At 42.8% G+C, this 72089-nt stretch overlaps 2 protein-coding genes across 2 annotated transcripts; both read left to right on the top strand.

Annotated features, from left to right (window-relative positions):
* Positions 1-40765: 40765 nt before the first annotated feature.
* Positions 40766-42695, top strand: LOC115685611 (protein FEZ-like). The gene is made up of 3 exons (XM_030610694.2): positions 40766-41266; positions 41924-42130; positions 42582-42695. Exons 1-3 carry the CDS (start codon positions 40766-40768, stop codon positions 42693-42695), a joined length of 822 nt encoding a protein of 273 aa, XP_030466554.2.
* Positions 42696-56123: 13428 nt separating this feature from the next.
* Positions 56124-58016, top strand: LOC130138174 (NAC transcription factor 29-like). Its single transcript, XM_056311390.1, has 3 exons — positions 56124-56624; positions 57305-57511; positions 57963-58016. Exons 1-3 carry the CDS (start codon positions 56124-56126, stop codon positions 58014-58016), a joined length of 762 nt encoding a protein of 253 aa, XP_056167365.1.
* The last annotated feature ends 14073 nt before the right edge of the window (positions 58017-72089 follow it).

Raw genomic sequence — 72089 nt, 5'->3', positions numbered from 1 at the left:
ATTTAGAGGCCCGTATTGTGCTGTGAGTCGGCTGGGCATAGGTGCCTTAATTTGGGCGAAAATGTGAATTTGGCGGGTGCAAATTGAGGACCGAGTAGAGGCCGCTAGGGGCTGATTTTTGTGGCCCGTTTGGTGACCGAGAATGATGATTTAATTGAGGTTTAGTGGACTATAGTGTGCTGTGATGTGGCGAGGCATAGGTGCCGTGATTTGGACGGAATTGTGGATTTAGCGGGTGAAATTGGGAGACCGAATGGTGGCTGTCTTGGTGGCTATTTTACGGGCTTAGTGCGACAATTTAGTTGAGATTTAGTGACCCGCGAGGTGCCGTGAGATGGCTGGACAGATTGGTTCGGAGCGGTCCAAGTTTGGAGTAAGTTCGGGCTTTAAATATGGGTTTTAGTGCGCGCCTCATTTGGTCTTCATGGTGGCTGATTTGAGTGATATTTTGGGGAGTCAAATGGAATGTTTTGAGAACATTTGTTGGCCTAGGACGATTTGTTTGGTGGCTGTCCATACCGGGTTTGGATTGGTCTATGAGCGATCAATTTGGAGGTTAATTGTGTGATTATCGGGAATGTTTAGGTTGGCGGGCTAAGTGGCTGATTTGTACTGGGTTGTGATCAATTTTGTGGTGCCGTGTCACGTGCCTAGTGTGACTAAGAATGGAGTCTCTTGCCGGGCCTCGAGTGCGTGAATTGATGTTGACTCAATTGTGTAATTTATGTGCCGTGCAAGAGTGCTTTGAATTGCTTTCATGGTCATGCTAATATGTTGATTGGGCATGTTGATTTATGAAATTGAATATGCGTGGTGCAAATGCGCATGATTGCATCATGATTTGAGTAAGTGGTGCGGTGCAAGTGAATGCCCGAGTGTGAAGTTTATGGCCATGAGTTTGCATCACGAGCATTGGCACGGCATGTGCATTTACAAGTGTGCTCGAGTGACATGTGCATTGTGATCACCTAAAATGCCCTGATGCGTTTAACGCGGGGTTCAGATGAAAATTTGGTGCTTGTGAATGTGTGATCACAATAAACCCTGATGCGTTTTACGCGGGGTAGTGAACCCGTCCTGAGGCGTTTAACGCGGGACGATGCCCGGATTGCCGGAAGACGGCCAACCTGATGCGTTTACGCGGGTTCGGTCCGTATATGGAGATCGGTGTTGCGCCTGATGCGTTTACGCGGGCTAGAGACACTGGGCCTGATGCGTTTACGCGGGTCAGGAAGTGTTGGATAGTGATAGACCTGATGCGTTTAACGCGGGTCGGACCTGATGCGTTTAACGCGGGTCGGAGGAGAAATTGATAAATGGCAAGTATGCTAGAGTGCAAGCGTGCGAAAATGCATTGATGAGGCGTGAGCATGCGTATGAGCACGAGCATAAGCATGACATGCGTTGTGATCAAATGATGTGTACGTGTGCTGCGATTGGGTCCTATATTTTATGCTTGAACTGTAAGTGCCTAACCTGCAGGGCAAGGGGAGTGTTGGATTTGGGCCCGAGGGCCTAAGTCAATTATTATTTGCTTGGTGTGTTGATTTAGTACTCGTCAGGAGGTGCACTTTAGCCTAATTTAGGTTTAGGGAATTACTCGCTGAGATTTATTCTCACTGTTGTTGAAACCCAATTTTTCAGACCCCCAGCATTTAGATGTCCGAGATTCCGGTTCGTTTTGGGATTCCGCTCCTAGTAGAGCGGACGAAGACGATACACCCCGTAGGGAACGGGGAATCGTATGTTAGGTATCATTCTATTGTTTGGGTGGAGGTGGGAGCGACGCATTACCAGACCCACGAGTACGTGGCATGGTGCTTCAGGGACGGCTTCGGAGAGTATGGTCCTCTCCGGACTTTTGATGTCCCGTTCACCGGGATGGGCACGAGATATCCCCGATGCCCCGATGGCGAGGTGACGGACCCTGGTTCCTCATCTGAGGAAGGTATGAGTTCCGACGGAGTTCCAGTAGAGTACGAGATGGATGAGTTCGAGCCGGTGGACATGGACGTGGATGACGGAGAGCCGGAGCCGATCGAGGAGGATCCTGTTCTGGAGGCCGAGCCGGAGGATATGGTCTTAGAGGAAGAGGCTGCTGAGGTCGAGTCAGAGTCGGACTCATCAGGGTCCGAGGAAGAGATGCCTGACAGCTCTTCATCCTCGGAGTCTTCTGATTCCGACCCAGATTTGGGCACCGTAGGGCTTAGTGTCCGTCTTAGATGGGGTAGGGCTAGTACCTTTTTGACCAGCGCCCCACCATTAGTAGTAGACTGACCCCCCGAGCCACTTACCCCCCTTTTGTCAGTAGTGGCCTTGACCCGCTTTTGATTTTTGATGATCGGGTTGTATATGAATATTGTATATGATTTCCAGTATTAGTGCAATCGTTGTTGTTGGTTTCTATGGCTATCCTTGGTTAGGTGTATTTTAATGTACGGGTGGTTTTAATTACTTCCGCATGTGCTTTAAATCTCTGTGTTGGGTGTTGGGTCGGCGACGCGTCCTGGGACGTCGCACACGAATCGACCTTTGCGAGGGATGTGGCGCGCCGAGGAGTGCGGAGCGTGACACCTACCACATAATCCATGTACTAATCACATTCTAACCAACTAATCCATTCCCTAACTTAGTCACTAAACCAATTCTAATTGACCCCTAAACAAATCTAAAAATACCCATTAGACTAAATAGAGATTAGGAAGTCACTTACTAGGTTTTGGCCCGGGAAAAATCCACTCGAGCTCAAAATGGCTCGGGTGAACAGTGCTGGCATCGGCACTGGCGAGGGTGCGACGGGCGCGGGGCTCGGCCACAGCTAGGCACACGGGCAAAATGCTTGGTTGCGGTAGGGCACGGCGACGGGCACGACGGGTGACGAGCCATGGCCGGGCGAGCTAGTTGGCTGTCCGGCCAAGGCGGGGCACGCTCGGCCGGCGAGCTGGGCTGGCCAGCTGGCTGGGACGGCGAGCAAGTGTGACGGTAGCGGCGGCGAGCTCGGCGACTATCTCGGTCGGAGCAGGGGGGCATCATTGTCGTCGTTGAGCAGTAGGGACGACGGCGGCGCGGCGGCGAGCTGGTCCTGGCGACGTGGCGCCGAAGGGGAGGGGAAGGTTAGCTGGGTCGGGGGTGACGAGAGGGGAAGACCTGAAGCTGAGGGAGGGGGCGAACCGGCGACGGTCGGGGAGACACGGCACGGCGTCTGGCGGGGTAACGGCGCCAGGCAAGCGATCGGACGAGCTGGCCGACGGCTCGACGGAGCCTGGCTGTGGCGGACACAAAGGTGAGCTGCTGTTGCGCAGAGTAGAGGGAGAGAATAGTCGGGTCGGAGGCGGATGCCGGCGGACGGTGCGGCGCGGCGGTCGAGCTGGCTAGCGACGGTAGCGGCGCGCGGCGGTCGGCGGTGACTGTTCGGGCGGCGAGCAGCAAGCAGGAAGCCAAAGCAGAAGAAGCAGGAGTCGGGGGCAGAAGGGAGACATGGCCACAGGCCAGTTTTGGCCCGGAGCCGGCCCGGGTCAAACCCGGGACCGGCCCGTTGCCCGGGCCCGCGGTTCGGAACCGAAATCGGCCCGTGGCCTACGAGCTCGGTTCCAAAAAAAATAAAAAACTTGAGTCATCTTCTTCCCAGATCTAAACTATATGCACAGAAAAAACAGATTTCACTCTGCAACTGCAAGTTCGCTTCGCGTGCGAAAGTGATGAAGGAGCTGAGAGAGTAGCCATGGCGGCCATGGCTTCTGTTTCTCTTCCCATCTACGGGCTTCCTGGCTCCCGCCTCTGGCCTCGTCACGTCGAATGCAGCTCCGGAGGCCCGCCTCCGCCGCGCTTCGCCGGAGCATGCCCCGTCCGACACCCGTCCGATGCCACCACCTCGGCCGGGCGGCGAGCCCCGAGCGCCCGTTTCGTCACTTGCTCCACCTCTAACAAGCCCTCCCCCTCCCCCTTTCTCATCCGCCCGCCCTCCGTCTTCCCAGATCTGACTCCCGCCGCCATCGCCGCCGTCGCCGCCGTCGCCCCCGCCCATGGCCGCAGCCGCCGATGCCCCCTCCTCGTTCCCCCTCGCTACCCTGCGCCTCCTCCCATTTTCTCCTCCTCCCCCTTCAAATCGGAACCGGCCGGAACCGGAACCGGCCCGGAACCGTGGCCATGACTAGAAGGGACGAAGAAGAAGAGGAAGAGAAGAGGAAGAAAAGAAAAAGAAAAGAAAAGAAAGGAAGAGAGAGAGGGAGGAGACGTGAGCGGGAAAAAGGGGAGGGGACGTCTGCATGCATGGACAGACGTGCGCAGACGCGACAGAGCGAGGAGAGAGAGAGAGAGAGAGGACAAAAGTCATAATTTGTCCTGGAGTGCGATCCAACGGTCATGGTTCAAACCCAAAAATGATCTAACGGTCCATGAAAATCCTAATTAAATATTAGGAAAAAGGGCCAGAAGATATTAAATAAAATACACTATGAGGGAGGTCTACTAGTCCAAATTCGCAACCTGTCAAAATTTCACTTTTCGCATATCTCAGGCAATATCGAGGCTGGCCACAATAATATCGACACCGTCCAATTAAATTCGTCCTAGAACTCCAAGAAATTCGACACCAAAGTTTGGGCTCTAAATAACGGCCAAATTCGATCGAGTGCGATTATAGCAAAATCTCTAATTTAAAAATAATAATCCAAGAGTGATCAGTTCCGGGCGAGATTTTATTATAAGCGTACTGACGAATTACACGTTTTATAAATCCCAAAAATGGGCCGAAATTCGAAATGTCACACGCACACACGCACGATCAGCAAATGCTAGAGTGATTGCACGTACTAGAGTGATCATCAACAGTTGCCAAATATGAGTGCAAGTGATTGTGTAATATGAGTGCATGAAAGTTAAAGAGTTTTTTCTCTCTTCTGATGTCGTGACTGAAATATCGAGAGTGTGAAGAATTGTCATCACAAGATTGCTAGCACAATATAGCGGTGATGACCCACAAGTTCTTTCTTTCGCGAGACGTACGATTGGTTGTGGGGCTCGAACTAAAGAACATACGAACCAAGTTGTTTTGGGCACGCTAGACAATTGTGGTGCTCCACCAAAGAATATCTGAACCAAATCGTTTTGGGCACGCTACGAGTGGTAATCCGTTTAACCCTCTAGATCTTCCGATCTTTGATTAAAACGCACGAACAACGCCTTTTGAAATACATGTGTGGTTATATTTTTCCGCTGCATTTATATTTCAATTTAACTATGAATGTTTCATAGAAAACCAACAATTGTAGTACGTCCCTATAACAAGGAGTCAGTAAAGTGCTCCCATGACTCCGATAGAGATGCCAACAACATCATGCCTTGTTTTTCATCATCTAAAATATTGCCGATATTCTTCAAATCCATCATGAGTTTATTAAACTTATCTAAGTGGGATCTGATGGACATACTTTTATGGTCTCAGAACTGAAACATCCTCTTTAGCATATATATGCGATTGTTCAAACCCTTCGTTACATAAAGGACCTCAAGTTTTGCCTGCATCCTTCTCCTCAGCCACCTCTATTAACACCACATCCAATAGGTTCAATAGGACTATGCTCCTAGCCTTCCTCCACTACAAAAAAACATGATTATTGCGACGGAAATTTGCGACGGATTATTTTCGTCGCTAATTTGCAACAAACTTTGTGACGGATTTATTTTCCGTCGCGACGGCAGCAGCGACGAATATTTTATCCGTCGCAATTTTGCGATGGATTTTGCGACGAAAAAGGGTTCGTCGCTAATTTGTGACGGAAAATTAATTTTTTGATATGCACCCCACCCCACCCGTCAATTTCTCTCTCTCTCTCTCTCTCTCTCAGTAGTGATTCGTCAGGTCGCCCGCTTTTCTCTCACCTTCTCCTTCTATCATTTCTCTCAATAATCCGTGCGTCGAGAAATCAATCTCGGTGAAGCTTTTCCACCAGTAAGTATCGTAGCTAATTTCGTGACTAAACATGCAACTAATATGGTCCTGTCCTTCTGATTCATCGTTGGATGCGAATTTTTTTTATTGACATTTTTTTCTGTTTTTGTTGTACCGGCGACCAGCCACCAATTTGCGACGGACCTAGACCGTCCGTTGCAAATTTTCGACGGACACACCTGGGCGAGGTGCCGGTCAACCTCGCCGCCATGGCGGCCTCGCCCAGATCTGGCGGAGGCCGACCGGCCTCGCCATGGCCGCCGGTCGACCTCGCCATCGCCCGGATCCGGGGCGATGGCGAGGTCGACCGGCGGCCATGGCGAGCCGCGCGCCTCCCCGTGATCCCGGGCGAGGCCGCGCAGAGTGGCCATGGCGGCGGGCGACCTTGCCGTCGCCCACCGGGCGATGGTGAGGTCGACCCGCGGCCCCGGCGAGGCCGCTCGGCCTCCCCCGAGATCTGGGCGAGTCCGAGCGGCCTCGCCGGGCCCCGGCCGACTCGCCGTCGCCCAGCTAGACGACGGCGAGGTCGACCGACGGCCATGGCCAGGCCGCTCAGCCTCCCCCAGATCTGGGCGAGGTCGACCGACGGTCATGGCCAGGCCGCTCGGCCTCCCCCAGATCTTGGCGAGGTCGACCGACGGCCATGGCCAGGCCGCTCGGCCTCGCCCAGATCAGCCGGACCGGTGGCCATGGCGAGGCTGAGCGGCCTCGCCGGCGTCAGCCGGTCGCCGGACCGGCGACCGGAGAAAATTGTAAGAAAATTTTCTTTTTAAAAAAATTCGGAAAAAATAAAAAAATTATTTAAATTTCTTAAATAATTTTGTTGCGTGAAAAACAAAATTATTTAAATTTCAATTTTTTAAATTTCATAGTAATTGTTGCGTGAAAAACAAAATTTTAATTTTCATAATTATATGGTTTTAATTAACAACAGTAGATATGATATTTTAAATATTTTACGAGATTTTTTTATTTTAATACAGACACAATGTAAAGAGACAAGGCTTGGATGTATAATAAGAACTTACCTGGACGTCGAGGATTGAACGATGAGTTTCGTACTGGGTTGGAACTATTTTTAGACTTTGCTAGTAGTAAATATGAGTTCATGGATGGAAATAAGTTAAGGTGTCCATGTAGAAAGTACAGTAATGGTAAATTTCATGTGTGTGATACAGTTAGAGAACATCTTTATAGATTTGGGTTTACTCCGAATTATTATAATTGGACTTGCCATGGTGAACCATTTATATCTGATGAAGGATATCGAAGAAGTGACCAATTTTTAGTTAGGGAAGAATGTAGCTATTATGACCAATTGAACCCATACGAGAGGATGGTGATTAATGCAGTTGGTCAGAATTTTGTTTCATATTCGAACCATGCAAGTACTAGTTTTACTCCTACACATGAACAAGTGGGTACTAGTCATGCATTACAAATGGAAGAGATAGGAGTAACGGGTTTTGATGAGAATGTGTGTAATGGAGCTTTTTCATCTAATCAGTTCTGGGAAGTGTTGAAAGCAGCAGAAGAACCTTTATGGCCAGGTTGTGACAACTATACTAAGTTATCAGTGACAGCAAGATTGTTAAATATTAAGGCAGAGCATAATGTGTCGTAAGATTGCTTCAACTCTTTTGTTGAAGTAATGCGGGAAACAATGCCTCGTGATAACAGCATGCCAAGTGATTGTTACGATATGAAAAAGCTAGTGGATAACTTAGGTCTTCCGGTTGTAAGGATTGATGTATGTAGTAGGGGTTGTATGTTATATTGGAGAGATGATGAAAATGCAGAATCTTGCAAATTCTGTAGCCAACCTAGGTACAAGATTAACAGGAGGCAGGGTCGTAATCAGAAGCGTAGACCATGCAAGCAAATGTTTTATCTGCCCTTAATCCCCAGATTGCAAAGGCTTTATGCGTCTCAAGCCACAGCTGAACACATGACTTGGCACGCAAATCATGAAACAGAAGAGGATCTAATGTGTCATCCTTCAGATGCAGAGGCATGGAAGCATTTTGATAGAACGTACCCTGAGTTTGCGATAGAGCCTCGAAACATCAGGTTAGGTCTCTGTGCTGATGGATTTGCCCCATTTGGGAAATCAGGAAAAAGTTATTCATGTTGGTAAGTTATCTTAATGCCGAACAATCTTCCACCTGGTATGTGCATGAAGACACCTTATATGTTTTTGACATTGATCGTGCCTGGCCCACAAAATCCAAAAGTTAATAGACATTTATATGTAACCATTGATTGAAGAGTTACAACGGCTATGGGAGGAAGGTGTCCTTACATATGATGTTTCTACCGATCAAACATTTGTAATGAAGGCTGCTCTTCTTTGGACGATAAATGACTTTCTAGCTTACGGAATATTATCTAGATGGAGTACAGCTGGGATCTTAGGATGTCCGATATGTTTGGAGAGATCAAAGTCATTTAGATTAAAACATGGAAAGAAGCCCAGCTATTTTGACTGTCACAGACAATTTTTATCGATAAATCATACATTCAGAAGGAATAAAAAAGAGTTCATGAAGAATAGGACTGAAAGAACACGTCCACCATTGAGGTTGACCGGCGATCAAATTTGGGAGCGGGTGCAGGACTTTCCAACTGTTGTTCAGAACCCTCATGACACGACTTTTGCGTACGGAAGCACACATAAGTGGACAAAACGCAGTATATTTTGGGATCTACCATATTAGAAGGCCCATCTTATTCATCATAATCTTGACGTCATGCACATAGAAAGAATGTTTTCGACAATGTCATAAATACTGTGATGGATGTCACCGGAAAAACAAAAGACAACTTGAACGCAAGAAAAGATATGAGAGATATTTGTGATCGACCAACACTAGATGTGGATGCAAGCAGCAGGAGACTAAAACCAAAAGTAGTTTATACATTGGATAAGGAGCAGAGGCGAGTTGTTTGTCAATGATTGAAATATGTGCGGTTTCCTGATGGATATGCTTCGAACCTCGGAAGATGTGTTGATTTGAATGAATGCAAGTTGACAAGTTTGAAGAGTCATGATTGTCACATATTGATGGAAAGACTAATTCCAATAGCTTTCAAGGAAGTTCTACCGAATTTTGTTTGGGGCTCCATTACAGAGTTAAGCAATTTCCTGCATGATATTTGCTCGACAGTGTTAAAAGCATCGCACATGGACAAACTAGAGAAAGATATTCCAATTATTCTTTGCAACTTAGAAAGGATATTTCCTCCATCATTTTTTGATTCGATGGAGCATCTCTTAGTTCACTTGCCTTATGAGGCCAAAGTTGCAGGTCCCGTACAATTTCGATGGATGTATCCATTTGAGAGGTAATTTTTTTTAAATAAAGTTCAAATTACTTTATTATATATTATGTTCCGATAAACTTCTTTCTATTGCAACTAGATTCTTATATCATTTGAAGAAAAAAGTGAAGAATAAGGCACGTGTTGAAGCTTCAATTTGTAATGCATATATTGTTGAAGAAGTGACAACATTTGCATCATACTATTTTGAGCCGCACGTGCAGTGCAAGAGGCGGAGAGCAGGCAGAAATGATGAGGGCCCCATTGATCCCAATTGCAAAGCATTCTCTATTTTCAATTATCTGGGTCGACCAAGCGGCGCATGTCAGTCTCGTTACCTAACAGGCGAAGAATTGCATGCAGCCCATACATATATTTTACTGAACTGCCCAGAAGTCGAGCCATACTTCGAGTAAGTGTAAATTTGCAAATATATGTATTGTGTGTCAAATATTTGCTAATATATAAATGGTATTTATTACTAGGATTTTTCAAACTTCAATGTATGGACTACCACAAAATGAGTTTGACCGTATGTGCGACGAACAATTTGCAGCATGGTTCAAAACATATGTAAGTTGCCTATGGACCGTTCACTTGCCTTATTAAAATTTTATACATCATTTATTGAAATATATATTATTGACTTTACGTGTGTAAGCTTAGGTTCACAATAATCATGATGAACTTGGAGAACAAGGATTGCTATATTATCTGTCATGGGGTCCACAGTTAAGAGTGCGGAGTTGGCCAGCATATTTCATAAATGGATATAATTTTCACACTCAAGAATATGGAATGGGAAAAGCCACAATAAATAGTGGTGTGTCTGTTCGGTCATCCAATGGTGGCAGTTCAAAAGATGATTTTTATGGATTGTTGGATGAAATCATAGAGATAGAATACCCTGGACCATTAATGATGCGGGTTGTGTTATTTAAGTGCAAGTGGTTCGACCCCGTCAAAGGAATGAAGGTGCATACGAAGTTTAATTTGGTTGAAATAAATCACAAGAAAATGTATATGAAATATGAACCATTTGTCTTGGCACAACAAGCAATTCAAGTATGTTATGCATCATATCCTAGTTTGAAACATGATAAAGCTTATTGGTGGGCTGTATGTAAAATCAAAGCACGGAGAAAAATCGAGGAACACTAGAAGGATAGAGCCTATCAACAAGAGGAAGTTTGTAACACGGTTGAAACTGAGGAATATAACATTCCAACTTTACAAGATCCATGTGGAGCTATGATAGATGTGGATCCAATAGAAATTTGCGAATTAAATGTACAAGACTGTTCAGAATCTGATTTTGAGACAGATGATGAAGACGAAGAGCAAGACGAAGACGAATTGGAAGATGAAGATGAAGACGAAGACGAAGACGCAGACGAAGACGAAGACGAAGACGAAAATTAAAATTTTTGTGACAAAACACTAATAATGTGTAATTATTATTGCGACAAGTGTTATTTTGGTTGTCATAATTATTATTATTGTTCTTGTTATTATTGTTATTGTTATTAACATTATTGTTGTTGTTATTACTGTTGTTGTCGCTTATTCTTCTTAATTTAATTGATCGTCGGAAAATTTGTCGCTAAATGACGACAAGTCAAATATTATTCGTGCGATGACATTTGCGTTATTATATTTTCCATTGGTTTTGGATCGTCGCTAATTTCGTCGCTCATTTTACGACAACAACTTATTCGTGGTTACTGTACATCGAAGAATTATTGACGGATCAAAAAATTCACGGCAATTGTTCGAATCCGTCGCAAAATTTGCGATGGATTTGAAAATGTCCTTTATTTTTGGAATCCGAAATAAATCCGTCGGAAATTTGCGACCAAAAAATATTGTCTGTCGCAAAATTGTGGATGGGAAAAAAATACGTTGCAAATTTGCGACGGACAAATACTATCCGTCGCAAATTTGCGACGGACATAAAAATCCGTCGCAAATTTGCGACGGACCAACATAATGTCCGTCGCAAATTTGCGAAGGACACAACAAAGTCCGTCGCAAATTTGCGAAGGACCAAAAAAGTCCATCGCAAATTTGGGACGGGAAAAAAAAATTCCCTCGCAAATTTGCGACGGACAATAAAAGTCCGTCGCAAAAAAAGTCCGTCGTAAATTTGGGACAGGAAAAGATTCCCTCCCAAATTTGCGAGGGACAGAAAAGTCCGTCGCAAATTTGCGACGGAGAAAAATGTCCGTCGCAAAATAGTCCGTCACAAATTTGTGACGGAAAAAAGGTCCGTCACAAATTTGGGAAGGGAAAAAAATTCCCTTCCAAATTTGCGACGGACTGTTTTGTGACAACAAAAATTCCCTCCCAAATTCCCTACCAAAATTCTCAACCGTCGCCGCCCAGCAGCAGCTCAGCCTCACCAAGCTCCCTGTCGCCGCCCAGCCGCCGTCCAACCGTCGCCGCCCAGCAGCCGCCCAGCCTCGCAGAGCTTGCCGTCCTCGCCCAACCGCCGCCTAGTCCATCGCCGCCCAGCAGCCGCCCAGCCTCGCCGAGCTCGCGTCCACCGCCAGCCCGCCGTCGTCCAGCCGCCGCCCGGCGCCCGCCGCCCTGCCGCCGCCACCCGCCGCCGCCCGCCGACGCCCGTGCCGAGCCCGCCACTATTAACCAGGCCAAAATCTAATTATTGTTGGGTTTTTCTTGGCCTTAAACCAAGTAAGCAACTCTCTAAATCCTACCTACTATAATGAGTATTAATCGGACTTGTTTACGGATTGTTTAGTGTCTGATTGGTTGGCTAAGTTAGGGGTCGATTTCAGGATTGCATATGGCTTTGATCGATGTTCGACTGGTTAATTTGTCCATTATATCGCCGATTAAGCGTTTAATGATCATCGGATGATTGATTAAGCGTTTATTCAGAAAATGCATTAAAATTGAACAATTCTGGAAAAATTCCGAAAAATTTCGTAAAAATTTAATAAAGTCATATTTTGGGAAAATATTAAATTTGGTGAATTTTTTTTTTAAATTAAAAAAACCAAAATTTCAAAATATCACAAAACGGCAAAAAATAACTGTGGCCACCCAATTTGAGTGAAATTTAATTTTTTTTATGTGCCCGAAAATGTAATAATAATAAAAAATTCAAAATTTTCAAAATATTATAAAATGGCTTAAAATACCTGTGGCCACCCATTTTGAGAGAAATTGTAAATTTTTTAGGTGCACAAAAAATGTAAAAATAATAATAAAATAAACAATTGCAAAACTTCACAGAATGGCTTAGAATACATGTGGCCATCAACTTTGAGTGAAAAATAATTTTTTTTAGGTGGCCAAAAAAAAATTAAATATTTAAAAATTTTGAAAACTTCACAGAATTGCTTATAATACCTGTGGCCACCCACTTTGAGTGAAATTTAAATTTTTTTTACGTCACCAAAAAAATTAAAAAATACAAAAAAAAAATTTCAAAACTTTACAGAATGGCTTAGAATACCCATGGCCACACACATAAGTGACATTTAAATTTTTTTAGGTGCCCAAAAAATAATAAAATAATAAAATTAATTTTATTATAAAACTTCACGGAATGGCTTAGAATACTTATGGCCAGCCACTTTGAGTGAAATTTCAAATTTTTTAGGTGCCCAAAAAAAAAATAAAAATTTTGAAAACTTCACAGAATGACTTATAATACATGTGGCCACCCACTTTTAGTGAAATTTACATTTTTTTAGGTGCCCAAAAAAATTAAAAAATAATGAAATAACAAAATTTCAAAACTTTACATAATGGCTTAGAATACCTGTGGCCACCCACTTTGAGTGAAATTTAAATTTTTTTAGATGCCCAAAAAAATTAATGGCTTATAATGCCTGTGGCCAGCCACTTTGATTGATGATCGTGTGGCCGAGAACGAAGATCATGTGGCTGAAATTGATGTTTCATGGTTGTTCTTGTACTTGATGAATTATCGTGTGGTTTGAAAGTGGATCGTGTGGTTAATTATGGCTAATGTCGGCTTACCATGGCATATCGTGCTCATATATTGATGTTTGATATCAAATTGAGTGCGATTCATAGTATATTTGTTCGTAGGTAATTGCACGTCATAAACACTCGGCATTGGCTAATTAAGAGGGAACATTTTCTGCTTGTCAAACAAAATGGTAAGCTTCGTCATGTACGTCATTATGTGTCCGTAATACGTGTTCATATTTTTTTACATATTTATCTAACCTTCCTACTTGTCAGTATAAATGTGGAGGTCACATGCATAGAAGACCAGCCTCTTCAACGGGGTCGTCCCCGGCCCTTTCCTTGTCTCGTGTCCTTTCATCTAACCCGCAACCACAATATGCTGATGGACAATATGGACACGTTGGTCCTTCCTCCAATGCTCAAGAATATGTTATGGGACTTGGCCACATGCCAACTCAATCTCCTCCAGTTCCATCTCCTTTGTCTCACTCTCCTTCCGTTGCACCTTATTATTCAGCGCAACATTCGTATAATGACGGAAACGAAGGTGAAGAAGATAACCGATTCCTGATATGCCCATTTGGAGATTCGTAAGTACTTCAATTTTTTTTTTAGTATATGTAATATTTATGGCTTTCGATATGGATGTCAACTGAATTGTCGATGTTGCACAATATCCGTATGTTTGCAGATTCACGGATGCTACGTTTGTTGTGAGGGAACTGAATAAAATAGTCAAAAACTATTGGATGGGGGAGTATGTTAATTACAGAAGTGTTCCACAAGAGGTGAAAGATTTGTGGTGGAATGAGTTCAAGATAAGTTTTAGATATTCTATTTTCTTACCAACTAAGTTCGGTGTAGTATATTGATGGTCAAGAATGATGTAAAGGGACCAGAACAGCTCTTTACTTTTCGGTACTAAAGGGACCAGATATTTTCCCCGATATGAACTTAACAAAGTCTATCGCCGAATTGTCTGGTGCATGGTAATGGATATGTGACCATCATAATAACTTTCAGTTTTGCTTGTAATGATTACAGCGAAAGTTCAAGTGGAATGACCAACAAGAGAATGAAGTGAGAAGAATTTTTCAAAAGAAAGTCAGTGATCACATACGAAATATGATGAATAGAGCGAAGAGCAGGAAAGTGAAGCCTGCTTTCATTACAGCTGACAATTAGGCGGAAATTAACAGAATTTGGGAAACTGAGAAGAGTCAGCAAATCAGTCAGCAGAATAAAAAGAATCGATCTTCCAGTTCTAGTGAAGGGTCTGCCACATATGCTAGGGGCTGTATCAACATTGGGGAGCATCGCAAACGACTGGTAAGTCTGTTAAATAAGTTATAAGTTAATTTAATTCAATTACTCATGTTTACATTTTGTAGGCACAAGAATTGGGGACGGAACCGACATTTGTAGCTACATTTGAACGCACATTTCAAAAGAAAGATAAGACGTGGATTGGCGATTGAGCAAAAGCTATTAAGGTATGTAAGGTTATACTTTGGGCTTTATGGAAACTAGAATGAAAACCGTGAATGCTTTTAATATTTATGGTAGATATATATATGAAGTTATTTTATTTTCATCTATATTGTTAATGTAGGAAAAATATGATGAACTTTTAATGGGCAATGCTAGTGGTAGTGATGGTTCTGCAAGTGCGTCTAATCCATCAGTTGACAGTATGGCATTATGGGTGGAGGCAACAGGTGGGGTGAAAAAAGGAACAATATTTGGGATGGGATCCTTGTCAAGGATGTTCACCTCGAATCAAGCTGGAACTTCATCATCCAATGTGACTGGTCGAAGGAGGACACGACATGACGAGCAATTGACCCAAGAAGTGAATCAGCTGAAAAATATAATTGTAGAGAGGGACGAAGAATTAAATGACTTGAAACAGCAAATGCAAATCGTCATGCGACACCTCAACATCAATCGCGGTGAGGTTCCTCCTGTACCCCCTGCCAATCCAATAGGTGATGAGCACAATGATGAGCGACACAATGATGCTGACATTGATGATGATGCTGATGCTGATGCTGATGATTTTCACGGTCATTTCTAGTTAAAATTGCCAAAATCGGGGGTAAGCTTGCTTCACAATCTTATATGACATAAGTGCAGTTTCACCCAATTTGTTCCTGCCCTACAATTACTTTTTGTGCACAACTTTCTTACTGACAGGTTCAACGATCTAATTTTTCCTATGTGACAGAAATACGATTTACAAGGGTGAAAAAACTACAGTGGATGTCAAAGTTGACTCATACTCATATGTAAGAACATTGATGTTCGTCCTGAAACGTTTTTTTGTTAACCCTCTTACTTGTTTTTTTATACCTAGTTCCACATCCATGCATAAGCACTTCTTTTATATTCTTGACTGGTTGAATATCTTTATTTATGTATCTACATTTCATCAGGTGTCGACAAAAGTGACTGCTTTTGGTGTCCTGCCGAGTACCACATCTGCCCAATCTTGTGTCTGGTTTGTCGATTTTTCGTTTTCTAAGCAGAATATATGGTTGTCCCGCCTCCTATGAATGTTTTGAATGTATTATAAGATTTGATATCAAATATCATCGTGTCAGGCTTTGCAACTTTGCATATATCATTATTTTTTGCGGACTAGCATCTTTCCTTCAGTTACATTTTTCAATTATATGGCATTGTGTCTGGTTTGTTCGTTTTCTGTTTCTGAAGCGGAATCTATGGTTTTCTCGTGTCCTTTGATTGTTTTCAATGTATTACATGATGTTCATTAATGCGAAGCAATTGATATGGACAAGATTTGATGGCCGAAATGCTGTAAAATTTGCAACGAATATTTACATACGAATTTTGCGACCATTACAGTTCGTGGCTAATCTGCGACGAATAAGTAGCGACGAATCAAGTTCGTGCCTAATTTCCGTCCAATACATTTTGCGTCGAATTTTGCGACGAATTTTGCGACGAATTTTGCGACGGATTTTGCTACGGATTTTGTGACGAATTTCGCGACGAATTTTGCGACGAATAAAGTTCGTGGCTAATTTGCGACGAATTATTTGCGACGAATTTTGCGACGGATTTTGCGATGAATTTTGCGACGGATTTTGCGACGAATTTTGCCACGAATTTTGCGACGAACTTTGCGACGAAATTTGCGACGAACTTTGCGACGAAATATTTGCGACGAACTTTGCGACGGATAGTGTTCGTGGCTAGTTTGCGACGAATTTTGCGACGGATTTTGCGACGAATTTTGCCACGAATTTTGCGACGAACTTTGCCACGAACTTTGCGACGAAATTTGCGACGAATTTTGCGACGAACTTTGCGACGAAATATTTGCGACGAACTTTGCGACGGATAGTGTTCGTGGCTAGTTTGCGACGAATTTTGCGACGAATGTTTTTTTCCGTCGCAAAAATTTGCGACGACCTAGTAGCGACGGAATTTTTTCCGTCGCTAAATTCGTCACAAAAACGATTTGCGACGGATTTTTTCATTGCAAAATCCGTCGCAAAAAACATGTTTTTTTGTAGTGCTCATTAGTCGTCCTTTTCGGCATTTTTCATTGTTTCGGGCAAATTAGCCTTGCCCTTGAATGCCTCGGCCAAACCTTGAGTTATTAATAGCACCTCCATTGTGACATTCCATAACCCAAAGTTGTTTATCCCGTTAAATTTCTCAATTTCTATTTTTGCTCCTAACATAATTGCAAAGTCTTAGCTCTGATACCAATTGTTGTAAATCGGTGACGGAACGAAAGCGGATTGTAACTTTACAATTAAGTCGGGAGCTATGGAAATTGATAGAAAAATAAAATAAGGAACAATAAAGGACACAAGAAATTTACTTGGTTTGGTCTAAATGTCGGAACTTACGATTATGGGGAGAGCCAGCAAATAATCCACTAATAAATTGAAGAATTATAGAGTTATAATTACTCACACACTCGAGTATTTTCTACTTCTAGTATTTATACCCAATACCCACAGTATTAACAACTCAACTTGACGAACTTGACACTACGCACAAATCTCTCCGAGGTCACCTCTCTTCGTCTCTGGAGCTCTCTCTTCTCTCTCGCTTCTCTACGTCTTCTACGTTCCTCCTTTTATAGATGAAAGGATTTAAAAACAAGACAAATGGCGCCCATCTTCAGAAACCATGCGCCTCTATGTAATTAATGATGGCATGTGCGCATGACCATCACGCACCACCATAAGAAAAATGAGCATAGCTTCTGCCTTCCCTCTTTCTTCATTTATTAACAAAAAAGACAAAGAAAGCCCACAAAAGATGACCAAAGAAAGGGAGAGGACATTGGCGCTGACATACTTTTTCTATGGGCATGCATTCACATTTCCTGTGCATGCATTTATGGGGAAGAAGAAAAATGGATCGTGGAGACATGCACATAAATCCATCTGTAGAAGATTTGTCCATCTTCGTTTAATGCTCCACGTTTGGCGCTGTTCTCATTGAATTTTCTGCTGATGTGCTGATCGGATATAAATGTTGAGCGTGCGGATCGGATATCGTATATAAGCTCAAACTGATACATAATTTTACAAACGCTGTTGTTGTCGTCTGCAACGCATCTGGGCAAAGCCCCACCGTGATCCCTTGACAACGATGTCACTATCGTTCGCCGGTTGCTTATAGATTCTCTAGCAAATTGTCAATGCCGGAAGCCTCGCCATTGCCACGAACTCCGCACCGCTGGTCCTCATCGTGAGGCTAACACCCCTTGGCCATGAATTGCCATGTCCTTATCGAGCCACCATTGCCGGTCACCGTGACCCCGAGCCAATTCTATTGAAGTTCAAATTTGGAAAGTTATTTGCACGTTTAGGTAAAAATCTTATCCGAATCAATATGAATATTTTATTGCCTTTTATGTACTTATCAATATCTAATGTTTCCATATTTCGAGTGATAGGTATATATCGATTAGGATTTATCCCCTAATCTAATACTCGATATAATCTTTTGATTCTATCTATAAGCCTTTAGATGGAATTATTAGATTGTGCGGTTAGAAAATTTATCTTGATCTTAAAGCCCTAAGATTAGGATATTTATTCTATTTTTGCGAAAATATCAAGTTGAGATAATGTTTCCAATTTTAAATCGTTGTTTTCTTTGGCGGGTGATATTTTGCTTATCTTACATTGATTTCCTTATTTATAAAAAGTACAAAAAGATTGCATGTTAGTATTAGATAGGATTTCAAATAGATTTTCAGATAGATTTTCCCTTTATAGTAGGACAATTTACATAACGTTGCATGTTTACATAGTATTTAGTTAATAGGGTAAGGTCTTCCCCAATTGAAATATGATTTTATTTCGATTATTTTCTAGTGTGGATTGGATAACCTTCATTTAGGGTAGTTTTCATTTTAGAAAATTTTATTTACGAATTTTAAAATATAAAAAAGCATAAAAAGAGTCATCTTAGTTTAGATTGATAGGATAGGTTGCATGTTTAAGTTAGGGTATTTATTTATTTCGAATTATAATAAAAAAATACAAAAAAAGTAATATGCATGTCATATAATTTGCATGTTAGGAAAATGCATGTCATATAGATTAGACTTTACTTTAAGATAAAAGAAAACCCCAAAAATACTTGAATGTTTTGGTGTGTACAATTGCTTTGCTTTCTTATAATTCATTTGCTTTATTTATTGATTGTTATTTAATAGGTGCGTACTAGCATGATCACCTCATATGTTAGTGGCTAAATTAAAATCGATCCAAACTTCCTGCTTAAATATTTTCAGAAATAAATAAATTGGTATCGAAATGGCGTTAGAATAATCTAGCGTAATCAAGTCTCCAAACTCATTTAATCTATAGTTCGTAGAAGTAATATACACTCCCACACTTTAGTTGGGTTTCTAATCGACCCACAAAAAATAGATTAGTGACGACTCTTGAATGAAAATGATTTGCACGTTAAAAACTTAGGCCATAAGTTTTGAATTGGTATGGGTTTGGGAGAGCTCAAGTTAGGTTTAAAACTTAGTGATCCATTAGGCAATCCCTAGGTGGTGCATCCGAGGAAGGTCGCGACACCAAGTATACCCAAATAGAGTGAATTGTGGGCTTCACCTTTTGTGAGATCCGTAAAGGTCCTATGCAGCTTTGAGAAAGATTTGGAAATGGGCCCTTATAAAAGCGTAATGTTATTGAAGGGACCTAAAACCCAACTAGATATGTGAAGGCCCTATGTAATTTCAAAAATAATTTTTACTTATTTCAAAAAACTCATACGCTACCTTAAAATTTTTGTTGAAAGGTGGGTTTTACATTAAATAAGATGAGACGGCCTAACGGACTTTTAAAAAGAGGATGAGCGTTAGGACTCATATATAGGCCGAATTCAATCTTGATTTGTATTTTTAAAAAATAGGCCTTACATCTTGTTGGATGGAAAATAAACCTAGGAAGCATGGTCCAAACGACCCATTGAGGTCCAATGCACTTTTACAAGGTCTTTTGAAAAATGGCTAACATCTCATGAAGTCCAATGGTTTTTTTTTTCGGATAAGAACACTAGGGGTGCCATAATTTTCGTACGGCGCTCACTTGAGTATCATAACTTTTTTTGCTCACTTGAGTATCATAACTTTTTTTTGCTCACTTGAGTATCACATCGGAGTAAAATAGATCATTATAGTGCCATTTCTGGCAAATCGTCCTACGTGAATTTTTCACTTAATTTTACAATCTGACGTGGAATTTTTAAGATAAATGGAATTCTTACAAGGAAATTTTTGTCCGAGAGAAACGATGTCGTTTCCTAAATTGTGTATAAAATCTCTCTCTCTAACAGAAACGACATTATTTATGGGCATGCAATAGCCTGAAAAAGACAACGTCGAGTGTAAGCGCCAAATTAGGGCTTCTCACTTGCACGTTATCTTCCTCCTGTTCGTGCATGTTGTTTTTCATCCTTCTCTCGATTTCTCTGAGATAATCGCAAATTAGGACTTTGATTTTGTTCGATTCCTCAACACTTCGTCTCTTCTAAAGCAAATCGAGCTCTCACTGGCACTCTCTCAGTAAGCCCAAAACCCCAAATCGATCTCTCTCTGTAATGGCAAATTAGGGCTTCAACCGTTCTCATCTTTGATCTTCATTTTTGTTGTTCACCGGACAGAGACTAAAAAGGCGACGGACTGGAGGGAAAAGTTAGGGCTTGTCGCGTGACAAATCTGGGTCGATAAAGAGTAAAGGTTAGTCATTTGTTGTTTTGTGTTGATTGATCAACAAAATAAGCAAATGTTTATTCAATTTTGTGTTTTTGACAGTGTAAAAGTGTGGGAAAAGACAATATCCTGGAGGGCAAATATTAGGGTTTGGTGCTATAGTGTAAAGGTGAGTGCTTTAACTTGTTCGCCGTTATATTTTGTCGATTTATGTCTACTTATCGGCATCCCTTATTGTTTATTGCGATTGTGGGGACCATTGTTGAAGTTGCCTATTTGTGTTGTGGTCTCCTATTACAAAAATAATTTTTTTGTACGGAGTGCAGTGTTTTCTTTTTTTTTTTTGTGGTTGTGGGGACTAATTACTGAAGTTGTCTATTTGTGTTGTGGTCCCATATTACAAAAATAATTTTTTTGTACGGGGTGCAGTGTTTTCTTTTTTTATTTATTTATGGTTGTGGGGACTGATTGCTAAAGTTGTTTGTTTGTGTTGTGGTCCCCTATTACATAAATAAATTTGTTTTATGGGGTACAGTGTTAACATGAGCGATATTGATGCACCCATTAAAATTTGCTACAGTGGGAAGTTTGTGATTCGGGAAGAGTGGGAATACGTTGGTGGAAAGGTTGCTATTATCCTTGTTAGTCTCAGTAAGCTGTTATATAAAGACTTTAAGAAGGATATAGAGGAACAATTGCGATAAAATATAGGGAAATTACATTATCAAGTACCTGATAAGAGTCTTAAGCATGGCTTGAGATATCTACATGATGATAGTGGTGTGAGGGATCTTGTCTATCATTATCTTGTTTATGTGTATGTTGAGTATCATGGCGATAAAGATGAGCAAGTAGTGTTAGAAGCTGTTACTGAAACCCAGGCTAGTGATAGAGTTGTTTTAGAAGGAGATGTGAGAGCAGAGGAGACCGAGGCTTCGCATATAGCTCATGTGTTAGAATTATTCTAACAACTTGAGAATATTGATGGCTTATCTGATGGTGAAGATACACTGCATGAAGAATCAACTAGAATAAGCCTGGGCTCTTGGGAAATTGCACTGTCGAGTGACGAAGATGAGAAAACATTAATGCATACCATTTGCACAAGTGATGTTGATGATGAGGACATTGCACAAGTTAGCGAAGAAGTGAGGGCATTTCAGCAAAGGAGAAAAGCACCATTCGAGTTAGTGAATGAGGGCATTTCATTAAACAGAGATGAAGGAGCTCCTGCGGCTGATGGTGATGATACTGGTTATGAGGAAAATGGGCATGATGATGGCAGTAGCTCAGAGCATGATGAAGAAGAAGATGGTGCAATTAGCATAGAAGGAGAAGTCAGTATCTTTCTTATGATTCAACAGGTACAAATCCTACCTTTTGCGTATCGATGAATTTTGATGATGCCAAGTATTATAGAGATGCTATTATCAGGTACCCAATCACTCAACAGAGGAATGCTAAATTCATTAGAAATACCAAGAATTTTATTAGAGTGAAGTGTGCACAAGACAATTGTCCATGGAAAATATACATTGCATTGAATAAGAAGAGTAACTTATTCCAAATCCGATCACTCTAGGAGAAGCATAACTGTGGTATTGTATTTAATAATAAAAGAGTGACTAGTGTGTGGTTAGCCAAGCACTTCTTCAACACCATCAAGGCAATGCTAGAAATTAAGACTCATCGATTGAAACAGTTAGTAAAAGGGCAACTAGGTGTTAATGTGTCTAAAAATCAGTGCAAAAAGGCTATGTACAAGGTGATGAGTATATTGCTGGATACATACAAGGAAGAATATGCAAAGATCTAGAACTGTACTAGGGAATATATACTTCAGAATCTACTTAATAGAATTCATATAGAGGTTGTGGAGAAGCCATTGCCTGATCATGCGACACAATGTTGTAGGATGCATATATGCTTTGATGCATGTAGAATTGGATTCTTAGCTGGCTGTAGAAAAGTGATAGGGTTAAATGAGTGTTTTCTAAAAGGATTTTGTAAGGGAGAGTTATTGGCTGCAGTTGAGAGAGATGGAAACAACCAAATGTTTCCAATTGCTTGGGTTGTGGTGAAGGTTGAGAACAAGGACAATTGGTCCTGGTTTCTGAAAAATTTAATAGCTGATTTTGGAATAACCGATGGAAGAGGTTGGACATTCATGAGCGACCAACAAAAGGTAATGTCATTGAATTATTATCTTTCTAATTTCATTAATGTAGCTTATAAATGTTTGCTGATTTTGCAGGGACTTGTTCCAGTGATAGCTGAGTTGATGCAATTCACTGAGCATAGAATATGTGCTCGCCATATATATGCCAATTAGGGAAAGAAGTACAGAGGTGATCAACTGCAGAGGCATTTTTTACTGATTGCAAAGAGTACAAATATGGTCGATTTCAGAATTCACAACGAAGCTCTAAATGCCTTGTACCTGTTGCAAGCTGATCTTGTTTTCCCTGGCTATCAGCATAGATCCCCTCATTGGTATCAGAGCCTGGTTATATGTCAACCTTGGTTCGTTCCATGCGCTTAGCTAGTGATTATCCAATGCTGCGAAAATCCCCTTTCTCTTCATCATGGCCAATCCAGATACAACTTCAATCACTCTTACTGCTTCTCTCACTCCATCATCTTCTTCGTCCTCCTTAACAGAGTTTCGTATTTCAAATGCTTCTAAGATAGACTATCTCTATGAGTCTCTCTTAGCGATGAAACAAAGATTTCCGAAACGCAACTTCCTCTTATGAATCCATATTCAGCCTTCACCAAACCCGCTTCATCTTTTTCCCCCATCAGGTCTATAAGACATCTCATCCGCCATACTCCGAAAGAGGTCAAAGAATATGTCCAGTCTTTCAAATTTAACCAACACCCAATTCCTGCCACTGAAAAAGAATACTTTGTTACTCTTCAAATTCCTCAATAAATTTCCAAAATAGTGGATCCAACAAGGATATTCGCATATTCACTATGGAGTAGTTTGTCTTGCTCTCACCTTTCATGGGCGAAAAGGTTTGCCTGTTGTAGCAAGAATGGCTCTTTTGGTTACTAGGTTGCTAGAATACTAGCATGCTTGTATTGGTACTGTTCAAACTACCTTAAATGCCGGAACAGTCTTTGTAACCCTTTATCCAAATTTTAATATTGCCATTTCAGATCCCCAGTTACTTTTCTTCTTGATAGTCCAACTTCAGCTTACTGGAGCACCTCAAACTGCCGATTCAATTGCTGCAACTCTTCATTACCAAATGGTGTATAGAGTTCAAAATCATGTTCTAGATCTGAATTTCCAAAATAGAAATGAAGATGCACAGTTCATATCCATGCAAAATGATCAGGCCTCTTGCATCCATGTTCCTCGGCATATTTCAAAAGAAAAGTTAGCCAAGCTTCTCCCTGAATCTTGGATAACAAATTATGAAAAGCTCCACCAAAATAGTAAGCTTCTCCAGTTTTCAGACTCTGAATTCATCAGAAAAAGAAATAGTACTATAACCATCAAATTCAGCAAAGAAAAAGAAGAAACTCCTTCCATCTTTCCTACTATATTTATGATAGAACCTTGTGTTCCTAATCTAGTTCCTAAGGAACCAGACCCAAAAAAGTTGGTTTAATACTTCAAAAGTAACGGATATCCTGTCCATCACTACAAAGACCCCTATGGTCTTTGTTTCTGGGATCCTTTTTGCCAGTGTTCTTCATGTACAAATTCCCCAGATGAAGTAGATCCAGCTACCAGGCCAAGGCGAAAATCTAGAAAGGCTAAGGACATCTTCTACCAAAGATATTTGGATGGAGACCTAACCATTGATACCCTTGGAGAAAATAGCGGATACCATTTTATGGTTTCATATGGTTCGCCATCACCTCCATCATTTTCATCACCTCCATCACCACCATCACCTCCAATTTCACTTCCATATAAAAAATCTATTGTTTCCCCTTTTTAGAAATCAATCTATAAGTGGGCAAAGAAGAATTATTATCCACTTGAAATCCCAGTCCTCCTTGAAAACCCAAGCACCAGGCAACTTCCATCTATTTCTATGTTCAATGAAGCTGATTTTCCTCCTTTAAATCCTATTGAAAGTTCTCAGCTTTCTTTTCCTGATACTGAGGAATTTACTGATCCACAGCAAAGATACCTTCATGCTCCAAAAATTCCTTCTCCCACTGATGTAGATGAACGTGGAAGGCCAAAAAGAACGCCTATTGCTGAGGTTGTTCTAAATTGGCAATTGGAAACTCTTCTGGCATAAAAACAGGCTTTCAAGACGATTGACTCCAAAATTGTTGATGTGCAACAAGAAATCCGAAGATACGACGAGTCTATCAAAAAAAGATGCTTGTGGATTTCTAGAAAAGGCTTCATGTTTTGGAATCAGGACAGTATCTTGAAAGTTTGAAAAATGAAATAGAGAAACTCAAAAGGCAAATCAGTTTCCTTGAAGAAGGAAAATTAAAGCCTACTGATTTTTTCTCTATTTCGAGAATAGGATACTCTCCTCTACCACCGCAAAACTCTCCAATTTTTGCTGCAGCTGATCTTGTAGCCGAAACTTCTACCCAACGAGATAGAAGTGATATGACAGAAATGTGAAATCGCATTCGGGAAATGGAAAAGCTCCGAAAGGAAAGAATGAGGAAAACGAAAAACCTGTTGCTGAATCTTCTAGAGAACCTGAAAAGAATTCTGACGAGAAGATGATGATCTCAAACCCCTTGGAATCTTTTTTGAGGGATTTAAGCAAAGATCAACAAAACTATCCAGAAGCTGTTTCAGAACAACATCCAAAAGAGTGCACTTCTCCAGAAGTAGTAAATGTATCAAATTTGCTAAATTCAGATTCGAAATTTGACTATTCATGCTCTTCTTCTTCCTCTACTTTTCCAATTCTTTCCATTGAATCTTTCCATATACCACTAACCACTCCTCCAATTTTCATGGTTGATCCACCAGAACAAAATATGAAACCAAATTCATCTGAACCAGAGGTTATTCAAATCAATAACCCATTTCATATTTCTGTTTCCCCATCCAAACAGTTTTTCACTCTTGATGATACTCTTTATTCCAAATGGCCAGAAAAATTGGATGAATTCCATGCTTGATTGAACACCAGAGCTCTTGTTGATGAAAGCAAATACGATATTCATTTGCCACCAATGATGGAAGCCTTAAACATTGGTGGCAAGTAACTTCTGAGACAGATCAAATGACTTTTCTTCTTCTGCAAGACTTTTTCTAAGCCATTGGAATCATTTACCTATATTTCATAGGAAAACCTACTGATGTTCTTGAATTCAAAAGAAGAGAATACTTTGAAAGAAAATGTTATTCACTTCAGAAAAAACACCTAGACTGCCATTACAGAGAAATGATTAAATTCTTTTATGGCCTAAGAGTTTATCTGAATTTGAAACAAGTCTTCTTAGCTTCCATTCCTAAAGAACTCTCCCAACAAATTGAGAGATCTTTTCTTAATAAGCAAAGAAGAATTGTTGATATCCCCTTTGGAGAGCTACAACAAGAAATCCATCTTTGTCTTGATGAACTTTGCCTCCGAAGACAGATGATGAAAAATTACATCAGAGACAATCGTGAACTTGATGGTGTTTGCTCCAAGCAATATTTGAAGATCAAATGTTCAAAGAAAGATTGTGACAGTTCCTGCGGAGAATATTCAAAGAAAAATAAGCACTTCAAGAAGTATCAAGTGAAAAGATCTAAGCACTTCAGAAGAAAAAAGAAATGGCAATTCCTGCAGAAACAAAGAAACTTCACGGAACACAAGAAACCAAACCATTACTTCATTTGCAACAAGAAGAGCCACTTTGCCAAAAATTATCCTCAGGCAAAAAAAGGTCAGAATCATCTCATTCATAATATCGAACTAGAGACATGAATCTCTCTTGACAATGATGATATCGAATCTCTGTTCTCTGTAGATGAAAATCTCACTGATCAAACACTTTGCATCATTCCTTATTATTTCATCCCCAGTGAAACAGACTCTGATTCAGAACCCAAAGAAATTTTCCATCTATCTTCACAACCTGAAAATCTGGACCCCAGTATACATTCCAGTCAACTTCATTGTCCCCACATTCTAGACAAAATCTATCTCTCAAAGTTTGCTAAACCAATTTCAGTCATTGCCCTCATAGATATTGGTGCTAGTGCTTCAATTCTAGACACTAAAGTTCTTTCTGAAGAATACTGGACTTCCTGTGTTTGGTATTTCAACTCTGCTTCAAGAGATACTTTTTTACAAATGTTTGCACCACACCTGTGTCTATTCGGTTTTTCCCTCAGTGCTCCATTACCACTAGAATTCTTGGATCTAATCTTCTCAATAAAGACTTGATTATTGGGTGGGATATTATGACTCAACTTCCAAACTTGAGAATTGTTCCTAGAAAAGGACTTAGGTATAAAGACCAATTCTCTTAATTTGTCAATATCCAAAGACTCTTTTCCATCCAAATGAGTCTGTTAGATCCAATGATGCAGAAACTGTTAGAATCATGCTCAGAAAATCATTTCGAATTCTCCTAGAAATGTTCTCATCCTTTGTGGAAAAACCCAGAATTCTATGTTCGGCTCCCCTTAAAAAAATGAGGATATAAATCCTACTAAGGCAAGTCACTCGGGAATGAATCCAGAGCATTTGGCTCTTGCTCAAAAAGAATGCTCAGAATTATTACAACAAGGCCTTATTGAAACTTCAAATTCTCAATGGGTTTGTGAAGCTTTCTATGTCAATAAACATGCTGAGCAAAATAGAAGTAAGATGAGATTAGTTATCAACTACCAGCCTCTTAATCTTTTCCTCCAAGATGACAAATTCCCTTTGCCTTCTCGAAATTTCCTTTTTGTGGGAATCACCAAAGCTCATATTTATTCAAAGTTTGATCTTAAAGTCGGATTTTGGCAATTGGGCATTCATCCTTATAACAGACCAAAAACGGGATTATGTATCCCAAACCAACATTTCCAATGGAGAGTTCTTCCATTTGGTCTCAAGGTTGCTCCTTCCTTAATCCAAAAGGCTATATGTCGCATATTCCAGTCGATTTTGTCCAGTGTTGCTATCTATATTGACGACATATTACTCTATAGCCCAGACGAAGAATCTCACTGCCAACTTCTTGAGTAGTTTGCAGAAATTTTGAAGAAATATGGTATCATGCTTTCCCAGAAAAAGATTACCATTGCCCAAACAAAAGTTGAATTCCTAGGCATGCACCTTAACAAAGGTACATATTATCCGGGGCCGCATATCATCAAGGAATTACTAAAATTTCCTGAAAAGGATTTTACAACCTAGCAAGTTCAACAATTTCTCGGGATAATCAATTATCTTAGAGATTTTGTCCAAACATTGCAAGGTTGTTAATTCCTTTGCAACTGATGTTAAAAAGCATCCGGTGCCATGGGAAAAGGCACAAACCAGAGCAGTTGCGGAACTCAAAGAAATTATGCAAGATCTTCCCCCTCTGCAAATCCCATCCACAGGGAAGAGAATTTTGCAAACTAATGCCAGTGATGAATATTGGGCGGCCATATTGTTCGAAGAACTTCATGGTAAGCGACATCTTTGCGCTTACAAAAGTGGCAAGTTTTCTCAGGCAGAAATGCACTATCACTCTACCTTCAAGGAAATTTTGGCAGTAAAGAATTGAATAAAAAAGTTCGAATTCCATCTTATTGGCCACCATTTTTTGGTAGAACTGGATATAGTTTCTTTTCCCCAGATGACCAAATTCAAATAGAAGCAGATTGCTCATCCTCAGCTACTCATATGGGCTGAATGGTTTTCGAAATACTCCTTCGAAACCAAACATATTGCAGGAAAAAAGAATGTGCTTGCAAATTTTTTCTCCGGACCAAAAGCATCGGCAGAAATCAACATGTATATTCTCAAGCATTCCTTCCCATTTCAGCCAGACAAGTACAAAATTGAAAGATTTCAAGAATGGCCAAGCCTGGAATATCCTTAAGAAATAGTTGAGCAAATTCAAAAGGATAAACTCATTGAAAATTTCGACAACCTCATGTGGCAATGTCACACCGACCTTTTCGGACTACATGGAAGCTCTATTCTTAGCCCATTTGGATTACACTCGAGGTACCCTTTCATTCACCCATTAATTTAGAAAGAAAATGATTTTCTTGAAAAACTTAAATGGCTATTATGATACATAACCAGTAAGTACTCAATAGCTATTGAGTTTCCCATCAGAAAATTTCTTCTCAAATTAACCAGATTAATTATGGTTGATCACCTTGAGCTAAATGAACATGAGAAAAACCTTTTATTCGTGCTCAAATGGTTTTACCCTCCTGTTTATTGAAAACGACTCTTTCTAGAAGAGTTGAAAAAAGTCCGAGACAATCCAGAAACACACACTATTGTACCCATCCATCGTCCATGGACTTTTAGGCACAATAATGGTACCATCTCCGATACTCCTGTAGCAGTAGGTGCTACTACCTAATAGCCCCAGTCACAACTCCAAGTTGCACGTGTCTATAATTCGTTCCTTAGTCGTATTGGCTCTGTAAAATATAATTACAGGGAACTCCAGAGGATCCTATGCCAAGAAAATCGTATTATCTCAGAAGAAGCATGGGATTACACCACACTTATTTCATGGAATCATGAAGAATTTTCATCTGCAACGAGACAAGCACTTAAAGAATACAATCAGGCATAAGGACAACTCAGATCATCACAAGATCAAGAAATGTCAGATACAGGAGATCCAGCACAATTATCTCAGGACCCATAGGGTGGACCACTCTCTCAAGATCCCTATGACTATGGACCATTGTCCCTATCCATTGGACTTGACACCAGTACAAGCTTCTCTTACGCTCAAATAGGAAATTGGCCCCAGCCAATCATGTCTAAAAGAACTAGTCAAAACTTATCTCTTTTAGACTTTTCTACATATTCATTCTCTTCCTCGAATCAAACGCCAGTCATTACTAAAGAAAATTTTGAACAAATTCTGGTACAGAAACAAATAGTAAAATATGAATGTGCAAACAGCTCAGACAGCTCGGATTGTGATTATAACTCTAGATGGAGATAAACTGGTACTATTTCACCTAATCGGCACTGTTTATTGTAACATATAATAGTCGGGTACTGTTTTACCTAATCCTATAAGTATGTTTTAGGTGTCCTACGAGTGTGTTTTAGGTGTGTTTTGTTTTATATGGATAGACGTCCAATAATGCACTCAGTTTTAGGCGTGTTTTGTTTTATCTGGACCGTCATCCAACAATGTACTCCCCAACACCTATATAAGGCCATGTAATCCTTTAGTTTGGGATAAGAGGAAAAGTTGTAAAATTTCAGAGTTTTTACTTTCCATGCCTCTCTAAAATCCTTTTCTTCAAAGTCTGGCATGATCCTCTAAGAAATGCAGCTCGGCCAGTTAAGCATAACATCATCCTGGTAACTTTGAGCGTCTTTATGCTTTGAGTTAAATCTCCGGGTAGTTTTGCAGCTAAAAGGTAGTCCCTGAAGGGCTTGAATAAGAGGTTCGCTCGTGTAGAATATCATACCTATTGTAAACTGACCTTGTTTTCCCTGGCTCTTAGCATAGATTCCCTCATTGAATAGTTTTCGAAATACTTCTTCGAAACCAAGCATTATTCCAAACTGAAGCAAAGCATTGGTGTAGAGCCTTCTTCAGTGAAGAATTCAAGTGCGATACCGTTGACAACAACTTTTGCGAGGCTTTCATCAGCGGGATTATATGAGTCAGGTGCAAATCAATTATCAGTATGCTTGAAGACATCAGAGTTATGGTTATGACAAGGTTGTAAAGACATAAAGATGAATGTTCAAAGTGGCCTAGACAATGTGGGCCTAGGATTATAAAAAAAATTGGATGACAATGTTGCTACTAGTAGGTTCTATCAGATACGAGATCATGAATAATAGTGACAAGTATGTTGTCCATTTGGAGAGAAAAAGTGTTCCTGTCGAGCATGATAATTGGCTGGAATACCTTGTTCACATGCCATTTGTGCAATCCAGTTAAAGTAACTCAATCCAGAGGATTATGTACAGGACTGTTACAAGAAAAGCAAGTATTTTGCTGCATACCAATTCATGATGCAGCCTCTGAGAAGTTGCAAGTTTTGGGACAAAACAAATCATCAACCCTCAGAACCTTTACCATTGAAAAAGCAAGTTGGCAAGCTTAAAAAGAAAATGAGAATGCAGGAAATTGAGACTATTAGTAACAGAATGAGCAGGGCTGGTGGAATAATTTGATGCTCACACTATCATAGGGAAGGGCACAACAAGACTTGTTATCCAACTAAGAAGTAGCAACAACAGTAGTAGGAGACAGCACTGGCTAATGATGCAGGGGAATGTCAGGGCAACTCAAAAAGAAATGATGCAGGACCAACTACAATGCCAACTCAGTTCAATAATGTACAATAGAGGAGTAAATTTCAAATAAGCTGTTTGTTATGGTCATTGCCATTGTATGTACTTCTTGGTGCATTAACTTCATTTTGTTATGTCATTTTGTAAGTTAGAAAAAGAGCAGTTAAAGAGATTTCTGAAGGTTTTGCACCACAGCATACACATGGTGCAATTGGGAAAAGGCTAAGGGAATATGGCTATGGGTTGTTTACAGACATGAATACCGACATGACGATTTTGAATGTCAATTTTTTAGGCGTTATGCATTTAATGTATGTCTTTTGATTGATATGGTAACTAATCAAGTTTATATGTTGTAGCCTGGGAGTAGTTCCGAGGTGTTGATATCTCAAGGAGGACCAAGTCAAGAATCGGCTGCATTTACAAGAAAATGCCAAGGGCAAGGACTGATTAACCAACCAATGGTAATTCGAGCACAATTGAAGAAGCAACAACCAATGGCAGCTTCAAAACAAAGGGTGGAGAGGGTAGCTCGAAAACAAGCACCTAAAAAGACACAAACATTAGCTCCATCTCAATCGAATGATCCTTAAAATATACATCAATCTCAACCTACTGCCACAATGGCAAGACCAATCACTGAAAGTTCAATAGGAGGCAACACTAAAACACATAAAGTTCCAAAGAAAAAAATGGATCCTCCAAAAGATAAGACAGTAGGAAAAAGAACACAAGTGAAGGATGTACCTAGAGTTCCAGTTCGGAAGAGTGCAAGAATCATGAACCATATTAAGAGTCCATCGAAAAAAAAATGAAGTGACTAGGTTGTTGAGCTTGATTGATAGGAGGAGGCCGTCTGTTTATGTTTGTTGTTAGGTGTCAATGTCTGTTTTAGATTTTATTGTTAGACATTGGAGATTATTGCTGCATTTTGGCTGGTAATGTGTTTAGTAGCAATGTTGTTAGATGTTTGATTATCTATTACTACATTTTGGCTGGAGATGTGCTTGGCAGCAATGTTGTTGTTTCGGTATTAAATGTAAAAACATCGATGTTGATGTAAAAGAACATGATTTTCCTAGTGCAATGATTAAGTTTTTGTATTTGGTGTAAATGTAATGCTATTGGGTGTTAACCCATGCCAAGGCTAATGGCATCTGTGAATAATACTTCTTTTGTACGCTGTTACAGGATGGCAAGAATGAGATAATCTTGCTTAAGCTATACCATGATGTGTTTAAGAAAAGTGAAACTAATAGCTTACTTATTAAAAAAAATTAAGGAACATAAGTGGTCACTTTTAAAAAGTTGAGGAATCTAAGTTGTAACTTTTAAAAAGTTAATGAACCAAAGTGTTCACTTAAAAAAAATTTGTAGCACTCAAACGATCATTCATAAAGTTATTTGGAACTTTTACTATCCTTCAACACCATATGCAGAAAAGGCAAAACCAACTACAGAATGCAGAACCATCTCTACTCTTTCTGCAGATTCTACTGCTTGCAAACCATCTATCCTTTATATAAACCAACAATAATGCATCATATAACACCTTCCACCAAAATCTATCAAGCCATTCAACCTGCAAGTAAACACAAACCTGGCCATTCAACATTCAACCAACATACACAAATTTGCCAAAAGTAACAACATTCCAGCAACAAAACACTCCCATAACTAAAATTCATTGCACCAAATACAACAACACATTTCATTGTTTCTCTACTATGGTAGACTCAATAGCTTCTTCTCATTACTGAGGTTACATATGACCATAAACCAGACCAAACCCGACAACAACAAGACAAATAACACTCGATAAATATTTCTTTGAATTTTCATCCTTGAAACTTCCTTTTTCAAATGATTCACCAAAGTTTTTAGACCCTTGATTTTTGCTTGCATTGAGTCTGCATCGTTCAACTCATCTTCCAATACAGGCGGAGGTTCATGTCGTCCTTGAAGTAGCTCCAAAATCACCTCCATTGCTCGATTCAAAAATTGTGTGTCAATCCTCCTAAAATATCTACAGTTGAAGTCTTCTCTATACCTAGCGCATCCATTGAACCTTGTCCTAGGATTGGTTCTCGTCCAAGCTGTTCCTATTGGACTTCGCAGCCCACAATAGCAGAAATATTGACTTCCATCTTCGCTTTGTTCATAAATTCATGAGCCACTTCTCCTACTTCTGCTCCGCATTGTGAATTTGATGAAACAATTTGCCCCAATTTGAAGAGAGTTTGCAAGTTCAAGGTTTAGGGTTAGGGTTCCTCAAGGTGAAAATTGAATTTTGCCCCAATTTGCTAAAGTAAGGCAAGGATTCTTATAATTGGATGGGTGAACAACGTCGTTTGGCATGCAATTGCTGACTAGATGGGTGAACAACGTCGTTTAGCATGTCAAATGCTGACTTCAACTTGCCGGCGAGACACGTTGGCTGTTTTAATGTTATTTTAATGCCACGTCCGATTTTCCAGCGAGCCAAATTGCCGATGGCACTCAAGTGATTGCTTTTTCAAATTTTTGTCACTCAAGTGAGCAAAAAAAAGTTATGGCCCTCAAGTGAGCGCCGTACGAAAGTTATAGCACTCCTAGTGCTCTTATCCCGTTTTTTTAGAACACTTATAAAAATGGGCCTTGCCAAATGGATGCACTCGGGCAGATTTAAAAACTTAAAGGCACGAGTTCATAAAATAAAGGAAAACAATCGAAGTGTTGAAGATAACATCACAACCAGACGGGTTATTGGTGGCAAATAAAGGCATGAATATGTGCATGTACTTATGAGTTTTGACACCAACCAGGTTAGACATGTTATGGGCTTAAGCGCTTCCAATTAATCAGGCGAAAGGGGGCTCATGAGATGAGCGGGGTTGAGTCAGCTCACTACTGCCTGCAATCTATAGTTTTCGATCACAGAACGTGTGTTCAGAGATGTAGTGCTAAAATGGAAGAACATGCACAACAGGGTATAGTAATGCATACACTGCTTCAATTCGAATTTGAAAAGCATATATTCCTAGCATCTCCCTAAAAAACAAAGGTTTAATAGACCCTTCTCCCCTTATAACTCCTATTTGTAAAACCATCTAATACGATCGTTAGGCATCGGACATTAGATTTCGCGCGCTACAGTGGGAGATCACATAAAAACATTTCAAAAAAGAAAATCCCGGACTATGTCCTTTTACAGGTTTTGGCTAACTCCTCATTGACCAAGCTGTCGTGATCCTCCTGAGGTAAAATTTTAAGGGAGTTCGACGGATTGCCAAGTAAGCGTGAATGATTCCTCTTACAATGTGGCACTTGTGCTTAGTGGGGCCCCTCTAAGCCCTACTAGTTGCAATTTAGTTTTGTCATTTAATAATTGATATTACACCTAAGAGTCGCCGCTAATCTATTTATATTTGAGATTTGACTTCGTTTAAATTAACATGTTTAATTTTGTTTTGAGTGCATACATAAATTTAAATTCATTAAAAAAATATAGAACTTTTTCATGATTTCTTAAAGTCAGATTTCATGAGATCAAAATGAAAGATATTTTACTTAGAAAAAATTTGAAACAGTATGCACTTTTTCAACTATACACGAGAACTCTAGTTGATCTCCAGCCCTAGTCGAGCTCATTGAATTTAACTTAGGATAATCAACTAATTTGAGTCAAAATATGTTAAGTGTTTTATTAGTTTTAATTCAAACTTAAATGTCTAACTCAATCGAGTTCAAGCCAAGTTGAATACTAATCACATCCAACGAGCTTGGCTTCATTACGTCCCCAGTGATAGGTCTCATCATGATTTTTTTTTCTCTTGTAGGAATATCTAACATATTCTTCTTTTTCTTTGAACAAGTATGTGTCCAAGATATTGATAAAATGGAAAAGCCACAAGAAACCCCAAATTATACTCACTATAACATATTTACAATGCACTTTTTAATGACATAAAAAATCTCAAATTATACCAACTATGACACATTTATCCTGAACTTTTTCTTGTGACATTTAGATTTTTCGTAATAACATTTATGTGACATTAAAAATTTTCCGTGTTCAATAATGATACTTAGATTGTAAAGTTAAGTATTATTTAGCTTAGAATTCGGGTGGACACGTAGAAATTTTAGTTGGATCATAAATTTTGTGAGGCGTAGAGTATGATTGTTCGTGAATGTAATCGTTCCGAGTTCGACATATTGAAAATTAAATTTTATAGATGTATACGTTACTAGTAGAGCGGTGCTAATCAATTTGTCGTCGTCTTACTTATTGATGGGTGGTATTATTCGTTTAAACTTTAGTTAACTAGTACTAATAGTTGATTTCTTATATTAATGGCCCAAAGGTAGATGAATATTGTTTTTATTATGATTATTCACAAATTTCTTTGGTTAGGACACAAACACATTACGTGGCATCTTGAGAATAAGTGTATGGCCATGTGCCTCCTTTAGACTCAAACTCTTCCACCAAATTTGACACCTATCCTTAAGTCATAATTACCTTTAGTCATCACCATTATATTCTAACCTCATTACACCTGTTGATATAAGAAGTTTGCTTATGCCACATGTAATTTGGCGATTCCCAACGTACATCAAAACATATCCGTATCACTCTATTTTCCATTCTCAGAAGCATATTCTTCCTTTGGTTCAATCTTTCACGAGTTAGAAGGTAGGTAAGGCATTCGATTATTCAAGATTTTGTTCAAAAGTTTGTAGGATGGTCTCCTGGAAAGGACAATGGAGGGGACAAGATGATGCTCGAGGCCATCAACCCTTGAGTTAGATGGTGACTCACTTTTGGGCTTATGTGGGAGTAGTGGTGCTAGTTGACCCGACCCACTTCCCAGGACTATGTATTTCGTTATGTTTTGCTTAATGTTGTAACAAGTCAGTACATATTGATGTTATTATAAAGAAGATGCATATGTATATTATTAAACTCGAGCGATTTCTTGTTGGGCATGATGAAAAAATTTAGTTGTGCTTCCGCGTGCTATTAATAAATTAAAAAAATAAAATTGGGAAGGACACATGTTGCGCGTGATGTTATGGGACATCACAAAAAACCCCAAAACTTGTACTTATGTAACACATTAACCTACCATTAAGGTTTCGCTAGATAATTTTTCAGCCAAAACAATATCGTTTTTATTTTATTTATGTCATGCCCCGAACCCCATCGAGCACGCGACATCCCTCTTCGGTCGAATTAGTGTGACATCCCAGGAAACGTCGCCGACCCAAATTAACCCATCAGAGTTTAATCGCGGCGGAAACATCAAACACCCAAACAATAATTTACCTAGGGTACTAGGGAGAATAAATTGCCAAACCACCAAATCTTATACTATACCTCGAATTAAGCACAATATCCATTTACAACATAAATGTATGCCACAACCGCCAATTTACAAACCACAAAGCAAAATATGCACATTGGACTACTAAACTGCAAACCCCCGTTATCACAAAAGATTAGTAGCCTGGGTAACGCTACACCAAAATGGGCACTTCCAAACTCTTCCTCAGCTCCAAAGCTAATCCCTACGCCCTCTAGATGGCGTTCGCTCTGACTCACTCTTTTCGGAATCCTCATCCGAATCCTCATCAGGCAAGTGCTCATCCGTCGACTCCGAATCGGCCTCCATCTCGATCGAGAATTCTACCACATCATGATCAGAGTGCATAACAGTTCCAAAACGCTGCGACGGCGGCGGAAGGTTCATGGCTCGGGCGAGTGCTCTGAAATGGTTTGGTTGAAACAACCATGAGACACTTATCAATAAGTTCACAACCTAAACCTTACCTAGGCTACCACGTATTCCAGACAAGTCCAGACACCGAATCAAGCAACACACAAACAACATCCACACAATCGTACTAACAATCACATGCGATCCTACCTGGGATCCATCATGCACATCCCTGCATGTCAAACAATAATACAGCCAATTCATTTATATCCATACTCATCCAGCACCATATCACGCGAGGCAAACCACGCACACACACTAACTCTCGCCGTGCGTTGACTTTCACAAACCTCACACGTCAAACCAAATCCGACTCACTCTCAACTTTTCCACCACTACCGCGCCCGCGTAAAACGTATTAGGCCAACGGTCTTCTGACCTCGTCAGGCATCGTCACCCCGTCGGGCCGAGCATCGTCACCTCGTCAGGGACGGCATCGTCCCGCGTAAACGAACACGCCTCAGGACGGAATCCTACATTCTCAACTTTCCTTCTCTACCGCGCCCGCGTAAAACGCATCAGGCCAACGGTCTTCTGACCTCGTCAGGCATCGTCACCCCGTCGGGCCGGGCATCGTCACCTCGTCAGGGACGGCATCGTCCCGCGTAAACGAACACGCCTCAGGACGGAATCCTACATTCTCAACTTTCCTTCTCTACCGCGCCCGCGTAAAACGCATCAGGCCAACGGTCTTCTGACCTCGTCAGGCATCGTCACCCCGTCGGGCCGAGCATCGTCACCTCGTCAGGGACGGCATCGTCCCGCGTAAACGAACACGCCTCAGGACAGAACTTACTCCGCGTAAACGAACACGCCTCAGGGTATCACTTTTCCAACCAATCCTACATTCCCATACCTTCGTTCCACTCATTTCACACGGCCACACGTACACACGGCCACACACAATCTCACGCCTCACACCCACTTCGCAAATGCACATCCTTGCCATACAAACACCACACAATCACACATGCTTGACACGTGAGCTCATTTCGAAATCACACCACACACCTCACGGCCATACATACAGGGCATACGGCCACTCAATATTTAGCCCAACAATCATTCAGAAATCAACCAACAACTACAACCACTTTACAAACACACCATCCACATGCAAACACACATTCAAGATCAATTCCCGTCACAAGGGCAGCAACTATTCAACCTCGACACCCCCACCATTCCGCTCATAAAAACGAACATCCAAAGAATCGAGGTAAAGTTGGGCAGTTTACACAGTGACCGAAATCCCATTCAAATAAATAGTAAAAGAACTCTAAAAATTCTGAAATTTGGATATGTTGCGTAAAACATCTTGATAAACATTTTCTGTGAAGAACTCGAAACCCAGTTCCAACTGTAAACACCTCTTTTGGTCACTTGAAGTCAGATGAAAATCAACCCGTCCGGTCAGGCCGCCTGACCATAAAAATGCATCTCATCCAGTACCCGAATCACCTTAGAAAGCCTTGAAATTTTTATATGTCATAGAAAAGAAAGTCATCAACAAATTTTGTGAAGGAAGTTTGTTGAAAATAGATCTGGAATATTTTATAAAAATTCGGAAAAACACGAAGGTCGGGATGAACAGTGTTCCGGGCAGTTTTGATACGGTCTTAGAATGGGTATTCGTGCGACCCAAATGACCTCCAAAAATTATAAATTTAAAATATGTTATACTTCAAGATATTGGGAGCAACTTTCATGAAGAAAACTTCTTCAAATTCGTCCCACAAAATTCTCCACAAAAATAGTAAATCGAAGACGTACAATAACCGCCAATCCGAGATTCACACCGAACTTCAAAAATTCAAGTTCTAGCTCTAACCCAGCTCATAAATCAGCCTTAACTAGCCCCGAAATTGGTCTCTAGATCACCATAATCCAGGCCACTTCTTAGCCATGATCCGTCCACAATTCCAGCACTTAATTCCATCACGATCAGCCCCTAATCCAACTCTAAACAGCCCATAAAACTACACTAAACCGAGTCTAAACGAGCCCGTTAATACCCGATGTCCTAGGCAAGGATTAGATTGCGACTTACCCGACTCTAGACTCACGCGGCTAGAGCGAAAGCGGCGGCAAAACCAAGATCTAACGGCGGCTTGCGGCGGCGGTGATGATTGGCGGCGATCGGCGAACGGCGGCGGCTTGGGCAATGGCCGGTTGGCTCACGGCCAAGGGGAGAGGAACCGAGAGGAAGAGAGAGAATCACGGTGGGGTGAGGGTGGCGTGAGGCTCGGCGGACGGGTGGTGCGGCACACGGCGGCGGCGGTCCGGCGGGCGTACGAACGGCGGCGATCGGCGAGGGGAGAGGCGGCCGAAGGGGGAAGCTCACAGTGGGGGGGTTTTCGGTGGTGGGGGGAAACCGAATGGGAGGGGAGAGAGAGGAGAGAGAGAGACTTATCTTTTAAAAAGTCTACTTTTGGCTAATTACCAAAATGCCCCTCTCTAATCTTTTCATCCGACGGTCCAGATTCGATCTTATCTTGAAATCGACGGCCCAGATCGAATCTTATCCAAAATATCCAAGGGTAATCTTGGAATTTCTCAAAAAGTCCAAGGGCAAAAGTGTCTTTTCCAAATTTTGGGGCAAAATTACCAAAATGCCCTTGCTCCATAAAACTAGCCCTTTTATTAATTCCCAAGGGTAAAATGGTCACTTTCTCCGTTTCTCATCGAAAATGAATTTTTCTGAAGAATTCGGGCGCATCCAAAATTGCACGTTACAACCGCAACGTCGTCCTAACGTCCCGTTGTGACTTCCTAATTTTCCGATGTCCAATTTGAGCTCAATTAAATAATTAAATGTTATTAAACGTAACTCGAGCGTTTCTCAAACTAACGGGCGGCTTGTTGGGGAAATTCGCATATTCGACCCGTGACTGATAATAAATTGAGTCACGTGCAAGTTCGTTCGGTTCGTGACGATTTCGGTTGTCATTTAAATCGTGAGGGTCAATGACTAGATCCGAGGGGCACGATCGTTTGGTATAAGTTCAGGACCGTTTGTCAATTTATTTCGTGGTCCAGCGGAATCACCCGCGATCCACTACTATGACAGTGGTGAACTGACCCCCAGTTATCCTCAGATCGGCCAACAGTGGCTGCAAATATCACCTCGGCGATTTTATGGTCGAAAATCAATTCACGATCGAATTTTCTCTTCGTCGCACGAATTTAAATCCCCCATTAGCCTTTCCCTAATTATTAGTATCCCATGAATGATCAGTTCCGGGCGAGAACTAACTACGAGTACATTCATAAAATTCAGTATTTCATAAATCCCAAATGAACCAATTTTTAGGATGTCACAATTTAAGCCATGTCAGCATCATGTCAATATTGTTTGCTTTTCTAGCATCCATGTAGGTAGATTTTTAATGATTCTTGGTGACAAAACTTTGACGAAGTGTAAATGTGTCATGCAGGTACAAGTTTGAGATTTTTGCTGTCACAGAAAAAATTTAGGGTAAATGTATCATGGTAGGCATAATTTAGGGGTTTTAGTAGATTTTGCCCTTAATAAAAACAAATACTATGATTTTAGTTGCTCAAATATTACATAAGCTGAGATAAGGTATTATCATGTATAAAATTATTTGTGTAAAAGTTTATCTACATCAGAATGTGTCATAATTACTCTAGATTTAATTGCCTTTTTACAAAGGATAAGATTGAAACTGCCAATAGAAGTTAAAAAGAGGAAAAAATTGTTTCTCTTTGGTCCAGATTTTTTGCCACATTCCTTTTTTGCTCTTTCTTATTTTGCCACATCCATTTCTGTCCTCCTACTTGCCAAAACAAGAGAAAAAGAAAAGAAAAAGACCAACTGCTCGATCCTATCCACCTACCTACCCATGCCAAAACAGGACAAGCAAATAAGGCATGCCTTTTTAGGGCCAGACAAGGATGTCCTTTTTTGCTTTTTCCTTTTGGTGAAGAAAAGAACACTTCAGTCTCATGCACCTGTTCTCGTTTGCTTCTCCTGTACACCTCTTTCTTCTTCCCCTATAAAAAGCCTCCACTCCCTCATTCTTCTTCACTTCATTCTTCTTTCTCTCACTGGCTGAAACCGTCAAATCTCTCTCTCTCTCTCTCTCTCTCAACAATGGCTGCCCAAAGCATTCCTGACAACAATGACCGGGATGCTAAGAACGTGGGATCAATGCCCGTGCTGCCGCTGGGCTTCCGCTTCTTCCCTTCTGATGAAGAGATCTTCTGCAACTACCTGGTGAACAAGGACGACCACCTGAACCCTGACCCGGCCAACCGATTTTATCACAATGTGATCAGGGAGCTCGACGTGTATGGCTACAGCCCGTCGGAGCTATTGGAGAATCCCTACTTCGAGAACGGCTCTGGGGAGGCGACCAGGCACTGGTACTTCTACACAGCAACTCGTGGGCCAGCCGATAGCCAGAGAAGGATGAGGGCCATGAACTGCGGATTCTGGCTGATGTGGGGCAGGGGCAACGATGCTGTCTTGGGTGCTGGTGGTGAAGGTCTGGGTACCAAGAGCTGCCTTGTTTTCTTCATGGGGACTTCAGTTCACAATGCTGTTAGGACTGATTGGACGATGCATGAATTTGCCCTGCCTGATCATGCCCAGGTGATTCATGATGATTCTAAATTTCGCTTATGTATATATAAGCATGCTTCCCTCCTGATTAGTGGCAGCTTTTAGTTGAATTTTCATCTGTACGATGTGGTTTGGCTTTTGCATTTTCTTTTTCCAATCGTCAGTTGTTATAGGGATTCTGATTCTTGAGCAATATTTTCCCGTTTTATTAGAGCTATGTGAATTCCATGTGTGCACCAATTTTTGTTTGATAACAATTTGCATGGTTAAGTACCTGTTATGTTGAATGATTCTCCCCAGTTTGACAGGTTTTTGCACGACTGTGTAATCCAGGAGGCTTTTTAAGCATCGTTTGGATGATTTATAAGCAGAAATTCGATTGTTCTAATGGGAATGCATCATGATCACTTCTCTAGGGAGATTCTTGAATTGTCCTAACTACAGGTTAAAATTCTGGATATACTACTTGCAAGAGCTATAACGCTTTGGTTTTTATTAACAACCAACGTCTTCATACTAAGAATATTGAGCACAATCCAAGTCTGTACTTGTAAGTAGTAATTTTAAATCAAAACCTTGAAAAGAGAATCTACAAGCACGCCACGTAACCAAGAATGTTCAATGACCATAGAACATCTAGAACCTTTCCTTCATTAAGTTAAACCTTTCCCCTTTATTGATGTGCAGGCTTCTTTCATGCTCTATCGACTTTCTGCGAAGCCTTGGACCGGGAATAGCTCATTGAGTGCTCGCAATGATGGAGTGCTCACATATGAAGCTGCTCCAGGAGGCAATCATGAGGATGTTGTGGTTAGCGAGATACATTACCATGTTCCAGAAGGGCAAATTCCTGCTCCTGTTCGTCTGAACCAGACCATCTATCTGAATAGTAGGGTAAGATTTGATATCATGCCATGCTTCGATCAATTCAATGCTTCTCGTTGTAGGAAGTCAGAACAGTAATTTACCTGAAAGGCATCCGTTGACACTTGGCCTGCTATCTCTTGGATAGTTCAGTGATATTCGGCGTGCATTCTTCAGAATTTGCATCCTCCAGGAAGATTAATTTGGTCGTGTGATGGCATTTCACTCATATTACATCATCAGTTATCTTAGTTAAAGTTAAAAGCAACATTAAGTTGTCTTACTCGAAATTCTTTCAATATATCTTAGTTTAATTTTTGTTAAAAAGAAAAAAGGAAGCAGATATGAGCAACTTGTACGAGCCTTCTTGGTTAATGAAAAAATTCGGCCACTATTCATATTCTAATCTTCCTTTTGGTTCTTGTATGGCATCGACATCATTTGACAGGTGAATGCATTTCCTTTTCTACTACATGCGTAGGTAAACGATCATCATAGGGACTCGACGGTGCTGGGAACTTCGGAGCTGACTTTGCTGCACCGCCTCACCGCCGGCAACAGGTGCTCCAAGGGTAGACTATATAGATCTGGATGATTTTTTCAGCCCGCTGTGAAACACCGGCTGATCATTCATGAATAAGATTCAAGCAGCCGATCTATGGATATTTAAAGACTAAATTTAATGCTTGTATCAAACCTTCGATAGATATTTAAAGAAAACTAAAGGAAAAGCATGATGTCTGGTGTATAATGGAACCACTTAATTTCTACAGAGAAAACATACCCCGATAATATACCAGACATCATGCTTTTCCCTTAGTTTACATTTAGTTTTCTCGGATACTATGAAATCGAAATTAGCGATTAGTTCATTTTTTGTTTTTTTCCCTTTGTACTAATTTTCATTTTTCGAATAGGTGGGCATGACCAGGTAAGTAACTTGAATGATAAGCATAAATTGATGTATAGTGTGAAAAAATTTTAGAGCAACTATGTTCAAGTAGAGACTTCCTACCATCTATGTCTCCCATCTTAAAAGAAAAATCCAGTTGAGAATTGAGACATTTTGCTAGAGAGAAATCTTCCAAATTTGTCTATTCAAAGTAAAATGTCCATGGAGAGATACAAAAAGTAATTGCTTGTGAATGAATAGAATTGATGCAATTGGTTAAGTGCCGGTGCTTCCAGCTTAGGAAATGGAGGTACCTGCTTAATATCCACCATTATATTGCACATGTTAAAGGTCTGGACTAAATAGGTTCATAGGGTTTATAAGGATGTTTTGCGGATTTCTAGATAATCGGGCACTACACTTGTGCCCCTAGGTTGTTAAAAAAAATGGCTCATGCAATTTCAATCGAGATAGTAAGTTCACTGCTCACTCGATCGCCGCCAGTTCCCGACCCTAAAATTTTGCTTTTCAATCTTAGTGTTTCATCACTACAAAAAGAGCATACTTGAGATGTTAAACCCACTCTACTATTATGATGGAATCTGAATTGATCATATATAGACAATAAAATTAATCATCCGACATGCCAATTTCATCAAATTAGACTGTATTATCAAGTAAAGCTTTGAATTTCCATTTATGCATGATTGGTCCACAAACCCTGGTTCCTTCTGCACATCTCAAATATCAAGAAGGAGAAACAATAGAATAGTAGTCCAAGTCAGCCCCCAATTAAAATGACAAAAAACTGATAAAAGATATGAAAAATAAATAAATAGCAGGATATATATTCTTATATAAATGGAAATTCTTATATAAATGGCAATCTTAGGTTTACAATAAAATAGTATAAAAAGTCATAAATTATGTCCGATATGACATCATTATCTTGAATTTTTTTTGACAATAAAACTTCCAAAATTGTACGAATATGACAAAGGGTCTACCACCGCAAGCCCTATACTTTGCTCACTGTGATACCAATACTCCAATTTTTTTTAATGTCACCAATACCCCAAACTTTTACAAGTGTGACAAAAATACCTTCCATCTATCACAAAAACTCTTGACTTTGCCCACTGTGACAACAATACCCTAAACCTTTTTATTCATATTGTCAATACTCCAAACTTGTACCGAAGATCAACACCTTTAGTCACAACTCTTTATAGGACAGCCGTCAAAAATCCGACGTGGTGGCTTTGCATGGACAAGGCAAGCAAACGAATATGACCTGGTTTTAGTGTAGTCCAACGCAACATCGTTTATCCATTTGTAGAGTTTATAAGGTTATGGCTTATATGTATCAGAATCCGCTGAGAAATCATACTTCCATATAATTTGTTAAATTTTAAGATTTTTTTTCAAAACCTGCACGTCCATGATGTTGTGGCTAATTATGCAACCAAGAAGAGGTGAATAGGTTGATTAGTAAAAACTCAACAATTTTGATGGAATAAGACAAATTTAATATATGCAAGAATGGGTTGACAAACCTGAGGTTATCTATCAATTTCTATTAGACTTAGAATATTAGTCAAAGGAATATACAAGTCTTCCAGATTTGCATCGACACATGAAATACATGTCCTTCACGAGTGATATAGAAAACTGCTTCTATCAACAATCCGTGAGTTTATCAAAACTTCCCGCTAGTAGTTAAGTTATGTACTAATTTCCATTTGATCTTTCTGAGTACATTAGTGATCAAGGTTTCACTAAACTATTAACCTTGTTATAGTACTTCCAAGTCGCCATGAATTTCCCATTCTATCTTACTTGTTCACCCTTTATCAAGGTCTGTGACATTCCGAATTTCGACCCATTTTTGAGATTTATAAAACGGGTATTTCGTCAGTGCGCTTATAATAAAATCTCGCCCGGAACTGATCACTCCTGGGTTATTCTTTTTAAATTAGAGATTTCGCTACAATCGCACTCGATCGAATTTGACCGTTATTTAGAGCCCAAATTTTGGTGTCGAATTTCTCGAAGTTTCGGGACGAATTTAATTGGACGGTGTCGATATTATTGTGGCTAGCCTCGAGATTACCCGGGATATGTGAAAAGTGAATTTTTGACCGGATGCGAATTTAGACTAATAGACCTCCCTCGTAGTGTGTTTTGAATTATTTCTTTTGGTCCTTTTTCCTATATTATTAATTAGAAATTTTCGTGGACCATTGAATCGTTTCCGGATTCAAATCGTGTCCGTTAGATCGGAATCGAGTGCGTTGACCTTTTTCTCTTTTTCTCTCTCTCTCTCTCTCCTTCTCTTTTCCCGCTCACGTTTTCCCCCTTGTCCCGTCTGTCCTTTCTCTCTCTCTCTCTCTCTCTCTCCCCCCTCCCATCACGTTTTCTCTCTCCCCTCTCCCTTTGGCTCGATCGTCCTTCTTCCCCTCCACCGCACGCTCGCCTGCCGCTCACCGCCCAGCCGCCGTGCGCCGTTCGTCCGGCCGCCGCGCGTTCCCCCTCCTCGTTGCGCTCGTCGCCCAGCCTTTCGGTGAGCCGCTCGCCATCGCTGCTGGCCACCATCCTCTCCGTGCGAGCAGCAACTTGCTCGGCGCCGCTGTTCGGCGTTGCCTAGCCGTCGGCCGGGCAGCCCTGCTCCGCCCAGTCGCCTGCAGCACCGCCGTGCCGTCGCCGACCGCCGCTGGCCCCCACTGCCGCCGCAGCCCCCTTCTCCTTCCCCGGTTCACCCCGACCTCCCCTTCCCCTGTTCTGGCTTCCCTTCCCCTGTTTCGCCTGCCAGCCGTCGCCGCGCCCGACCGACCGGTCGCCGCCGTCGCTGCTGGCCACCGCCGCCCTCGCCGGCTCGTCGCCGCCACCCAGCTCCCCCCTCAGCCGCCGGATCCGCTGCTGTTCTGGCGAGACTTCCCTCTGCCGCCCCTTCCCCTGTTCCGTCCCCCCTGTCCTGTTCCCGTCGCCCACCCAGCCGCCGTGCGCCGCCGCCGTTCTTCCGGCCGCCGCACGCCCCAGCCCGGAGCCGCCGTCCGTTACTTCTGACCCCCTAGCCCGACTGTTCCCCTTCCCCTGTTCCGGCGAGGCCCTGCTCGCCCCCACTGCCGCCGAGCTGCTGCCGCCTCAGCCGGAGCTCCCTTGCCACCGCCGTCGCCCGGCCGTGGCTGAGAGCCTCGTCAATCGCCGCCGCTGCGGCTCTCCCGACGATTTCCCCCACTGCCCAGCCTCGTTTTTTTGCTCAAGTCGAGGTAAGCAACTCCCTAAATTTTGTCTAGGACATTGGGTACTAATAGACTTGTTTAGGGACCAATTAGCGTGGATTGAGGGCTGTTTAAGGACTGATTGGGTTGCTAGATTGATGGACTGATTATGGTTGGATTTTGAATTGTTTATGGCTGATTTGGTGATGGATTATGGCGGGCCTCGATGGCTGGTTTGATGGGGTGACATCGATCGGGTTATCGGGTGAAATGTGTGTTAAATCGTGTTGGAATGGCGAGCTATGTTGCGGTTGAGCGTTGCTGGAGGGGTGGGCTGATTTGGTGCTCGAATTGCGTATGTTGCTTGTTGTTTTGATGGCTGGATCGTAGCGGGATGAGGAAGTGACGTTGGTTGGGTTATTGAATGAAATGCGGATTAGAATGTGTCGGAGTGGCGAGTTGTGTCGTGGGGAATTATTGTTGGGTTATTAGGTTGATTTGACACTCGATTGGTGTTTAATGTTCGCTGTTTTTATGGCTGGTTGTTGTTGCCTTGAGCTGACCGATTGCGAGTGTGCATTTGTGACTTTAATTGTTAGAATCTCGGTTGTTTGATGTGCTAAGCGTGGCTGATTTTGTGGCGGGTTACGGCTGAAATTGTGGCTGAACTTATGGCTTGTTTGATGGTGGAATCTATGTCAAGAGTATTGGTTGTTCGTGTGTGATTCAATGCTCGATTGGCGGTGGTTTGCGTTGGTCAATTGTGGTTGGGTTGACACAAATTATGTGAGCTTGAATTGCAGTGATAGATGTGGTGCTTGTGCTAGCTTGACGCGCAACTGGCACTTGGTTCGATTGAATTGTATGGCATGTGTATTTGCTTGAAAAAGTCCGGATTGATCGAAGGGCTGCCAACTTGAGCCGTAGTTACGCGGGTGTGGCGAGAAAGGCAAGAAAAGACCTGAGGCGTGTTTACGCGGGTCGTTGGAGGATGTTGAGCCTGAGGCGTGATTACGCGTGCTGTGGAAGGAAGGTTGGATCTGAGGCGTGTTTACGCGGGTCATTGGAAAGAAAGTTGAGCCTGAGGCGTGTTTACGCGGGCTGTGAGAATGGGCCTGAGGCGTGTTTACGCGGGCTGTGAGAATGGGCTTGAGGCGTATTGACGCGGGCAGTGAGAAAGGACCTGAGGGGTGTTGACCCGGGTTGTGAGAAAGTTAGATGGATGCGCATGTGAAATGTGTTTGGGTTGAATTGGGTGAACGCACGTGTGTATGCGCGCTCGAATGATTGTGATATGTGCTTGGGGCTATTTTTGCGCTATAGTGACATGATTAATGTGCAGAGTTGGCGTGGGAATTGAGGCGAGGTAAGTACGTTACATGATTTCTAATATGTCATTAGATAGGTTGCATGTTGATACTCGTCTGGGTACGCATTAGCCTATGTGGGGTTTAGGGGTCTGCTTATTGAGATTTATCTCATTCCCGTTGTTAAACATTTTCAGGTTTTGAGTGACGAACAGTCGTCACGTGCGGTTCGGAGGCCGGGGGTGGTATTGGACATTGATGCTTCACCCCTGTTTGGATGCCCCTTGTTAATAGTGAAGTTAGGCTACCCAACCACCGCCCCATTTTGATGATCGTGGTTTTGAAGTTAGTAGCTAGGGGTTGATGTTGTGTATTATGAATGCTGTAGGTAATTGCCAAGCTTGTCCTGCGTATATTGATTTGTGCAAATATTATCCTTTGGTCATTATTTATTGTCTGGGTTATTTTTATTTCGCTTCCACTTGCGTAGTTCGTTTGGGTCGGCGACGCGTCCTGGGACGTTGCGTTCAATTCGACCATGGACGGGATGTCGCGGGCTCGGTGGGGTTCGGGGCGTGACAAGGTCCATCCAATCTCCATGAGTCTTCCCACTTTGTACTTCGGATTTCATCAATGGTGATAGAGCATCCTATATATCGACATTTCTTGAAATAACATCTAGATTTATCATGAAATATTGATAATTAGATGGTTTTGTCAACAATCTCTCCATTTTTTAAGATGACAAAACTAACTCTGAATATGCAAATGTAATAGATATAAATTATTTGAGATTTGAAACTACAAATAAAATAAAGTTGGAATTTGTTGAAGTGCACGGGTGAGTTGTGTTAGAAAAGTCCCACATCGGATAAGTGATGTGGTGTTGGATATATTATATATTCAAGTTGGCCTATAACTCATTAGCTTAAGCTTTTGAGTGAAGGTGGGTCCAACTAAATATGTTGACGGGCTCGAACTTGATCTCCCTCTTGGCGATCTCCCCAAGTGAAGGTATCAGGCTTCTGCTTTGGCCCATAACAAATGGTATCAGACCCGATGGTTAATTGGTAGGCCTCCAATCTGTTCCGATGTTTGGTGAATATCTCAACAAAGAAATATCATGATAGATGCTTGTTTCAGGTGGAAATTGCCATCACAGTTGGTCCGATGAGAAGTGACCATGGACAGTTGGTCTGGTGACGCTAGATAGAGATCATAGGTGATGCAATCCCAAGTTAGCAGTTGATGATGGTTGCGAGTGCATTGTAATGACGTGGAGATTCAACTTGAGATATGTTGGTGCAGAATGAGACCTGAATTAAGGGGGAGCATACCTAACACTGAGCTCACACGTGAGGGGGAGATTGTTAAAGTGCACATGTGAGTTGTGATAGAGAAGTTCCATATTGGAGAATTGGTGTGGTGTTGAGCAGTTAATATATACTAGTTGGCCCTTAACTCATTAACTTAAGCTTTTGAGTGAAAGTGGGTCTAACTAGATATGTTGACGGGCTTAGATTTGAGCTCCCTTTTGGCGATCTCCTTGGGTGAAGTTATCGGGCTTCCGTTGCATGCCCATAACAAATGGTATAAGAGTCGATAGTAGATTGGTGGGCCTCTAATCTGTTCTGGTGTTTGGTGAATATCTCAACGAGGAAATCTCATGATCTACACTTGTTTCGGGTGGAAATTGCCATCATGGTTGGTTTAGCGAAAAGTGACCATGGACAGTTGGTCTGGTGACGCGAGATAGAGACCATGGGTGATATAATCCCAAGTTAGCAATTGATGATGGTCGTTGTGCATAGTTGCGGGTGCATTGCAATGACTTGGAGATTCAAGTTGAGTTATGTTGGTGCAGAAGGATATCTGAATTAAGGAGGAGCATACCAAATACTAAGCTTACACGTGACGAGGAGATTGTAGTGCACGTGTGAGTTGTGTTAGAAAAGTCTCACATCGGATAAGTGGTGTGGTGTGGTGCAGTTAATATATCCAAGTTGGCCTATAACTCATTAGCTTAAGCTTTTGAGTGAAGATGTATCCAACTAAATATGTTGACGGGCTCGGACTTGGGCTCCCTCTTGGCGATCTCCTCAAGTGAAGGGGTATTAGGCTTCTGCTTTGGCCCATAACAAAATTACTTATAAAGCTTTGAAAGTGCTGAATGTTTGAGCATTAGCAAGCAATTGACACAGTCTCCAAAAGTTGATATGATCAGATAATAGCTTGAGACTGCTGAAAAAAGCATAAAAAATTAGATATGATTTTGTCTCGATCTTCTATTTAGAAATAACTTTCTGATAAAAAAGAGAATGAGGTCATCATGTGAAAGCTGTTAAGGTTAATTTTAGCTATTAATACTAACTTTGAGATATCATTCATTATGAAAGCTATTAAGACTAACTTTCAAAGTAAGTAATGAAATCTTATGTTCTGATATGCTTCAAGTATGCTCCCCTTGTCTTATTTAGTTGTTGATCTTCTTGAATTTTCCAGCAAATGTCAATGTATGTACCATGTTCCTTTGCTTATTTCAGCATTTGCATATATCATATAGTTCTCCCTTTTTACGTCATAATATAAACAAAAGAATGGTCAAACATAACTCCTTCCATTGATCATTCCAAAAAATCAGCAATCGTACATATAAAGTCAAAATAGAAAAACATATGTTAAAACAACAAACATCGAACATTCATACTCTCTTGTTCTTTTGCGATTAAGAGGGAAATTTGGATAGGAACGAAAGATCAAGGTGGCACGAAGTGGATCAAAACACTACAGTGAATGCGAGGATTGCTCAAACAAGGTAACACTCAAAGTCCTCCTTTAAGGAGTGTAGCGATTCTGGAATCTCTATCATTGATTACTTTAAACCATTGATGTCCCCCTTAAGTTCAGCAATTTCAAATTGGCTCTCCTCCACATCAGTTCTTTTCAAATGATTTCCCTTAGTCGTTGCAGTCTCAGCTTTCTTCGTCTTCTTCTTCTTCTTCTCAGCAGTTGATATAGGCACAAGTGGCTTCCTCTTCGTGCCTATACTCGCTCCTTCCTACCGGTTTTCTCAATACAGTTTTTGATTTCTCATCATTTCCATCTTCAATCTTCACGATGTTTGCCCATCTATCCACTGTGGACCTCAAATGCATTTTGCACATTGTATCAACAACTTAGAGCTCTGATACATCTTTTGCCAAGATTCCACTCTTTACAATTGGAGATCTCACAAAAATGTTTTCAAATGAAAAATTTCAAGACTGTAAGTCCTTTACAGGTTTTAGCCAATTTCCTAGTAGTCACTAAGCTGTTACGACCCTCCCGTGGTGAAATTCCAAGGCAGTTTGACGGATTGCCAAGCGGGCACAAACGACACTTCTTGCAAGGTGGTGCTTGCACTTAGCACGAGCCCTTCGGACCCTACCAATCACAATTTGATTTTGTCATATAATAATTAAATTGAGATTAAACTAAGAAGTCGTCTTTAAATTTTCATGGACGTTAGGGGCCAAGTAAGACGTTGGAGTTCGTCTTGCTTTTGCAAACTACATATTCTTAAATTCGGAGACTTGATTACGCTCGGTCAAAGGGATGTGGCTGGGTTTATTTAAGGGGGCAGGCTTGCGTGGGCTCGACTTTGGAAACTGGAATGAGTTTGAGGCTCATTTTGCTTTCTGGGCGGTACATTCGGCCAATTTGAAAGAAATTCTTAGATGGGGCCATGCTTCGCTTGATGCGAATGTATTATGACTAAACCTACATGTTTTTTGTTTTTTGGGTAAATTAAGTATGACTAAACCTACATGTTTTTTTTTTTTTTTTTGGTGACCCAGGGAACCCCCGCACGGCCGACAGCCGGGAGGTAAACCCTGGGGGCGACACGTGCTAGCCACCACACACGTGCACCGGTTAAGTCACCCTGCGGCACCCGGGATTCGAACACTCAACCTTTTGCGAGAGGAAGAGTGCGCGCTCCAGCAGCGCCACCCAGGCGGGTGGTACATGTTTCTATTGTCTAAAAGCAAGAAATGCAATATGAATGAAAGACTATGCAAAATCGATGTTTTCTGTTTAGGGATTCATTCCTATCGCCGTTTGTGAATTTGATCCCTAATTTTAATGAAATGCACGAGAGATCTTTAGGCGAAAATTTTAGAGTCAACAAACCAAGAAAATCAGTCCCCCATCTTTTTTTCAGCCAATTGTAAATGCATTTTTCAAAATCTTTCGAATATCTAAATGGAAATTTCTCACTACGACATAAGACTGAACATGGCATGGACAATTTTTTATGGCAGTGGCTAAAGCATAACAAAATTAAAATAGCAATAAACTATGTTTTTCTTAACTTCTGCCAATATTTGATTTGAGGATAGTCTAGTCGGTTCACAAAAAATGGCGCATTTTAGTCGAAAAGTGAAAATAGTGTCACTTGTTTATTTAATGGATGTAAGGAGAATTATGAAATCCACCAATTTATATAAGCTGGGAAACTAAAATACCGAAATCGATTGATTGATAATCATAACGTGTTCAAATCTCACTTTGCACGTGGTAGATCTTAACAGTCCAAACTCTGTTAAGTTCAAGTTGAGTTGTGTATGCTACAAAGACCAAATTCGGCCTGATCGATAATTGGGATATGTTTTCTCTTCTAGGAGTTAGTGGTTTCATGATAAATGAGTTAGTGGTTTCATGATAAATGAGAAACAATGTTTTCCTTCTTTTTTTCAAAAAATTATTGAAAATTTGATACCAACAAGCATTGCGACTTTGTTTGCTCAAGTATAATGCAAGGTTTTGAGATATATTACAATTGGAATTTTTTGAGTTTATCCATGAATTTAAATTCATAAAATAATATAGAACCTATCGTGATTTCGTAAAGTCAGTTTTTACAGGAACAAAAAGAAAAATATTTTCACTTAGAAAAATTCGAAACAAACATGCTTTTTTTCCAACTACACACGAGGACACCAGTTTGATCTCCCGCCTAAGTCGAGCTTATAGAATTTATGTTAGGATAATCAACTAATTTGAGTAGAAATATGTTAAGTTTCTTGTTAATTTTAACTCAAAACTTAAATGTCTAGTTCAATCAAGTTCAAGTCATGTCAAATAGTCACCACATTGAACGAAGTTGGCTTCATTAAATCCCTAGTGAAAGGTCTCGTCAATTTTTTTTTCTCTTGTAGGAGTCATCTTTATATCACATAATACTAATATGTTCTTTTTCATTGAACAAGTATTTGTCGAAGATAGTGATACTAACAAGTAAAATGATTTAGTTGCCCAAATATTATATAACTGAAATAAGCTATTATCATGTATAAAATTGCTTGTGTAAAATAGCCAAGGTCAACACCCCAAAACCCAGGCCCAGATACCCGGTGCCCCAGCCTGAGTTTGACTCCATCAAGACCAGGCCCAAGATGCTAGTGCTTGTGTCCGTGCCCAAATCTCCTATGCCCAAGCCCGGGTCCATCAAGGCCGAGGGCTAGGACCTCGGTGCCCATGCCCAGATGCCCTCTGCTCGAACCTAGGTCCATTGAGATTGAACTTGAGACCCCGGTACCTATGTCCTGATCCCCTATGATCGAGCTCAAGTCCATCAAGGCCAAGCCCAAGACTTGGACCCCGGCGCTCGAGCTGGGGTCCATCAAGGCCAGGCCCAGGATGCCGGTGCCCGTGTTCAAGTCCTCATGCCAGGACTGGGTCCTTGATGTCCTAGCCTAGGTCCATCGAGGTTGGACCCAGGACCCTAGTACTCATGCCTGGTTCCCCAGTTATGCGCAAATCACTAGCGTTCAAATAGTATGTTTATTTTGAAAAATCAAATTAGATTTTCCTTTTCAAACAACGGACAATATTTTTAGTTATTTTTTAAATTCAGCTAAACACCAAAAATATTGTCATTTTCTTTGAAAATGACTTCCTGGAAAATATTTTTCAGAAATGTAAAATTTTCCACAAAATAAAAGGAGCCAAAGTGTGTCATGATTACTCTAGATTTAATTGCCTTTTTATGAGGGATAAGATTGAAAATGGCTATATAATCTAGTAGTAAAAATAGGAAAATTTTGTTTCTCTTTTTGTCCAGCTTTTTTGCCACATTCCTTCTTTGTTCTTTCTTCTTTTACCACAGCCATTTCTGTCCTTTTACTTGCCAAAACAAGAGAAAAAGGGCAAAAATACACCAGAAGTGCCACAACTTGTGTACGGCGATCACTTTGGTGCCATAACTTTTTTTCGGATCACTTTGGTGTCAACTTTTTTGAAAAACGATCATTTTAGTGCCAATGCTGACGTGGCTCGCCGGAAATCCGATGTGGCGCTGACACGGCTCGCTGGAGAGGTCCAGTCAGCATTAAAAACCAAAAACGACGCCGTTTAGCCCGCTGACGTGTACCTTTTTAAAAAAAATTAAATTAAATAAAATAAATAAATGCTGTAGCAGCGGCGAGGGAGCCCTCGCCGCTGCTGCCACCAACCCACCACCGCCGGGAAGGGTCGGCGGTGGTGGGCGCAAGTGGTCAGCCGAGGGTCGCCGGCCCCTGGTTGGGGCCCGACGACCCTCGCCTCGCCTAGCGTGGGCCGGATCCGGCCAGGCGAGACCTCGCCGTCGCGACCCAGGCGATGGCGAGGTCTCGCCTCGCCCAGCGAAAGCGACGGAGAGGTCTCGCCTCGCCGGATCCGGCCCTCACTGGGCGAGGCGAGGGTCGGCGGGCCCCGGCCAGGGGCCGGCGACCCTCGCTGACCACTGCGCCCACCACCGCCGGCCCTTCCTGGCGGTGGTGGGTTGGCGGCAGCAGCGGCGAGGGCTCCCTCATTGCTGCTGCAACCTTTTTTTTTTTTTTTTTAATTATTATTATTTTTCTAAAAATTAAAAAATTCGAAAAAAAGTCACATAATTTGCGCGTGTACAAGTCAGACCATTTTTTTTAATATAAATGCCATGTCAGCTTTTTGGCCGGAATCACTAAAGTGATTTATTTTCCTCCGACTTGGCACCAAAATGATCCGAAAAAAAGTTATTGCACCAAAGTGATCGCCGTACACAAGTTATGGCACTTATAGCGTACTTTTGCCAGAGAAAAAGAAAAGAAAAAAAATGATAAAGTCGGTTTTTGCGGAGCAAGATTATTAAGAAATTTCAATATGTGTAATTTTCAGTGGAAAATGGGCAGTTAACTTTTTATTTTACCTTTTTATCCTTTTTGTTTGGCCAGCTTTACGTTTTTCTCTTTAAAGTTGAATTGCATTACGAAATTAAAAATAGATAGATAAGGGCTAAATTAGGAATTTATGGTGCGACAAAACTCGCTTTTGACTTAAATATATAGATTTAAGGTCTCCTCATTTACCGGATAATAGACATAAAGAATATGATTCGAACGGTTAATACATGCATTTGAAATGTCTTTTAATCTTAACTTATTATTATTCAGTATTTTAGATTTGACTTTCATTTAAATTGGAATTTTTAATTTCGTTTTGGGTGTCTACATGAATTTAAACTCATTAAAAAATAAAGAAATTTTACGTGATTTCTTAAATTCAGTTTTTGCAAGATCAAAATGAAATATATTTCAGTTGGAAAAATTTGAAACAAAATGCAATTTTTCGACTCCATGCGAGAACTCTAGTTTGATCTCCAGCCCTAGTCGAGCTTGTTGAATTTAACTTAGGATAATCAACTAATTCGAGTTGAAATATGTTAAGTTTCTTGTTAATTTTAGCTCAAACTTAAATGTCTAATTCAATCAAGTTCAAGTTAAGTTGAATACTAAACACCTCGAACAAACTTGGCTTCGTCACATTTCTAGCGATAGGTCTCATCATGATATTTTTTTTCCTCTTGTAGGAATCATCCTTTTATCACATAATATTAACATATTCTTCTTTTTCTTTGAACAAGTATTTGTCGAAGTTATTGATAAAAACAAGTGTTATGATTGAGTCACTAAATTATTATTAAACTGAAATAAGCTATTATTACGTATAAGATTGCTTATGTAAAACTTTATCTACATCACAGTGTCTGATAATTACTCTAGATTTAATTGCCTTTTTACGAAAGATAAGATTGAATATGGCAATATAATCTAGTAGTAAAACAAGGAAAAATTTGTTTCTCTTTTTGTCCAGATTTTTGCCCACATTCCATTTTTGCTCTTTCTTATTTTGCCACAGCCATTTCTGTCCTCCTACTTGCCAAAACAAGAGAAAAAGAACAGAACAAGACCAACTGCTCCATCCTATCCAGCTACCCATGCCAAAATTGGACAAGCAAATAAGGCATGCCTTTTTAGGGCAAGGCAAGAATGTCCTTTTTTGCCTTTTCTTTTTCGTTAAGGAAAGAACACTATCAGTCTTATACGCCTGCTCGCTCGTTTGCTTCTAATGTACACCTCTTTCTTCTTCCCCTATAAAAAGCCTCCGCTCCCTCATTCTTCTTCACTTCATTCTCCTTTCTCTCAACGCCTGAAACCATCAAATTTCTCTCTCTCTCTCTCTCTCTCTCTCTCTCTCTCTCTCTCTCTCTCTCTCTCTCTCTCTCTCTCTCTCTCTCTCTCTCTCTCTCTCTCTCGTGTATAACAATGGCTGGCCAAATCATTCCTGCCAACAACGACCAGAACCTCGAGAACATGGGACTGATGCCCGTGCTGCCACCGGGCTTTCGCTTCTTCCCTTCTGATGAAGAGATCTTCCGCTACTACCTGGTGAACAAGAATGACCGCCCGAACCCCAACCTGGCCAACCATTTCGATCATAACGTGATCAAGGAGCTCGACGTGTATGGCTACAGCCCGTCGGAGTTGTCAGAGAATCCTTACTTCGAGTATGGCCCCGAGGAGGCAACAAGGCACTGGTACTTCTACACAGCAGCTTGTGGGCCTGCCGAGAGGCAGAGAGGGATGAGGACTGTGAACCGCGGGTTCTGGCTGATGAGGGGCAGGGGCAACGATGCTGTCGTGGGTGGTGGTGGTGGAGTTCTGGGTACCAAGTGCTGCTTTGTTTTCTACATGGGGACTTCAGTTCACAATGCTGTTAGGACTGATTGGACGATGCATGAATTTGCCCTGCCTGACCATGCCCAGGTGATTCATGATGATTCTATATTTCTCTTGTTTTGAGTTTATTTAATAGTCTGACATATATGAGCATGCTTCCCTCCTAATTAGTGGAAAACTCAAGTTGATTTTTCGTCTGTATGTTGTGGTTTGGCTTATGCATTTTCTTTCTCCAATCGTCAGTTGTTATATGGAATCTGATTCTTGAGCAATTTTTCCCGTTTTATTAGAGTGATATGAATTCCATGTGCACCAATTTTTGTTCGATAACAATTTGCATGGTTAAGTACCTGTTATGTTGAATGATTTTCCCGAGTCTGACAGGATTTTGCGCGACAATCTGTGCAATCCAGGAGGCTTTTTAAGCATCGTTTGGATGATTTATAAGCAGAAATTCGGTTGTTCTAATGGGAATGCATCATGATCACTTCTCTAGGGAGATTTTTAGATTGTCCCAACTACACGTCAAAATTCCGGATATACTACTTGCAAGAGCTATAACGCTTTGGATTTTATTATCAACCACCGTCTTGATACTATGAATATTGAACACAATCCAAGTCTGTACTTGTAAATAGTTCTTTCAAATCAAAACCTTGAAAAGAGAACCTACAAGTACGCCACGTTACAAAGAATGCTCAATGACCATAGAACATCTAGAACCTTGCCTTCATTAAGTTAAACCTTTCCCTTTTATTGATGTGCAGGCTTCTTTCATGCTCTATCGACTTTCTGCAAAGCCTTGGACCGGGAATAGCTCATTGAGTGCTCGCAATGATGGAGTGCTCACATATGAAGCTGCTCCGGGAGGCAATCGTGAGGATGTTGTGGTTAGCGAGATACATTACCATGTTCCAGAAGGGCAAATTCCTGCTCCTGTTTGTCTGAACCAGACCATCTATCTGAATAGTAGGGTAAGATTTGATATCATGCCATGCTTCGATCATTTCAATGCTCCTCGTTGTTGGATGCCAGAACAGTAATTTACCTGAAAGGCATCCGTTGACACTTGGCCTGCTATCTCTTGGTTAGTTCAGTGATATTCGGCGTGCATTCTGCAGAATTTGCATCCTCCAGGAAGATTAATTTGGTCGTGTGATGGCATTTCACACATATTACATCATCAGTTATCTTAGTTAAAGTTTAAAGCAACATTAAGTTCTCTTACTCGAATTTTTTTTCCTAATATCTCGGTTTAATTTTTGTTAAAAAGGAAAAAGGAAGCAGATAAGAGCAACATGTACGAGCCTTGTTGCTTAATAAAAAAATTCGGCCACTATTGATATTCTGATCTTCTTTTTGGTTCTTAAAGGCATCGACATCATTTGACAAGTGAACGCATTTCCTTTTCGACTACTTGCGCAGGTAAACCATCATCATGGAAGCAGCGATGGTGCTGGGAACTCTCATGCTGATTAGGTGCACCGCTGGCAACAGGTGCTCCAAGGGTAGACTATATAGAGCTGAATGATTTTTTCAGCCCGCTGTGAAACACCGGATGATCATTCATGTATAAGATTCAAGCAGCCGATCTATGGATGTTTAAAGACTAAATGTAATACTTCCTTGTATCAAAACTTTGATAGATATTTAAAGAAAACTATAGGAAAAGCATGATGTCTAGTATATAATGGAACGAGTTAATTTCTACAAGAGAAAACATACCTCTATTATATACCACACATCATGCTTTTCCTTTAGTTTACATTTAGTTTGCTCGGGTACTACGAAAGCCGAAATTAGCAATTAGTTCATTTTTTCCCGTTTTACTAATTTTCATTTTTTGATTAGGTGGGGCATGACAAGGTAAGTAACTCAAATGATAAGCACAAATCCATGTATGGTACGAAAATCTTTCAGAACAACTATGGTCCAGTAGAGATTTCGTACCATCTATGACTCCATTGTCTTAAAAGAAAAATCCAGTTGAGAATTGAGTCATATTGCTAGAGAGAAATCGTCCAAATTAGGCTATTCAAAGTAAAATGTCCATGGAGAGATGCAAAAAGTAATGGCTTGTGAGTGAATAGAGCTGACGCGGTTGGATAAGTGCCGGGTGCTTCCAACTTAGGAACTGGAGGTACCTGTTTTATTCCCACCATTATATTACACATGTCGAAGGTCTGGACTAAAAAGGTTCATAGGGTTTGTAAGGGTGTCTCGTGGATTTCTATATAATCGAGCGGCTACCCTTTGTGCCCCTAGGTTGTATAAAAACGGCAAATCCAATTTCAATCGAGATAGTAAGTTAACTGCTCGCTCGATTGCTACCATTCATCAACCCCAAAATTTTGCTTTTCAATCTTAGTGTTTCATCACCACAAAAAGAGCATACTTGAGATGGTAAACCCACTCTACTATTACGATGGAATCTGGATTGATCATATATAGGCAATAAAATTAATCATCCAATATGCCAATTTCATCAATTTAGACTGTATTATCAAGTAAAGCTTTGAATTTCCATTTATGCATAATTGGTCCACAAACCCTGTGTCACGCCCCGAACCCCAACGGGCTCGCGACACCCCTTCAACGGTCGTATTGAACGCGACGTCCCAGGACGCGTTGCCGACCCAAACGAAACACCCAACGATAAAGGCAAGCGGAAGCGAATTTAAAACAACCCAGACAATAAAATATGACAAAGGGATAGCACAAAACAATAATTCCAAATACACAACATCAAAAGGGAATAGTGGTGGGGTATCCTACTTCGCTATACAAAAGAGGGGCACACAAAATATGGGGTAACTTGACCCGTCCTCCATCCCCGAGATACCCTGGTGTCGTCTCCAATCAATCACGGTCGCAGATCTGAAAATGGTTATATAATAACCGTGAGAACGAGTCTCAATAAGCAACCCCCTATACCCCACATAGGCCAATGCGTACCCAGACAAGTTCAGCATGCAATCTACCCGATTACATATATATAATTCACATAAATGGACTTACCTCGCCATCCAATCACATGCCCACACTGCACATTAGTCAAATCATAATAATGCAATAATAGTCAATGAACACATCAAAATCATTCGAGCGCCATACACACGTACGTTCATCCAATTCAACCCAAACACATTTCACATGCGCATCCATCCAACTTTCACACGACCCGGGTCAACACCCCACAGGTCAGCCCTCCGATCAATCCGGGCTCTGTCCCGGGTCAACACCCCACAGGACCTTTCTTACTTTCACACGACCCGGGTCAACACCCCACAGGTCAGCCCTCCGATCAATCCGGGCTCTGTCCCGGGTCAACACCCCACAGGACCTTTCAAAAACAACTTTCACACGACCCGGGTCAACACCCCACAGGTCAGCCCTCCGATCAATCCGGGCTCGGTCCCGGGTCAACACCCCACAGGACCTTTCAAAAACAAACTTTCACACGACCCGGGTCAACACCCCACAGGTCAGCCCTCCGATCAATCCGGGCTCTGTCCCGGGTCAACACCCCACAGGACCTTTCAAAAACAAACTTTCACACGACCCGGGTCAACACCCCACAGGTCAACCCTCCGATCAATCCGGGCTCTGTCCCGGGTCAACACCCCACAGGACCTTTCAAAAACAAACTTTCACACGACCCGGGTCAACACTCCACAGGTCAGCCCTCCGATCAATCCGGGCTCTGTCCCGGGTCAACACCCCACAGGACCTTTCTTACTTTCACACGACCCGGGTCAACACCCCACAGGTCAGCCCTCCGATCAATCCGGGCTCTGTCCCGGGTCAACACCCAACAGGACCTTTCAAAAACAACTTTCACACGACCCGGGTCAACACCCCACAGGTCAGCCCTCCGATCAATCCGGGCTCGGTCCCGGGTCAACACCCCACAGGACCTTTCAAAAACAAACTTTCACACGACCCGGGTCAACACCCCACAGGTCAGCCCTCCGATCAATCCGGGCTCTGTCCCAGGTCAACACCCCACGGGACCTTTCAAAAACAAACTTTCACACGACCCGGTCAACACCCCACGTGTCAACCCTCCGATCAATCCGGCTCTGTCCCGGTCAACACCCCACGGACCTTTCAAAAACAAACTTTCACACGACCCGGTCAACACCCCACAGTCAGCCCTCCGATCAATCCGGCTCTGTCCCAGGTCAACACCCCACAGGACCTTTCAAAAACAAACTTTCACACGACCCGGGTCAACACCCCACAGGTCAGCCCTCCGATCAATCCAGGCTCTGTCAAGCATACACGTCACATCATTCAATCAATTTCATGACATTCACACGTTCAAATATCACCCAAGTGTGTCCAGACAACCACAATACAAAATTCACTATACTCTTAGTCATATAAATCAATTTCAATCACCACCCTTTCACCAATGTCGATCTAGCACGCCACATCAGTCAACTCAATTCATGCTCCCTACATCGGCCCACCGACCCGACATTCATGTCAACACATTCAATTGATTCCAATTCACCCACGAGCGCCACGACAATTCAGTCATGCTATTTACCTCAGTCAATCACTAAATTAGCCACACAACTATCACCACAATAATTCATAAATTGGGCACAATCAATCTAATTAGCCCACGCCTAAATTAATTCCTAACCCGATACTAATCGCATCCTAAACAAGTTTAAAAATACCCAAAGTACTAGGTAGGGTTTAGGAAGTCACTTACCTAAGTTTGGCCCGGGAAAAGTCGGCTCGGGCCCAAAATAGCCCGGGTGAACAAGACGGACCGGGCGCGGGCGCGGCCAACAGCGGTGGCCGGCCAACGCGGGCACAATGGCCGATCGGCGTGCTGGCGCGCTGGCGCGATGGCCGTGCGGCGTGCCGAGGGGCGCACGGGTGAACGGACGGGCGACGCGCCCGGGTCGGATGGGCGACGCGCCCGGTCGGACGGGCACGGTGCCGGCAAGCTTGGCCACGGCCCGGCCGGGCTCGGCCGCTTGGCTACGGCCCGAGCCGGCCCGAGCCGCTTGGCCACGGCCCGGCTGGGCCGGCCGGCCGGGCCGGCTAGCTGGTCGGGGCAGCGACCGGAGCGGCGGCGACGCAGCGGCGACGGTGGCGCGGCGGCGGCGAACTGAAGAGGGAGAGGTCAGCCGGGATGAGGGTGAGGGAGAGAGAGAGAGAGAGAGAGAGAGAGAGAGAGAGAGAGAGATCGGGCTGAGGCGGAGGGGCGAACCGGCGGCGACGGAGCGGCACGGCGCGGCTGCTGGCGGGGTCAGGTGGCGTCAGGCTGGCCGGCTGAAGCGACAGCGAGCGGCGGCGACGAACGTCGGAAAGCCAACAGGGAGAAGAAGAGGTTGGCTGAGGCGTTTGGTGCGGCTGGGGGGGTGCTCGGCGGTGACGACAGCGACACTCAGGCGTCGGGGCGGCGCTGGGGAGCTGGCCAGACGACTGGACAACGGCTGGGGCTCGCCGTACACGGCGACGAGCCGAGCTCGCGCGCTCGGGAGGGAGGGGGAAGGCAGCGTCGGGACGGAGCTGCCGAGCGACGCTGCGGCACGGCGAAGACACGAGGGAGACGGCGGCGTCGGCGGCTGGTGGAGCGGCGTCGGGCGGAGGCGGAGGGCGGTCGAGCGGCGGCTGCGGAGGCGGGGAGGAGGCTGCGGTGGACGGGAGTCGAGGGAGGGGAGAGTGACCAGGTGACGGGGCGGCCGACGGGACTGCAGGCGGCTGATCGGGCGGCGCGGCGCGGCGGCCGAGCTGGCGATGGCGACGCGTGACGGCCAGGCGATGAGGCGACCGACGGTGGTTGCAGTCGGCGAGCAGAAGCAGGAATGGAACCAGTCGGGCCGAAGACGAAGAAGGAAGAAGGAGAAAAAGGAAGAAGAAGGAAGGAAAAGAAAAGAGAAAGAAGGAGAGAGGAGAGAGAGTGTGTCAGGGGGGGTTGGTCTGCATGGGCATGGGCAGATGGGACGCAAGCAGGGGGGAAACGTGCGCGGTAAGTGGGGCACGCAGAGGAGAGAGAGGAGAGAGAAGAGAGCCAAAAAGTCAACGCGCACTCGAGCGCGATCCAACGGACACGGTTCAAATTCGGAAAACGATCTAACGGTCCGCAAAAATCCAAATTAATCTTATAGGACAAATGGCCAAAATAAAATAACTCAAAACACACCACGAGGAAGGTCTACCAGTCCAAATCCGCACCTGATCGAAATTCCACTTTTCATATATTCCAGGTCATACCGACGCTGGCCACAATAATATCGACACCGTCCAAATTTATTTCGTCCTGAAATTCCCGAAAATCGACTGCCAAGTTCGTGGTCTAAATAACGGCCAAATTCGATCGAGTGCGATTCTAGCGAAATCTCTAATTTAAAATAATAACCGGGAGTGATCAGTTCCCGGGCGAGATTTTACTATAAGCACACTGACAAATTACGCGTTTTATAAATCCCAAAAATGGGCCAAAATTCGGAATGTCACAACTCTTCCCCCCTTACAAAAATTTCGTCCTCGAAATTTACAATCCAAACCCGACTACTCCAACAGATGGGGGTGATGACGTCGCATTACTTTCTCGCTTTCCAGGTGGCGCCTTCCGTTCCATGATGTTCCCAGACAACCTCGACCAACGGAATCGTCTTGTTTTTCAAAACCTGCTCCTTTCTGTCCTCAATTCGCACTGGCTTTTCCACGTACGACACCCTGTCGTCCACGTCTACCACCTCATGATTTAGCACGTGGGTCGGATCCGGTTCGTACTTCCTCAACATCGACACGTGGAAGACGTTATGAACATGAGATAAATTTGGCAGTAGCGCGAGACGATAAGCCAAGGTGCCTATTCTCTCTAAGACCTCGAATGGGCCCACGTACCTCGGGCTCAATTTTCCTTTCTTACCAAACCGTGACATTCCTCTCATCGGCGACACCTTGAGGAATACGTTGTCCCCTACTCGAAACTCCAAAGGCCTACGTCTCCGGTCCGCATAATTCTTTTGACGGCTCTGAGCGGTCTTAAGCCTGTCCCGAATCACCTTAACTGTTTCGATTGACTGCTGAACCAACTCGGGACCCGTGATGCTCCTCTCACCCACTTCATCCCAACACAATGGTGTTCTGTACGCCCTGCCATATAGTGCCTCAAACGGTGCCATTCTGATACTCTGCTGGTAGCTATTATTGTAGGCAAATTCCACCAAATGCAACTGTTCTTCCCACTTGCCCTGAAAGTCTAACACACACGCCCTCAGCATATCCTCTAATGTCTGAATAGTCCTCTCAGACTGGCCATCCGTCTGCGGGTGATAGGCCGTGCTGAATTGCAACTTAGTCCCCATGGCCGATTGCAGACTATTTCAAAAATTCGCAGTAAACCGGGGATCACGATCCGAAGTGATTGATACCGATACTCCATGAAGACGAACAACCTGTCGCACATATAACTCTGCCAGCCTTTCTAGCTCGAAGTCCTTTCGCACCGCCAGGAAGTGCGCTGACTTCGTCAATCTATCTACTATCACCCAAATAGAATCATGTCCTCTGGCTTCTCGGCAGTCCCGTTACAAAATCCATTGTGATATGTTCCCATTTCCATTCTGAGATTTCCAACGGTTGCAACATTCCATCAGGCTTACAATGTTGTGCCTTCATTTGTTGGCACGTCAAACACTTAGCCACATGCTTGGCTACGTCTACTTTCATTCCATTCCACCAATAGTGTTGACGGAGGTTCTGGTACATCTTAGTGCTGCCCGGGTGGATACTGTAATTGCTCCTATGAGCTTTCGACAAAATCTCTTCCTTAAGTCCCCAATCATCGGGCACGCATAACGTCCTCGAAACTTAAGAATTCCGTCCTCGGACACTTGGAAGTCCGATTTCCTCTTAGTGCATCCATCTCCAAAATCTTCTGAATCTCAGGGTCCATAGACTGCAACGCCTTAATCTTGGCTTGCACTTCCGGTTCAATCCTTAATGTCGCCATCAGACTAGAGAGGTGTCCTACCTCGAACTTAAATTCTGAGTTCCGCGCTCCCTCCAATAAAATTCACTCTTTGACCAACAAATGCGCGATGCTCGATTTCCGACTCAAGGCATTCGCTACCCGGTTAGCTTTACCGGGATGATACAATATATCACAATCATAGTCCTTTAGCAATTCCATCCAACGCCTTTGGCTCATATTCAATTCCTGAAAACTCTCTTTGCGCTTTTTCGTCCATTCAAACTTAGTCTCCTTCTTAAGCAACCTTGTCAATGGAGTGGCTATTGCCGAGAATCTTTCCACAAATCGTCTATAGTAACCTGCCAGTCCTAAGAAGCTTCGAACCTCAGTAACTGTCGTCGGTCTCGGCCAATCCATCACTGCCTCAATCTTTGCCGGATCCACGGAGATTCCTTCTCCGGAAATTATGTGCCTAAGAAATGCTACACGGTTCAGCCAAAACTCGCACTTGCTAAACTTAGCATACAGTGCATGCTCCCTTAACGTCCGTAGAACTCTTTCCAAATGTACCTCATGTTCCTCGGAACTCTTTGAATACACCAGAATATCATCTATGAACACGATCACAAACTGATCTAAAAATTCCTTGAATACCCGATTCATTAAATCCATGAAAGCAGCGGGGGCGTTAGTTAGTCCAAACGGCATTACCGTAAACTCATAGTGTCCATACCTCGTCCTAAATGCCGACTTCGGCACGTCCTCCTTCTTGATCCTCAATTGGTGGTAATCCGTCCTCAAGTCGATCTTTGAAAATATCGATGCACCTTGCAACTGATCAAACAGGTCATCTATCCTTGGTAGTGGGTACTAATTCTTAATGGTCACCTAATTCAACTGCCTGTAATCGATGCACAACCTCAAGGACCTGCCCTTTTTCCTCACGAACAACACTGGCGCTCCCCATGGAGACGCACTCGGGCAAATAAAACATTTATCCAATAACTCCTGCATTTGAACCTTCAATTCTTTCAATTCTAACAGCGACATCCTATAGGGTGCTTTCGAAATTGGTTCCGTCCCTAGGGCCAACTCAACCACAAACTCCACTTCACTATTAGGTAGCAATCCCGGCAATTCCCGAGGAAAGACATCGGGAAGATTACACACATCGGCTATGTCCCTAGCCTTGACTCCTTAACCAACGAGTTAATCACAAGATAGTTATCTTTCCACACCTCAAAGACGAGGCTTAATCCCTCCAATTTCAATCCAACAGTCTCCCAAATTAAATCACCCCGGTTCTTTACAAAATCCGAAATTTCCAAACCACACTTATCATTCCCAACCCGTCCAAGAATATCATCAATAATTCAGAAACCCGTAAACTGATTGCGCCTATTCACCATAAGATTAATTATAAGTCTTACATGACCACTCAAGCGATAACTTCAAAATCATCTTCTATTGTACCCAATACCATCCATAACGCATCTAGACTTTCAAGGCGCATCATTCACTTCCTTCTCAGCCACAACATACACTTTTCCTTACGTCCTTAGTCGATTCTGATAAATCTGCGAGGCAGCTCTCGCTTAATGTCCTACCTGCTGTCGCTGCGATTGCATTAGTGACCTAACCTGTCGGTTCAACAATTTCTCACTTGGTGACCTTACTGTCCACATCCACAACATGCTCCACTTCTACCTTGGCAATAGTCATTCCTATGCCTCTTTCCATAAGACCGACATGCGGCGTTGGAGTCGTAGTTCGACTTCCCAAAGTTTTTTTTCTTACTAGAGGAACAAATCTCCGATTCTCTGTCATAGACTTCTTCCCAAGTTCTTATTGTCCCTAACCGGCGCGTACCACGATCCAGAAGCGACAGCCCTGTCACTCATATCCATTTCAACTATCGAGCCCTCTCATACAGCTCATTGTAATCCCTTAAGACACAAGAGTACTAACTAATTGCAAAGTTCCGATTTCAATCCATCCCAGAACCTCCTTGTTCTATCCACACGATCATTGACTATCCTTGGTGCGTACTTAGACAACCTTACAAACTCGATCTCATACTGATCAACTGACATTCAATTTTAGCGAAGCCGAAGAAACTCTGTCATTTTCTATTCTCGCGCACTCTCTGAAAGTACCTCCCATTGAAGGCCTCGATAACGACACCCCAGCTTGGAAATATGCCCTCTGAAATATCCCACTTCGGGGCCCTCTTACCAATCCTTTGCATCTCCTTAGAGTTGATATATAGCCAGGGTCACTTTCTCCTCACCAGTGCACCCGAATACCTCCAAAGCAATGTAGCCTCAAGGTCACCTTTACCATCGAACTTCAGAGGTTTCGATTTCAAATATTTTCCAACCAGCTGACGCATCTATCTGACTGCATTAACTTTCCCTTGACCTTGATTCCCAACATTTCCATTAACGGTGACAATAATGGCCTCAGCATCAGTGGCATTAGTAGCAACAGTAGCATTTCGCTCCTCAGTTTGCCTTCCCATTAAAATTCCAACTCTCTCGAGTGCCCTCAAAATTCCATCCGCTATGGGATCCTCTGCAACTTTAACTTGCGGACCTACATGACCTTGACCTTGACCTCAACCTCGACCTCGACCTCGACCTCGACCTCGACCTCGACCTCGACCTCGACTGCTCAAACTCACAGGGTCACACCACTCACTTACCTGCTATAATTCCCCTCGGGAATTAAAGACCTAGGCCAACTATACCAGTCTAAAGCCCTAGGCAGTGAATCACAACAATAATTCACTAAGCAGGCAGCCAATCACAATCGACAACCAATCACAACCAACATAGTTCGTGCACTTACCTCAAGTCCTGACGCACCTGTACCTCACATAATATTGCATAAAAATCACTTAGCAAATCACAATCACACAGTCTGGGGTACGCATGGCACACAAATCTCCCTAACTAACTACCCCAAAGTCATCGCTCCTTATCACTCCAGTTTCGACCATCTTGATTCGAGCTAACCTTGCTCTGATACCAAATCAACAGGGATGTCACGCCCCGGACCCCAACGGGCTCGCGACACCCCTTCAACGGTCGTATTGAACGCGACGTCCCAGGACGCGTCGCCGACCCAAACGAAACACCCAACGATAAAGGCAAGCGGAAGCGAATTTAAAACAACCCAGATAATAAAATATGACAAAGGGATAGCACAAAACAATAATTCCAAATACACAACATCAAAAGGGAATAGTGGTGGGGTATCCTACTTCGCTATACAAAAGAGGGGCACACAAAATATGGGGTAACTTGACCCGTCCTCCATCCCCGAGATACCCTGGTGTCGTCTCCAATCAATCACGGTCGCAGATCTGAAAATGGTTATATAATAACCGTGAGAACAAGTCTCAATAAGCAACCCCCTATACCCCACGTAGGCCAATGCGTACCCAGACAAGTTCAGCATGCAATCTACCCGATTACATATATATAATTCACATAAATGGACTTACCTTGCCATCCAATCACATGCCCACACTGCACATTAGTCAAATCATAATAATGCAATAATAGTCAATGAACACATCAAAATCATTCGAGCGCCATACACACGTACGTTCATCCAATTCAACCCAAACACATTTCACATGCGCATCCATCCAACTTTCACACGACCCGGGTCAACACCCCACAGGTCAGCCCTCCGATCAATCCGGGCTCTGTCCGGGGTCAACACCCCACAGGACCCTTTTTACTTTCACACGACCCGGGTCAACACCCCACAGGTCAGCCCTCCGATCAATCCGGGCTCTGTCCCGGGTCAACACCCCACAGGACCTTTCAAAAACAACTTTCACACGACCCGGGTCAACACCCCACAGGTCAGCCCTCCGATCAATCCGGGCTCTGTCCCGGGTCAACACCCCACAGGACCGTTCAAAAACAAACTTTCACACGACCCGGGTCAACACCCCACAGGTCAACCCTCCGATCAATCCGGGCTCTGTCCCGGGTCAACACCCCACAGGACCTTTCAAAAACAAACTTTCACACGACCCGAGTCAACACCCCACAGGTCAGCCCTCCGATCAATCCGGGCTCTGTCCCGGGTCAACACCCCACAGGACCTTTCAAAAAACAAACTTTCACACGACCCGGGTCAACACCCCACAGGTCAGCCCTCCGATCAATCCGGGCTCTGTCAAGCATACACGCCACATCATTCAATCAATTTCATGACATTCACACGTTCAAATATCACCCAAGTGTGTCCAGACAACCACAATACAAAATTCACCATGCTCTTAGTCATATAAATCAATTTCAATCACCACCCTTTCACCAATGTCGATCTAGCACGCCACATCAGTCAACTCAATTCATGCTCCCTACATCGGCCCACCGACCCGACATTCATGTCAACACATTCAATTGATTCCAATTCACCCACGAGCGCCACGACAATTCAGTCATGCTATTTACCTCAGTCAATCACTAAATTAGCCACACAACTATCACCACAATAATTCATAAATTGGGCACACTCAATCTAATTAGCCCACGCCTAAATTAATTCCTAACCCGATACTAATCGCATCCTAAACAAGTCTAAAAATACCCAAAGTACTAGGTAGGGTTTAGGAAGTCACTTACCTAAGTTTGGCCCGGGCCCAAAATAGCCCGGGTGAACAAGACTGGGACTGGCGCGGCGCGGGCCAACAGCGCGGTGGCCGGCCAACGCGGGCACAATGGCCGATCGGCGTGCCCGGCGCGCGGGCGCGATGGCCGTGCGGCGTGCCGTGGGGCACACGGCGAACGGACGGGCGACGCGCCCGGGGTCGGATGGGCGACGCGCCCGGTCGGACGGCACGGCGCCGGACGAGCTCGGCCATGCCCGGCCGGGCCTAAGCCTGCTTGGCTACGGCCCGGAGCCGGCTCGAGCCGCTTGGCCACGGCCCCGGCCGGCTAGCCGGGGCCGGCCGGCTAGCTGGTCTGGGCGGCGACCGGAGCGGCGGCGGCGCGGCGGCGCGGCGGCGGCGAACTGAAGAGGGAGAGGTCAGCCGGGATGAGGGTGAGGGAGAGAGAGAGAGAGAGAGAGAGAGAGAGAGAGAGAGAGAGAGAGAGAGAGAGAGAGATCGGGCTGAGGCGGAGGGGCGAACCGGCGGCGACGGAGCGGCACGGCGCGGCCGGCCTTGGGTCGAGTCAGGTGGCGTCAGCCGGCCGGCTGAAGCGACAATGCGGCGGCGACAAACGTCGGAAAGCCAACGGGGAGAAGAAGAGGTTGGGCCGAGGCGTTTGGTGCGGGCGGGGGTGCTCGGCGGTGACGACAATGACACTCGGGCGTCGGGCGGCGGCCCAGGGAGGGCGCCGGACGGACGGGCGGCTGGTTTGGGGCTCGCCGTACACGGCGGCGAGCGGCGGCGAGCCGAGGCTCGCGCGCTCGGGAGGGGGGGGAAGGCAGCGTCAGGACGGAGCTGCCGAGCGACGCTGCGGTACGGCGAAGACACGAGGGAGACGGCGGCTGGTGGAGCGGCGTCGGGCGGAGCGGAGGGCGGTCGGCGGCGGCGCGGAGGTGGGGAGGAGGCTGCGGTGGACGGGAGTCGGGGAGGAGAGTGACCAGGTGACGGGGCGGCTGATCGGGCGGCGCGGCGCGGCGCGGCGGCCGAGCTGGCGACGGCGACGCGTGACGGCCAGGCGACGAGGCGACCGACGGTGGTTGCAGTCGGCGAGCAGAAGTAGGAATGGAACCAGTCGGGCCGAAGACGAAGAAGGAAGAAGGAGAAAAAGGAAGAAGAAGGAAGGAAAAGAAAAGAGAAAGAAGGAGAGAGGAGAGAGAGTGTGTCAGGGGGGGTTGGTCTGCATGGGCATGGGCAGATGGGACGCAAGTAGGGGGGAAACGTGCGCGGTAAGTGGGGCACGCAGAGGAGAGAGAGGAGACAGAAGAGAGCCAAAAAGCCAACGCGCACTCGAGCGCGATCCAACGGACACGGTTCAAATTCGTAAAACGATCTAACGGTCCGCAAAAATCCAAATTAATATTATAGGACAAATGGCCAAAATAAAATAACTCAAAACACACCACGAGGGAGGTCTACCAGTCCAAATCCGCACCCGATAGAAATTCCACTTTTCATATATTCCAGGTCATACCGACGCTGGCCACAATAATATCGACACCGTCCAAATTTATTTCGTCCTGAAACTCCCGAAAATCGACTGCCAAGTTCAGGGTCTAAATAACGGCCAAATTCGATCGAGTGCGATTCTAGCGAAATCTCTAATTTAAAATGATAACCGGGAGTGATCAGTTCCCGGGCGAGATTTTACTATAAGCACACTGACAAATTACGCGTTTTATAAATCCCAAAAATGGGCCAAAATTCGGAATGTCACACCCTGGTTCCTTCTACGCATCTCAAATATCACGAAGGAGAAACCCTAGAATAGTAGTCCAAGTCAGCCCCCAATTAAAATGACAAAATAGTGATAATAGATATGCAAAATAAATAAATAGCAGGATATATAGTCCGATATAAATGGCAATCTCAGCTTTACAATAGAATCATCTCTAATATTTCTTTGACCAAGTACGATAATTTGTTCACATATTGATTGATTTAAAACATTGCCATATCTAAGAGCATTATCATTTACTTGCCAGATAAAGAAGCCAACTTAGAATATTATCTCGGGTTTGATCTTTCTGGGGGAAGTGAATCTGAAACAGGAGTTGCCATATAACAAAGGAGCCAACTTAAGAGTACTTTCTCATGATTGATCTGTTATGTTAACTGAAAATGACACAACATGAATCATACGTGTGTGATCAATCTATGATGGCAATCTACATGTTTACTGGATATGGACATAATCATTCGCGAGTAAGAAAGCCAACTCCACTTTTAGCCAAAAAAAAGAAAAAAAGAAAGAAAGCCAACTCCACCATATAAAAAAAATTATCTAATTGTAAGTATATTTTTAAAAAATTTCGAATATCTGAATGGAAATTTCTCATCAAAACGTAAAACTGAATATGAGTATATGAACAATTTTTATTTCTGCAGTGGTTTAAAGCATAAGAAATATAAAATAGTAATAAACTGTATTTTTCTTAAGTACTACCTTTTCGTATTTTGTTACTTCAAAGGAAATAATAAACGGAATAGGCAATGCCAATTGTTGAACTGTCCAACGTCGCATGAATCTTCCCTAAACTTATGTCAAGTTGAGCGAACGGAGCAATTGATATAATGGATCTACATGCCTAATGATATTTTACAATCGAAATACGAAAAAAAATACTATAAAAAATCATAAATTATGTCAAATGTGACATCAATATCTCGATTTTTTTTGTGATAATAAAACCTCCAAAATTGCACTAATATGACAGAGGGTCTACCACCGCAAGCCTTATGCTTCGCTCATTGTGATTCCAATACCAAAAAAAAAAAAATCATGTCACCAATACCCCAAACTAGTCATGGCCACGGGCCGGTTTCGGCCCGGAATCGGCCCGGTCAAACCCGGGCCCGACCCGTTGACTGGGCCTGCGGTTCGGAACCGGAACCGGCTCGTGGCCTACGGGCCCGGTTCCAGTTCCAGCAA

The sequence above is a fragment of the Syzygium oleosum genome, unplaced genomic scaffold (genome assembly GCF_021117445.2).
Source record: "Syzygium oleosum isolate NSW1041296 unplaced genomic scaffold, Sole_v2.1 Sole_v2.05, whole genome shotgun sequence".
NCBI classification, from domain to species: Eukaryota; Viridiplantae; Streptophyta; class Magnoliopsida; order Myrtales; family Myrtaceae; genus Syzygium; species Syzygium oleosum.
Note: the sequence above shows the minus strand (reverse complement) of the source record. Positions and strands in the feature narration are given on the sequence as shown.

Bases quoted from the DNA above. Each gene is read 5' to 3' on its own strand.
- LOC115685611 (XM_030610694.2), top strand. From the start codon at position 40,766: ATGGCTGCCCAAAGCATTCCTGACAACAATGACCGGGATGCTAAGAAC. The intron at 41,267-41,923 runs GTGATTCATGAT...ATTGATGTGCAG, and splicing joins CCCTGCCTGATCATGCCCAG to GCTTCTTTCATGCTCTATCG. The intron at 42,131-42,581 runs GTAAGATTTGAT...CTACATGCGTAG, and splicing joins CCATCTATCTGAATAGTAGG to GTAAACGATCATCATAGGGA.
- LOC130138174 (XM_056311390.1), top strand. From the start codon at position 56,124: ATGGCTGGCCAAATCATTCCTGCCAACAACGACCAGAACCTCGAGAAC. The intron at 56,625-57,304 runs GTGATTCATGAT...ATTGATGTGCAG, and splicing joins CCCTGCCTGACCATGCCCAG to GCTTCTTTCATGCTCTATCG. The intron at 57,512-57,962 runs GTAAGATTTGAT...CTACTTGCGCAG, and splicing joins CCATCTATCTGAATAGTAGG to GTAAACCATCATCATGGAAG.